We start from the raw sequence: 72,089 nt of genomic DNA, 5'->3' as shown, positions 1-72,089 counted from the left end.
ATGTGGGTGCAGGGCCCAAGCACTTGGGCCATCTTCCACTGCCCTCCCAGTCCACAGCAGCAAGCTGGATCGGAAGTGGAGCAGCCGGGACACGAACCGCTGCCTCTATGGGTTGTCGGCACTGCAGGCGGCGGCTTTACCTGCTATGCCAAAGTGCCAGCCCCATAATATTGTTTTTAATATATGAAAGACACAGGGAGAGTAAACAATCAATGAATAGGGAAAGTGAGGCAACAATATAAGAAGAGAGATATCATCAACGGAATTGACAATTTTACAAATTACATCATTTGACTTTCCACTGTATTTCTCCCCTTTCACTGCATTCTTCCTATAACTCTAACTCATGAACACTGCATGCCTATGGAAATCAAAGTGCATCACATGATGGCTGTTGGTCTGCCCTAACCACATCCCTCTGTTTATAAAGCGCTTTGATATATGTTATTTCATCTCATCCTCACAGTACTTCATTGAGGCAGTTAATATTCTAGTGAAATAATACTGTAATTTAGCCTCTTGGAGTGTTACTGCATAATTATGTTTTGTACTATTGTGCATCATTATTAGACGTTTACTATGTGAATCTGAGATTGGCAGATCCAAATCCCATGCTCTTTTCTCTCCTATAAAATTCTATTTAGTTATATTTATTTATTTTAAAATAAGAGAGAAACATATCCTCCATCCAGTGGTTCATTCCCTAAATATCTGCAACAATCAAGTTTGGACCAGGCCAAAGCCAGGAGTCAGGAACTCCATCCAGGTCTAGCACCTAAGTGGCATTTGAACCATCTCCAGGAGTGCACATTAGCAAGAAGCTGAAATGGGAAGCAGAGCTAATACTCAAACCCAAGCGCTACAACATGAGTGTCCCAGGTAACATCCTAATAACTGTGCCCAATGCACAGAAAATGAGTGTTTGTAATTTCAAAGTAGAAGCCGATGCTATGGCATAGCAAGTAGCTGCCACCAGCTGTGCCGTATATGGGATATATGGGAGCCAGCTTGAGTCCCAGCTGCTCCACTTTTGATGCAGCTCTCTGCTATGGTCTAGGAAAGCAGTAGAGGATGGCCCAAGTCCTTGGGCCCCTGCACCCATGTGGAAGAATCTCCTGGCTCCTGGCTTCAGATCTGGCCATTGCAGTCATCTGGGGAGTGAGCCAGTGGATGGAAGACTCCCCCCCCCCATTCTCTCTCTCTCTGCCTCTGCTTCTCTGTAACTCTGCCTTTCAAATAAATAAATGAATCTTTATATATATATATATATAATTTAAAAGTAGAAATTTTCAGTAACTTTAGTCTGGAAGTTAAAGTGGTACAGACATTGATATAGAGAGCAATATTTTAGGTTAAATATATGTATGGGCTGAATATTTGTTTTAGGTTCTCAAGTTGTCAGGTGATCTCTTTACATCTCATGACTTAAAATACCATCAACAAGCTGATCACACACAAATTTGTATCTCCTGTCTGGACATGATCTATAAAATCAGTACTCATTTTTAAATTACTTGCACATCTCCACTTGTGTACCTAACAGTCATCTCAAAGTTAATGGTCAAATAAGATCAACAGAATCCCCTGCCCCCTCCACCAAATACTGGCTCAGTAAGAAGTTCTTGAGTTTCCTAATTCTGCCTTTCCAGGTAAGTCAGCATTCAACTCTAAGTACTTTGAAGTGTGTAAAAAGGGATGTCAATAATAGTTCTGGGCCAACTTATGTGAACCAGGAAGGTCCTCCATTATCAGTAAATGGCAACTCATTCTATCTATTTGCAAACCCAAAATCTTGAGACTTTTTTTGGAATTTTTAACCTCATACTTTATATTAGATTTGTCAGCAAATACTTTAATTTCTGTTTCAGAAATTAAACAGAAATTTCTGTTCAGAAAATAAACCTCCATATTTGTGGGTTCCAAATCCATGAACTCAACCAACCATGGATCAAAAATACTTGAAAAAAATTGCATCAGTACTGAATGTATGCAATTAACTGTGTACCACTTACTAGGTATAGGTAAGAGATAATAGATATGGAGTTAGACTTTAATATACATTTATTTTATTTTAGTAAGTTATTATCACTTATAATAGGACCTACACTATGTCATGTGACTTCATTTCTCCTCTGCCTGTTAAAATGAAAATCTACCCATTTTCAATAATAAAAATATTCATACCCATGCACACATACATGCATAGCTTGAAACTATTACGCACCACAAGTAAGTTCTGTGTAAATAATACAAAATGGTAATACATATCTAATTACTATATTTGACCATTTCTTCCCACATTAAAAACAAAAAAGAAAAAGGAAAAAACCTATTAAGATGAAGCAAGTGCTAATCATAGTGGTTAAGAAACCCATATGCCTTTTCAGAGTGTTTGGGTTCAGTTCCAAACTCTGGCTTCCTTATTCCAACTTTCTGCTAATGTAGGCCCTAGGAAACAGCAATGATAGATCAATTGGTATACTACCACTGTCTTAGAAGATCTGGATTGAATGTCTGCCTCCTAACTTCATCTCGGCCCAGCCTTGGCTGTTTCAGTCATTTGGAGAGTGGACCAGCAGAAGGGAGCTAACTTCATTTATCTGCATCTCTCTCTGTGCTTCTCAAATAATAAATAAAACATTTAAAAGCTATATATTATGTATGTGTGGCTTCTTATTAAGCATCATTTATTTTAAATTAGTAGGTCAAGAACATTACTAGTCATTGAAAGTTATAATTACTTAAGTTTAAGTGCAAGTTAAGGTAGAAACTTAGCATTGCAGTGGTAAGGAATTGCTAAGAATTTTGTGACAAATTCATACGTTCTGGTGTCATCTAAAGTGGCCTGAACATATGAAATTCTTAGATTATACTGAACAAAAAAATCTCAGATAATTTTCATGTAGAATAATATTTTTTTCTGATTTACTAATTTTTAGTAAAAATGGGCATTGAAGAAAGACAGTCATTGTAAAGATTATTTTAAAACTGCTAATATTGTAATTCTGCCACTTAACTGTATCATTTATTCCTTAAAACATTAACAGACACTAAAGAATTCTCACTTCAGAAACTGCGAAGTTAACAAGTGGAAGGAAGCACTGTGACAGTCTTAGCATAGGGGATTAGAAACTTTGGCCCCCTTGGGGCCAGCATTGTGGTGCAATGGGTTAAGCCGCTTTCTGTGACACCTGCATTCAGTTTGAGCGCCAGTTCAAGTACTGTCTGCTCTGGTTCTGATCCAGCTCCCTGATAAGGCGCCTGGGAAAGCATCAGAAGGCCCAAGTGGTTAGCCCCTTGCTACCCACGTAGGAGCCCCAGATGAAGTTCCTGGCTCCTGGCTTTGACCTGGCCCACCCCGGGCCTTTGCAGTCATTTAGAGAGTGAACCAGTGGATGGAAGTTCTCTTTCTCTCTCTCATCATCATCATCATCATCATCATCTCCCTCTGTCACTCTGCCTTTCAAATAAATAAAATAAATCTTTAGAAAAAGAAACACTGGCCCCAAGTCACAGTTTCTACTAATGGATAGTGTGATAGGTATTTTTAAGAGATAATAATGTTACCATATTTTAAAAATTATATTGATAATAAAAATCATCTGTGGATGTTATTATTTCAGTAAAACACTTTAATAGTGCAGTAAAAGAAAATGTAGAAAAATTCTCTATTCCTAACTAAACACAAGTTACAAAATAACATGGAGCAACGAAAAACAAGACTGAAGAAAGAAAACGCAAGCAATCTTACATTACTTATGGCTTTCTCCAAATATTGTACTAATGCAAACACCTATGATATTGAAAGTGAACATCGTACAACATATGTTACTTTAAGTAAAGTTAATATTTTTCTTGCTTTGAATTTGATAAAGTCTTATCTAATGTGTAATTTTCATTGATTTTACAAAAAATCAGAGATACACACTCAGATTATTCTTGGAGAGAAAGATCTCTTAGTTCATTTAGTTTCTATTGGGAAAGGTTTCAAGAACTCATTTATCTTGGCAGAGTCTTATCTCTCCAGGATTGGCTTAGGTGTGGTCTAAATGTGTAGTTCAGTTGACCTTTCAAGGTCACTTCCAGATTTATGAGCTTGTGAAATTCCTTAAAGCCATTTCTTTTCCAGGCTCTCAAACACTGATTCCTCTTTCCTTTACTGAGATGAAAAAAGCTTTTGTTCATGCTCTAAGGAAAGCAGATCACTGAATACTGCTTTTTTTTCAGTGAAGTTGAGCAATTCATAACTCTTTTGATTAATGCAGAAGTGCTAAGAGCAGTCTTCCCCAATGTGTTCCTGTGATATTCAAACCAGGCCACACGCTGTTGAAAGGTTCCTGTCAAAATGCTATAGGATGGGTTGAAACATACTCACCCCAGGCAATTCTTTCCAGAACAATTAGAACCTACTGTGATTCCAAAAAACACAGCTTTGCTTCTTTCTTCCTCTGAGCTGCATTGGTCCAAAGAGCGGGCTTCTGTAATTTTAATCTATGAGATGTGCTTTCTTCTGCAAATATTTGGAGAGTGAGAGCTGGGTTTTAAGTGAATACATGAATATTCTAATCAGAAAATCACAATCCCAGCTCCTCCTATACCCAGAACTATTAGCATTATCACAACTTTCTCCTAAAAATTTCTAATAGACTGAAATAGAAACATCCTGGCATTCTGCTTGATAAAGGTATCAATTGTGGCTCACGGATACAATCTACATAGCTATATTCAGAAGTGGTTTGAAATTTCATTTGAAAAAAATCATTTACATATGTAATAGGTAAGCAGCACTCAACCATCTCTATAGCATATATTTAATTTTATGGGAACAAGTAGTATTACTCATACATTATTGCAATGACAGCTATGCAATTTCTGTGAAAAAGCTCAGCAGTTTCATCACATAGGTTAAAAATCACTCCATCAAAATATAAAACACTATCTCTTAAAAAATCCCAAAGGAATTCACAAGAATTATATAATTCCAAAAATCTTGGCAACCTACCTAAAGTTTATGGTTTTAACCTGTATATTCTTGGTTTGCAAAACTCCATCATGGCATGAATGTTGAAGACATTTATGTTTATTCATCCAAATAATATAAACTCAGACCAGAGGAGCATATAGTCTTAAGTGCAGCAGAACAAAGATGCTTTACATAATTAGTTCATCACTGTTAAAGTTTCATAACTTACTTTCTTTAAAAGATTTATTTATTTATTTGAAAGTCAGAGTTACACAGAGAGAGGAGAGGCGGGTGGGGAGGGGGTGTCTTCCATCCACTGGTTCACTTCCCAATTGGCTACAATGGTCAGAGTTGGGCCAGTCTGAAGCCTGGAGCCAGGAGCTTCTTCTGGGTCTCCCACATGGGTGCAGGGGCCCAAGGACCTGGGCCATCCTCCACTGCCTTCTCAGACCATAGCAGAGAGCTGGATTGGAAGTAGAGCAGCCGGGTCTGAAACCGGCGCTCATATGGGATGCTGGTGCTTCAGGCCAGGGCGTTAACTCCCTGTGCCACAGAGCTGGCCCCCATAACTTACTTTTGTAACTTACTTGATACAAATTATTTACAAATATATGAATCAAAAATAACATATGTACATTTTCTCTGAACTGTATTGTGCTAACAACTAATCTTATATTTTTAGGTTTTCAAATATCTTTGGTATACATTTTATAGTATAATATATAATGTATTGTAATGTTGAGCATCCCTAATCTGTAAATCTGAAACCCAGAATGCTCCAAAATCTAAAAGTTTTAAAAAGTAACATACGTATAAAATTGCGCATATTTATGGGATACTGCATGATGCATCATTTTATGTATATATTGAATAATATTCAATCTGGTTGAATATATCCTTTCAAGCATTTAACATTTATTTATGATAAAAACATCCAAGACCCTGTCCTCTAGGTTTTTAAATAAATATGCAGTACATTAACATTATCTGTAGTTATCCTACTGTACCACCCCAGAAAGTTTTACTCTTCCCTACCTATAAGCGAGTACCCTCTAATCAGCATTTCCTCATCCCTTGCTTCCCACTTCCTTCTCCAACCTCTGTGCTAAACATCATTATATTTTTAAACCTCTGTGAGGTCACCTATTTTGAGGACTCCACATATGACTGAGACCATGTGATATTTGTCTTCCCATGCTTAGCTTATTTTCACTTAACATCTTGAGCTCCAATTCTATCCATGTTGCTGCGGACAACAAGATTTCATCTTTATATATGGCTTAGTTCTATTCCATAGTGTATATGTACCACTTCAGTTGTTTTCATTTCTTGTCTAGTGTGAGTAATGATGCGAAAAACATGGCAGTGCATACTTGTCTTTGAAAGATTCCATTTCCCTTGGAAATATACTCAGTAATGCAATTGGTAAATTGTATGCTAGATCAATTTTTAGGTGTTTGAGGAAACTTCCTGTTGTTTCCCACAACAATTATACTCACTTATAATTAAAAGTGTTGTCATTTCTCCACATCCACAATGACACTTATTTTCCTTTGTCATTTTTTAATAACCAATCTTACTGAAGTGAGGTGAAACTACGTTTTGATTTGCATTTCCCTGATGTTTATTGATTTTTTGCTCCTACCTATTTTTCATTTGTATGTCTTCCTTTGAGCAATGTCTGTTTATATCCACAGCCCATTTTAAATTGGATTATTTGGGTTTTTGTTTGCTTAGTTGGTAGGTTTTTAATTTTCTTAGATATATAGCTTGAAAATACTTTCTCTCACTCTGTAAGTTATCTCTTCTCTCTGATGATTTTTTTCGTTGCTGCAAAAAAAGCTCCTTAGTTTGATGAAATTCCATTTGTCTATTTTTGTTTGACTTCTTGTGCTTTTCACAATCAGATCTAAAGAGTCGTCCCTGGCCATTCTATTGTCCTGAAGTGTTTTCCCAGTGTTTTCTTCGAATAGTTTCAAATTTTAGGTCTCATGTTTAGATATTTTTTGTTGTTTATTTTTATTTGAAAGGGAGAGAGAGAAAGATTGATTCCATCTGCTGGTTCATTCCCCAAATGGCCACAACAGCTGGGTCCAGGCCAAGACAAAGCCAGGAGCCATGAATTCCGTCCAGGTCTTACATGTGGGTGGCATGGGCCCAAGTGCTTGTGCAATCATCTTTTGCCATCCCAGGTGCATTAGCAGGAAGCTGGATTGGAAATAGAGCAGTCAGGTCTGAAATAGCCACTCTAATATGGGATGCTCATGTTACAAGCTGAAGCTTAACCCACTGTGCCATAATGCCAATTCCTCACATTTAGGTCCTTAATCCTTTCGAGTTGATGTTTTACATGGCAAAAGACAGAGTTTTAGTTTCATTTTGTATGTGGATATTCAATTTTCCCAGCACTATTCATTTAAAAGATTATATTTTTTCCTAAGTATGTTCTTAGCATCTTTGTCAAAGATTGATTGGCTGTAGATGTGTGAGTTTATTTCTAAGGTGTCTGTTTTTTGCATTGGACTATGGATTTGGTTTATGACAATCCCATCCTGTTTTAATTTCTGTAGCTTTGTAATATATTTTAAAGTCAGATAATGTAATGCCTCCTGCTCCGTAATGTTTGCTCAAGATACATTGCTCTATTCAGGGGGCATTTTATGATTCCATACAAATTTTAGTAGTGTTTTCTTCCTCATTCTGTGAAAAATGTCATTGGGATTTTGATTAGTATAGCAGTGACTGTAAATTATTTTGAGTAGTAAGCACATTTTAACAGCATGGCTTTTTCCAATCCATGAACACAGGATGTGTTTCCATTTCTTTGTATCCTCTTTAATTTCTTTCAACAATTCCTAGCTTCAGTGTAGAGATTTTTCATTTATAGTTTTCATTATAGAAAAAGTTTTCCTTTTTGTTAAATTTATTTCCATGCATCTTATTTTTATAGCTATTGGAAATGGAATTGCTTCCTAGGTGTCTTTATCAGATGCTTCAAGATTGATGCATAACAACGTTGGATATTGATTTTTGTACATTCACTTTGTATCTTGCATTTTGCTAAATTTGATTATTAGTTTACTTACCTAATTGCTCTCAATAGAACTTCTAGTACTATCTGAATCAAAGTGGTGGTGAAAGTGGGTATCCTTGTGTTTTTCCAGATCTTGGAAATACTTCACCTTTTCCCTATTCAGTATTATGTTAGCTATTGGCCTTTTAAATATGGCATTTATTGTGTTGAGCTAGGTTCCTTCTGTACCTAATTTGGTCAGAGCTTTTATCATGAAGCAATGCTGAATTTTGTCACTTGTCTTTTCTGCATCTATTGAGATGGCCATATGGTTTTCATCCTTCATTCTATTGATATGATATACTACATTTTTCAATTTTCCTGTGTTGTACCATCCTTCCATTGTTGGGATGAATTCCAATTCATCATGGTGATTTTCCAAATGTTCTGTTGGATTCAATTTGCTAGCATTTTGTTGAGGACTTTTGCATGCATATTAATCAAGGATATTGTGCTGTAACTTTCTTTTTTTAAAAAAAGTCTATACTTGTTTTTAATTATTTACTTGAAAGGCAGAGCAACAGAGAGATGTAGCCAGAGAGACAGAAATACTTTCCATTCAATAGCTCACTTCTCAAATGCCTGCAATATCCAGGGATAGGCCAGACTGAAACCAATAGTCTCTCAACTCCATCCAGCTCTCCCACGTTTGTCATCAGGGCCCAAACACTTGAGCCATCTTCTGCTGAATCCCAGTATACGTTAGCAAGAATCTGGATTGGAAGCAGAGTAGCTGGGACTTGAACTCCTAAATTACTAAGTTCTCTGATATTGGCATGTGGGTTTCCCAAATCAAGGCTTAACCCTCTCGGCCTCAAGGACCCCAACCACCACTAGCACCACCACTGTCTCTTTTGTTGTGTCCTTTTCCAGTTTTGGTAACAAGGTAATGGTGTACAATGTTGCCTACCAAGTGAAGGATTAGGTATAGTGACCTGGCTTCATTTGTGATTGACAAAGTAACTAAAAATATACTCTGGAGAAGGGGTCCTCACCTTGATAAATGGTGATGGGAAAACTGGATATAATATATAAAAGTTTGAAACAAGGTCATCTCTCACCTCTCAATTTGATACAAAAATTAACTCAAAGTGGATCAGATGTTCTGAGGTAAGATATAAAGGACAGGAGAAGATGGAGGATAGAGGTTGGACAATGAATACTAAAATATAATACAGTGAATATAACATGCTCTCATGTTTGCAGTGCAGTGGGGTGACTATGTATGGTGCACAATGATGAATAAAGTTTTGTATAAAGAACTAGAACAGAGAAGCTGATACATTCTAATCACAAAGAAAAAATAATAACATAGAAAGACTACTTGCCTGGTATACTTGGTTTAAGCTTTGTACATGTGTTGAAATGTTGTATTGTATCCCTTGATATTTGCCAGTATAACATGTTAGTTCAAAATTTAAAAGCAAATAAGAAGAGAATTAACTGAGAAGACAAAGAATATAAAGGGAAATGGAAAAACATTGACTTATATGGGCATTTTAAGCTATGGGTATGTGTTGAAATGTTGGGTTGTACTCCTTAAAATGTACCAAGTGTTGTGTGTTTTATACTAATTTTTATTTATTTTGATAAATTTTGTTTTATTTAATTCATTTAGTAATTCTATTTATTTATTGAGAGAGAGAGAGAGAGAGAGAGAGAGAGAGAAACAGACAGCTCTTCCATCTACTGGTTTACTCCCCAAATGCCTGCAATTGCCAGAGTTAAGCCAGGCCAATGCCAGGAGCCCGGAACTCAATTCCAGTATCCCATCTGGGTGGCAGGGACCCAAGTTCTTGCATAGTTATCTGCTGCTTCTTAGGGTACACTTTAGCAGGAAGCTGGAAGCTGAGCCAGAACTCAACTCCAGGCATTTTAATATGAGATGCAGTTATCCCAGGCAGGTAACTTACCTGCTGCACCAAGCATCTACCCTCAAGCATGTTATGTTAATTCACTTGGTAATATTGCAGAAGTCATCCATCTAATTTATTTTGCAGTCTCTCTGAAAAACAATTAACATTACCAAAAAAACTTCCACTCCCTCTGCTTTGCATCTTAAATTCATTTGTTCAATCAGGTATTCATGATTTGTTTTTACTTTAAATTGAAAAATTCTATATCAATATCTCTCCTCTAATATCCTCTTATTTCTCTAAACACTAATATGCACAACAAATTTCGCAAATGTTTGTACTCTTAATTTTAACTCACTTTCTAATTCTGTTAGTACAGTGACAGATGAGAACTAGTGTCCATCTTCAAACACTCTTTTAGTGGTTTGCTCTATTCCTCTTGAAATATTAAAGAAAATTAAAAATAGATATGAACTGACTTTAGTGCTCCATTAAATCACTTATAAGCAAAGGAAAAATGTGTTCTATCATGGCAATTTTTAAAAAGATTTCTTTATTTATTTGAAAGAGTTGCAGAGAGAGAGAGAGGGAGAGAGAGAGAGGTCTTCCATCCACTGGTTCACTCTCCAATTGGCCACAATGGCTGGAGCTGTGCTGATCCAAAGCCAGGAGCCAGGAGCTTCTTCTGGGTCTCCCACATGGGTACAGGGGCCCAAGGACTTGGGCCATCTTCTACTGCTTTCCCAGGCCATAGTAGAGAGCTGGATTGGAAGCAGAACATCTGGGACTCAAACCGGTGCGCATATGGGATGCCAGCTTTACCTGCTACATCATGGCACCAGCCCCCATAGCCATTCTTAATCTTAATAATTTAATAGCTGAATTGAATAATTCAAGGCAGAATGACTCTAACATTTCTAATAAGCCAAAACAGTGGACTCCCCAGAATTCTGGAGACTGGTACAGGAAATCTATGAAGGTTCCAACAGTCATTTCCAACAGTTACATGCTTTTGAGGAACTAACTCAGCTACTGGCAAAACTGTTGGAGGAGTAAAGAGAGGGAGGAGATGTGCAGTTTGGCACATGCTCAATCGGACTTACCCCTTAATGGTAGAGCTAGAAACATGCCAGGGGATTCCATCAATCCCATCAAGGTGGCATGTACCAATGCCATCTTACTCGTCAAACTGATCAGTTTCAGTTCATAATTTATCATAATGATAGGATTAAGTGTCAAAGGGCTCACATAAACAAGACTAGTGTCTGCTAATAATAACTGATAGAATTAAAAAGGAGAGAACGATCCAATATAAGAAGCTGGATACACAGCAGACTCACAGAATGGCAGATGGCCTAAACAGCACTCTGGCCTCAAAGTCAGCCCTTAAGGCATTCAGATCCAGATAAAAAGCCCATGAGAGTGTCTCAGGCATGGAAAGCCAAGGCACTGTGGCAAAAAATAAAAATGACCTAAATAGAAGATCTCTGCGAGTGAGATCCCAGTGGAAAGAACGGGCCGTCAAAGAAGGAGGTACCTTTCTCTGAGGGGAGGAGAGAACTTCCACTTTGATTATGGCCTTGTCTCAATAAGGTTGGAGTTTGTGAACTCAAGAGGCTTCCATAGCCTTGTCAGCTCATGACAAGAGCCTCAGGTGATTACTGACGTCATAAATAAGAGTGTCAATTGTTAAATCAACAACAGGAGTCACCATACACTTGCTCTTCATGTAGGATCTCCTTCATGTAGTGTACTATGTGAATTATCGGTAAAACTACTACTCAAACAGTACTTTATACTTTGTATATCTATGTGGGAGCAAACTGTTGAAATCTTTATTTAGTATATACCAAGTTGATCTTCTGTGTATAAGGATAATTGAAAATGAATCTTGATGAAGAATGGGATGGGAAGAGGGAGTGGGAGATGGGAGATGGGATGGTTGTGGGTGGGAGGGAGATTATGGGGGGAAAAGTCACTATAATCCAAAAGTTGTACTTTCGAAATTTATATTTATTAAATAAAAGGTTTTTTTAAGAACATTTAAATAGTTGGCCCAAATCATCAACTATTGAGTTTTGTGTGTCACTAATTATTCAGAGGCCACTTTTGAGCCACACAGATTACATAAATTGGTGTTCAAGCCTTCTGAAGTAAACAGCACTGATCTGCATGCAAGAGATTTAGCTTAAAAATTTGCACATTCCAACTGGATAATTAACAATAATAGCATAATTAACAAGTTGTGTGGAGCTATTTTTGATTCCTAAGTTAGTCTGACTTTAGCTTTTCCAAGACATCCAATACATACATTTTTTAAATATTTATTTATTTATTTGAAAATCAGAGTTACACAGAGAGAGAAGGAGAGGCAGAAATAGAGAGACAAAAATCTTCTCTCTGCTGGTACACTCCCCAGTTGGGGATCCGAAGCCAGGAGCCAGGAGCTTCTTCCACGTCTTCCAACAAGGGAGCAGGGACCCAAGGACCTGGGCCATCTTCTACTACTTTCCCAGGCAGTATCAGAGAGTTTGGATCAGAAGTGGAGCAGCTGGGACTCGAACCAGGCACATATGGGATGCCGGCACTGCAGGCGGTGGCTTTACCTGTTACCACCCGCCACACACACACACACACACAATGCCGGCCCCAACATCAATTATATTTGATAAAGTAAATGCTGAATCAGATATAAGTTAAGTATTTTTAAAGATTACTGTGATAGACATTGAATGAATGATGAAAAATATAATACCAGGAAAATTGTCTCAAGATTATAAAAGATAGGTGAGGAAATAAGTATAATTGTTAAAAATAGTATGTGCTCAGATGTGAGGTCCATAACTCAAATAATAATAAAATTGGAAACAGAAAGAGTTAAGAAAGACTCTATAGAGAAGTTGAGACTTGGGTTTTGTTTGGAAAATAATAGGGAATGTGTATCTGAAAACAGATAAGGCTTGGAGTTAATAATCATTATGTATCATCTGATCAGAGCAAAGAGTTTTTACTGATCATTATGCAAGACAGGTGAATGGGTTACTGCATCAAGGGTGCTGAGTACTAGACTAAGGAATATGCCATTAAGCAAATGAGCATATGAGAACAACAGAGATGGTCTGATCTCGTAAGGAAAAGGGTGTTTTGTACTTCGAGGAATGCTTAATATGAAAATTGTACTGCCTCTTCCAAGCTGGTTCATAAGCATTTAAAATCTCCCTGCAGTCTGATTAGTGCTGTTTCTCTTCCTACATGGTTTTTAAATAGTGTGAAGTACAAAGTAATGCTGTTTCTCATTAGGGAAGAGGGTCTGTCTGTACTGAGTGATGGGATGCTCTATCCAGGACACTCCAACAGGAGGGCGAAGGTCAAGCCCTTGTTCCTTAAGACATCCAAAGTGAGTAAAGTAATTTTCACAAAACTATAAGTTTCACAGAACGATTTGGGGTCACAACATAATGTGTGCTTGAATGGACTTTCTAATTTGCTAAAGCCATTTCTTTGCTTTAGGTTTCGAAGCCCTTGTGGTTAGTTGCTCTCACTTAGTGTGAGGTAGCCTGTTACCTGCAAGCCCATCTAAATCCCATTTTGTAGCAAGTAATTCATATTGGTTCCCATGCTTGTCTATGTCACCTGGAAAATTTAGTAGATTCAAGACCTATAAATTCAATCATCTTGGCCGATTTAAAGCTCCATCTGGTATCTATACAACTTCACTATCCTTGCCCAGGTTATTCCAGCTGACATCACTTTATTGTAGCCATAAAATTAAATTATAATAGAGTATATTAGTATAATAGCTGTCTTTCACCACCTTTCAGGCACTACAAATATAGACCTGAAGTTCTCCAGCTTCTGAAGGAAGTTTTCTTGCATGTTGGGAAGATGCCCACAAGGAAATCTCATCTGGTAATTGTTTTCCTTCTAAAATAACTGCCTTACACATATAAGGCATATAAATAAAACATGATGACTAAAAGCTGCATAAGTAGCACTCTTATTCGAGTATTTCAAGTATTTTTCAGAAAGTACAATGAAATTGCACTAAAACAGCTCTTTCTGTCTCTCCACACACACACACACACACACACACACACACAGACATACAGACACACACAAATACGTGGGTAAGTTTATATTTTGCTACATTTCAGAAGTCTAGTTGATAACCTACAGCTACATATTTAGTTATTAGGGAAACTTTCATTTTCTGTCTTGGAATAGACATTTCCTATCATAGTCATCGTCTTCTTTTTTTTTAAACCTTGATATTAGGTATGACTTCAATATAAAATAAAATTGATATAATTATTTGGACTAAGCCTCTAGTTTTAATTTTGATGTGACAAAATCTACCAACTGTGAGATCATTCTCACAAAAGTATCTTTTACTTTCAGATTTCATTTTAATATAGGTACAAAATATTGGCAGAACATATTTCCTTGAATATATATCTATTAAGTTAAAATTGATTTCAACTTTATCCATACTTGGGTACTATGGCTTAATGAGGGCATTACAGAAATAATTTTTTTGTCAGAGTACACTTATGAGACAGAAAGTGTGGAAACCTACAAGAGACTATGTTAAAATTGTACCAATGTCTACAGATAAATTTTATGACATTGATCACCTGGTAACAAATTGTTATTTACAATTCACACATTGTACTTATTTTTTCTTTTCATTTTGTTAAAAGGTTTAATTTTTACTTGAAAGGTGGAAAGAGAGAGAGGGATAGGGATGGAAGAAGAGATGGGGGTGGAGAGAAAGAAAGAAAGTGAGAGAGAGAGAGAGAAAGAGATATTTTCCATCCACTCGTTCATTCCCTAAATGGCTGCATCAGCTGAGGATGGGTCAGGACAAAGCCAGGAGCCAGGAACTCTATCCAGGTCTCCCACCTGGGTGGCAAGGGCCCAAGTACTTGGGCCATGATCTACTGCCTTCTCTAGCACATTAACAGGGAGCTGGATTGGAAGTGGAGCAGCTAGGACTCAAATTTCACACTCTGATATGGGATACCAGTGCTTCAGATGGCTTAATTGCACCAGATAGCTGGTCTTGGTTGTTATTTTTTTAAAATAGTTACTCTTTTTCATTTTTCTTTTATATAAATATCTTATGAATTATATTTGCCTCACTATAGAACTTCGATCTTATCCTTAAACATATGACAAGAAAACTTTGTTGGTTTATTTTTAATATAGGGAGGATGATAGATTATTGTAAAAAAAAAGATAAAGCTTAAGTGTTATTTTTTCCAACCATCAAATGCATCTTGTAATCAAAGCATCTTCTTACGTGGCTATCTTTGAGAAAGATAAGTAGTGCCAAAAATTAAAAATTATCAGAACATATGATGAAATGTGATAAGAACGACATTTCTTTTAGTTTTAATTTTTTATTTCTAGAAAGAAAAAAAATTTCATATATTTCATATATATAATTTAAAGGGCATAATGATACTTCCTACCCTATCCTCCCTCCCTCTTCTCTCCTTTTCTTATATTTCTTTTAATTTTTAAAATGATATACTTTTGATTTATTTTATAACCACAAGATTAACCCTGAACTAAATAAAGAAATCTACAAGTAGTAAGTAGAAAATCACAGTTCCTCAGGAATATAAACAAGGGCTATAAACAATCATCAAGTCTCAAAATGTCAATTTCACTCATATACATTACATTTTTGTACTCTGTATATTTTTAAAGTTATTTGTTGGGACCAGTGTTGTGGCATAGCTCAGGATGCCAGCATCCCATGTGGGCTCTGGTTTGTGTCTCTACTGCTCAACTTCTGAGTCAGCTTCCTGCTAATGTGCCTGGGAAATGCAGTGAAAGATTAACCAGGTGCTTGGACCCCTGCACCCACATGGGAAGCCCAGAAGAAGCTCCTGGCTCCAGCCTTCAGTCTGGCCCAGCCCCAGCCTTTGGGGTCATTTGGGGAGTGAATCAATGGATGGACAATTTCTATCTATATATCTTTCCCCCTCACTCCGTAACTCTGCTTTCCAAATAAATAAAATAAATCTTTAAAAAAATTGTATTTTTTTATTTTTTTTGAAGAGAGAGAGAGAGAGAGATTCCATCCTTCCAGCCCCTGGTTTACTTCTCAAAAGGGCACAGAAGATATTGATGGCCTAGGCTGAAGCTGGGAACCAAGAATTCAATCCATTTCTCCCACATGGGTAACAGGGACTCAAGTACTTGAGCCTTCACCTGCTGCCTGCCAGGTGTTCATTAGCAGAAATTGGAATGGGAAGTGGAGTAGGAATTGGAACCCAAGCACTCTGATGTGGAATGTGAACATCCCCAAAGACCTCCTAACTGCTGCACTGAAGCCACCACCAGAATTCCTTTCCAGTTCTCGCTAATCCCCTGAGGCGTTCTAGCTATCTTGACAGGTTAACTGTATAACCTTTGTAAAACACTAAAAAAACACTGTCATAACTGAAGTTACCTACCCAGTGGTCCTGAGTTTTCACACATGACCAATTGCTCTTACTCCAGACATTTAGTGATTCAGGTTAGGAAGCCATCATCATTTGTCATATGTACTCAGTAGCCAGACACCTTCAACTCTTCAAAGAGTTGGAATAAGATAGAAGAGAGATAAAAAAGAGTGGAAATGCAGGCTGCTGAAGAAACTAAGCTGTGTAGGAAGAAAGAGTACATAGGTAGAAGGGTGTTTGAATAGTGGAAAATAAGAGAAGAAATAAAAAAGGATGATAAAGGGGTAAAAGAATGCTATCTCATTTCATAATTTTATGCAGGAATAGTTCCTGTTTACATAACAGGCCCCAAAACTATATTACTTCTCTGAATTTACATCTCTCAAAGTTCCTATGCCCAACTAATAAAACTTTATACTACATGAGATGTGATAATCATGTCATGGCTTTGTTCAGTTTCTTTCTGGTGGAGAAAGAACTACATTCAGATTATTTTTGTTTGACAGTGCTTTAAAAAAACCTGTAGAACTTGCATATATTTATATGGTGCATGTGCGGTTAGGTTCCTCACCACTTGCTAGCCCTTTATAATCTGTCTGCTTCACTCACTTTCCTGTCTGAAGCCTGAAAGCCTTTGTATTTCTTACGATTTGTGTTATTGTTCCAGTCCCAGAATGTAGTACTTTGGAACACAGACAGAAATGTAGGAAATCTTCTGTGAGCATGTTTCCTTCCAAAAGCCTTCCCCAGCAATGACATTTGGAATTCTGTAGTGTGATGGAGCACAATCTGAAAACGTGTTTATATTTCTTCTGCAACTATCTCTTGGATGTCTCTGTTGATCCAATTTTCATATTTTAATTAAGCATCTGGAATCACCAGGAATTGCATTGTGGGAAAGGCTACTCTGAGGCTACCACAGAGTATTGAGCCAACACCCCCGCTTCTCAAAGTGACAAAATAGTGACTAATTCCAAATGCTTCAGTGTAAGATGACCTTTCTAATGATTTTCTGATTATTGTCTAGAAATCTGTCACTCAAATGGCCTCTGGGAATGCTAAACTGTTGCAATAATTTAAATTAAAGTATTCCCCATGTTTATACTGTCATATTTTTGATAAACAATATTATTTGCAAAAAAATGTAAATACATAAATGTTGTTTTCCAAATGCATAATTCAAATATTTTAGGACATTGTAGGGGCAGCAAAATTCCACCTCTGTCTTCTTAGGGTCCCAAATGAGCCTGATAATTGAATTTATATAAAATAAATTAAAAGGATAAAAACAAATGTCTTTATATGGCATGAGAGTCCTCATAAAGTAATGAAAACTCAAAGCAGTTAGAGTCAAACACATAATGATTTGAAAAAAGAACAGAAGGTTGTGCGCTGTGAGAAGACAAAGGGGTGTGGGCTAGGATAGTTCATTGAGTAGAAAGGTTACTAGAAGGATATGGGTTTAAAAGTTTTGTAAGTATGAAATTCTCTCAAACTCACCTTCTCATCCTTGAAGATAACAATGTGATTCCTTCTGATAAAGGGAGGGCATCTTTCACATGGGAATTTTACCTCTTGCTCTTAGAAACAGAAGGAAGGTAGTTGATCCTGTACTTTTTTTTTTAATATTTAATGTATCAGTGCAACACATACTGGGGTGACATGTTCTTAACTCTTGTAGCTTACTTTAAAATTTGTTTTTATTTATTTTTTCTGAAAGGTAAGGAGATGGAGACAGAGACAGAGGCAGAACACACACAGACACAGAGACACACACAGAAAGAAGGACATAGTGAGAGAGAGAAAAAGAGAGAGTGATCCCTTCCATCCACTGGTTCACTTCTCAAATGCTCACAACAGCTGGGCCTGGGCCAGGAGAAAACTGGGAGTCAGAAACTCCAGGACCAGGACCTAGCCAACTGAGCCATCAACCTGATGCATCCCAGAGTGTGCATCAGCAGGAAGCTGGGAATGGTGGGATTCAAACCCAGGGACTTCCACGTGGGATGTGGACCTCACAATCCATATCACATCTGGGGTATCAACCACTGTGCCAAACAAGCACCTACTCCCACAGATCTTTATAAGTAACAAAATTATAACAATGGAGCCAAGTGCCAGATGATGGTGTCTTTGTGGATTGGTGACTGTAAAAATGGGGGGGCTTTTGGCATAACCTAAGTCGTAGATTTCTGCTAATTCTGATTTTTACGTGTCCAAACTTCCACAGTTTCTGTTGTGGTTTGCATTTCAGTAAGCGTATATCCATATATATATATATATATGTATATATCCATATATATATAGCATATTACTGAAGGAATATTCATTCTTTGTTTAAAAACTGTATTAATATTTCACAAGTTTTAGCCTATGCATATAAATTTCATTTATACAGAGTAACTGAAACATATGCTGTGGAGAATATTTTTTTTATTTTTAACTGATACATAAAAATCATACATATTCATGGGGTATAATGTGATTTTCCAATTAGTATATGAATTGTGCAACGTCTAATCAAAGTAAACCTATCTGTATCCTCAAACATTTAGTGCTTCTTTATGTTTGAATATTCAAAATTCTGTCTTCCAAGGGGTTTTGAGAGAAATATAGAATACGTTGTCATTATCAATAGTCGCCATATGGCTAAACAGAACACTACAACTTCTTACCTTTATATCACTACAACTTAGTACCTCTTAATTAGTCTTTCCATATTTTTTTTTTTGACAGGCAGAGTGGACAGTGAGAGAGAGAGACAGAGAGAAAGGTCTTCTTTTTTCCATTCGTTCACCCCTCAATGGCCACTGCAGCCGACGCTCTGTGGCCGGTACACCGCGCTGATCTGAAGCCAAGAGCCAGGTGCTTCTCCTGGTCTCCCATGCAGGTGCAGGGCACAAGCACTTGGGCCATCCTCCACTGCACTCCTGGGCCACAGCAGAGAGCTGGACTGGAAGAGGAGCAACCAGGACAGAATCCGGCGCCCTGACCGGGACTAGAACCCTGTGTGCTGGTGCCGCAAGGCGGAGGATTAGCCCATTGAGCCGCAGCGCCGGCCTTTCCATATTCTTCTGGTACTCTTCCCTTAGTCCAAGGAAAGATGGGAAATGTTACAAATTCTGTAGTCTTGAGCATTTTTCAGTGCAGACACATTTTATTAGCAGAATTCAGCAACTTATTAGACTGTAAGTTTAATTTTCAATAACACAAAATTTACATTTTTAACGACATATTGCTCAATATTGTTCTTTCCTACTTAAACATAGGACAATTACACTTTGCTTTATTTTTTTCCCAAAGAAACCTTTTATTTAAGCAGTACAAATTTCATAGGTACAACTTTAGGAATATGGTGATGCTTCCCACCATACCTGCCCTCACACCTCCACGCCCACCTCACTTCATCCTCCCTCTCCCATTTGCAGTCCCATTCTCCATTAAGATTCATTTTCAATTAACTATACACAGAAGACCAACTTTATATTAAGTAAAGATGTCAACAAGTCACACACACACAAAAAAAAACAGTTTGATAAATAGTTTTACAGTCAGTTTTCATATTACAACTCATTGAGGAGAGCAGTCCTGCATGGGAAGTAAGTGTACAATAACTTCTGCTGTTAATTTAACAATTAACACTCTTATGTATAAGGTCAGTGATCACCCGAGGCTCTTGACATGAGCTGCCAAGGCTATGAAAGCCTTTTGAATCCACAAACTTCATTAGTATTTAGACATAAGCAAAGTGGAAGTTCTCTCCTCCATTCAGTGAAAAGTACATCCTTCTTTTATGGCCACTTCTTTCTGCTGGGGTCTCACTCCAAGAGATTCTTCATGTAGGAATTTTTTGCCACAGTGTCTTGGCTTTTCATGCCTGAAATGCTTTCATGGGCTTTTCAGCCAAACCAGGATGCCTTAAGGGCTGATTCTGAGGTCAAAGTGCTGTTTAGGGCATTTGTCATTATATGAGTTTGCTGTGTGGACTGCTTCCCATGTTGAAACATTCTTTCCTTTTAAATTCTATCTACTGTTATTACCAGAGACTTGCTCTTATATATATGATCCCTCTAGCACTTAAATCTGTCTATATGATCAATTAAACCATAACATGATCACTTTAACACCTAAGATGGCATAATTACCACCCAGCATAATGGGATTTGGAGTCCCATGGCAAGTTTTTAGCTTTATCTTGGACGTAAGTCCGTAGGATGTATGCAGAACTCAGCTCCTCCCTCTCTTATTCCAACTCCTGATTTTTACAGGGATCTATTTTCAATTGATTTTATACACTTATGATTAATTCTACGGTAAGTAAAGAGTTTAACCAATGGTATTAAGAAGGAAAAAAATGTTCTTCAAAAGTCAAGACAAGGGCTGTTCAAGTGATTGCTTCTTCTTGTGTCAATTTCACTTCTACAGGTTTCCTTTTAGGAGCTCTGTTAGTTACCAGAGATCAGGGTAGTTACCAAAGATCAGGGAAAACCGATGGTATCTGTGCCTTTGGACTGGCTTATTTTACTAAGTATGATTTTCATCCATTATTTTTGCAAATGATCAGATTATTTTTACTGCAGTGTAGTATTCCGTAGTGTACATATCCTATCTTTTTTTTTTTATCCTATCATTTCTTTATCCAGTCTTCAGTTGATGGGCATTTAGGTTTATTCCATGTCTTAGCTATTGTGAATTGAGCTGCAATAAACATGGGTGTGCAGATAACTCTTTTATTTTTTTTATTTTTTTTAAAAAATTATTTGAGAGGTAGAGTTACAGACAGTGAGAGGGAGAGACAAAGAGAAAGGTCTTCCTTCCATTGATTCACTCCCCTAATAGCCACAATGGCTGGAGCTGCACCGATCCGAAGCCAGGAGCCAGGGGCTTCCTCCTGGTCTCCCGTGTGGGAGTCCTTGGGCCATCCTCCACTGCTTTCCCAGGCCATAGCAGAGAGCCGGACTGGAAGAGGAGCAGCTGGGACTAGAACCGGCGCCCACATGGGATGCCGGTGCGGTAGACAGAGGACTAACCTACTGCACCACGGCGCCAGCCCTGATAACTCTTTTATTTACTGCTTTCCTATCCCTTGGTACATTCCCAGGAGTAGGGTGGCTAGGTCATATTGTATGTCTATATTCAGATTATTGAGATATCTCCATCATGGCTTTACTAGCTTACATTCCCACAAACAGTGGATTAGGGTACCGTTTTCCATATATCCTTCCCAGCATTTGTTGTTGTTTATTTCTGTATGAAAGCCATTCTAACTGGAGTGAGTTGAAACCTCACTGTGGTTTTGATTTGCATTTCACTGATAGCTAGTGATCCTGAACATTTTTTTGTGGAGTTTCTTGATCTCTTTGTATATTCTATTTATAAATCCTTTATCAGTTGAACTGCTTGTCGGTTGCCTCTTCATTTTCCTAACTGTTTGTTTTGAAGTACAGAGACTTCTCAGTTTAATACAATCCAATTTTTTTAACTTTTATTTAATAAACATAAATTTCCAAAGTACAGCTTATGCATTACAATGGATCCCCCCCATAACTTCCCTCCCACCTGCAACCCTCCCCTCTCCCGCTCCCTCTCCCATTCCATTCACATCAAGATCCATTTTCAATTATCTTCATATACAGAAGATCAATTTAGCATATATTAATTAAAGATATAATCCCATTTGTTAATTTTGGTTTTGACTGCCTGTGCCTCTGGCATTTTTTCCAAGAATTCTTTGCCTGTGCCTATATCTTGCAGGGTTTCTCCAATGTTCTCTAATAATCTGATGGTATCAAGTAATAGATTTAAATCTTTAATGAATTTTGAGTGGATTGTTGTGTAAGGTGTAAGGCAGGGGTCCTGCTTCATCCTTCTGCATGTGGAAATCCAGTTTTCACAGCACCATTTGTTGAAGAGACTATCTTTGCTCCAGAGATTGGTTTTAGCTCCTTGTTCAAATATAAGTTGGTTGTAGATGTTTGGATTTATTTCTAGCATTTCTATTATGTTCCATTGGTCTATCCATCTGTTTTTGTAACAGTACCAGGCTGTTCTGATTATAAGTGCCTTGAGTATGTCTTGAAATCTGGTATTATGATGCCTCTGGCTTTGTTTTTGTTGTATAAGATTGCCTTAGCAAATTGAGGTCTCCTGTGTTTCCATATGAATTTCAACATCATTTTTGTTTTATATGAGAAGAACGTCTTTGGTATTTTGAATGGTATCATATTGAATCTGTAAATAGCTTTTTAAAGAATGGACATTTTGATAACATTAATTCTTCTAATCCATGAACATAGAAGATTTTTCCATTTTCTTGCGTCTTCTTCAATTTCTTTGTTTAATGTTTTGTAATTCTCATCTTAGAGTTCTTTGACATCCTTGGTTAAATTTATTCCACATTTTTGAATATTTTTGTAGCTATTGTGAATGGGATTGATCTTAGCAGTTCTTTCTCAGCTGTGGCATTGTCTGTGTATAAAAAGGCTGTTGATATTTGTATATTGATTTTATATCCTGCTACTTTACCAAACTCCTCTATGAGTTCCAACAGTCTCTTGGTGGATTCTTTTGGATTCCATGTATATAGAATCATGTTATCTGCAATAGGGGTACTTTGACTTCCTCTTTCCCAATTTGTATCCTTTTGAATTCTTTTTCTTGCCTAATACCTCTGGCTAAAATTTCCAGGACTATATTGAATAGTAATGGTGAGCGTGAGCATCTTATGTGGATTCAGATCTCAATGGGAATGATTCCAAATTTCCCCATTTAATAGGATGCAGGCCATGGGTTTGTCATAAATGCCTTGATTGTGTTGAGGAATGTTCCTTTTATCCTCAATTTTCTCAGAGTTTTCATCATGAAAATCATGGGTGTTGTATTTTATCAAATTCTATCTCTGCATCCATTGAGATAATCATATGACTTTTGTTCTTCAGTTTGTTAATATGATGTATCACTTTGATTTGTGAATGTTGAAACATCCCTGCATACCATGGATAAATCCCACTTTGTCCGGGTGAATGATCTTTCTGAGGTGTTGTTGGATTCAACTGGCTATGATTTTGCTAAGGAATTTTGCAATTGTATTCATCAGGGAAATTGGTCTGTAGTTCTCTCTCTGTTGTGTCTTTTTTGGGTTTAGGAATTTTGGTGATGCTGGCCTCATAGAATTTGGGAGTATTCCCTCACATTCAATTGTTTTGAATAGCTTGAGAAGAATTGGAGCTAGTTCTTTAAATGTCTGGAAGGATTCAGCAGTGAAGCCATCCAGTCCTGGGCTTTTCTTTGTTGGGATAATCTTTATTACTGATTTAATGGGTATGTTTAGGTTTTATGTGTCTTTTATGGGAGAAATTTTCTTTCATGTCATATAGGAATTTCATTACCTCGTGCATTTGCTTCTGATTACTTCTAAGTGATCCTATGACCAATTTTTTGAATTCCATTTCTGGCATTTCTTCAATTTCATCATCTTCACAATCAAGTATTGAAACATTGTGTTCTTCCAGGGCAACATATTGTCTTCCTTATTCTTGTTTCTTGAATCAATGCATTTTCCATTTGGCATTTGTGGAGATACTCCTTGGTTTATTCTTTGTTTTCTTTTCTCTGTGGTGGCTTTTATCTTTATACTATGCTTGTGCAGATTAGAGGATTGTCTGCTTCCAATGAATACCTAGAGATGTGTGGTGCATGTGGCCAAGGACCTCCGTTCAGTTCCCCAACGTGGAGCATGTGAAGTGATACCTCCAGGTTTGGAGGGTAAATCTCCTCTTTTGTTTTTAATTAGAGGGGAGGATTGGTCTTATCTGTTGACATAGACTCAGCTGAGCTCCTCTCCTCAAAGGAGACCAGTGCCTGTGTGCTATCCTCAGTGGGTATATTATTCATCCACTCTGCCACAAGGACCACACAAAGGATCTGTGCAGTCTTCAGTGAAAGCTCAGACTCCCCAGCAATGTCCCTCATCAGGTCACCAGGGAGCCCTGAGTGCATGGAGCCTCCCCCAGTGACTGACCAATGTCCACACCCTGAGTCCTCTCAGACATCCTCAGTGTTTGTTTTCACAGTCCCAGTACACAAACCTCCCACAGTTTGGAGAACCCAGCCCTCATCCTCTCCACTATACTCAGGAGTCTCCACTTGCCTGGGTGCTGGGTGAGGACACGAGCTGGTGCACCTGTTAAATATGTCCAAAATGCTGCCTGTTATCTGTCAGCTTGTTACAGGATGACATTGCAGGATGATCAGGGAGAGAGAAAATGTGCCCCCCTCTTTGATTTTTTTTCTCCTTTCGTTTCACATGGGCTCCAAGCCGGATTCCCTCTAGGCTCTTCCTGCAACATTTTTGCCAGTGGTTTTGGCTGCTGCACTCTGGTCTCACCTCACTCTCCAACACTGGTGCGGAGGCTCTTGGCTGCTGGGGTCCTGAGTTGTGCACATCCATGCCCTCAACATCGGTCCACTGTGTCCCTCTAATTTGTGTAGAGTTTCTTCTGCGGTTTTTTCCCTAACCCTTTCCTGAGACTGTACTCTTTCCACTTTTTTTAAAACTATCTTCTCCTAGACTAGAGCTCCCTGCTCTGCCATCTTAATCCAATCCCAACATTTATACTTTGAATCATGTAATTGTTATAATGGCAAAGGATTTTATAGTCTAGTGCAACTCCTTATTTTACAAATAAGGAAACTGATACCCACAACAACTCATTTGTTAATTACTTGGTTTGTTTAATCTTAGTGATAATCAGTATGCTAAGCATTTTACAAACATGTCAAAAGGCTGTTCCAAGGATTTCATGTGATAATATTAGTGTTATTTTTATTATTTTATCCATTTTTACAAGAGAAAGCCAAAGCTTAAAGAAGCTGAGTTCTCTGTTCAAAGCTACAAGGCTGTTACACAACAAAGGCGAATTTAAACCAATGCTGTCTACCTTAATGGCATTCTTTCTTCTTGTTTTAAGTAAATATGTATAGAGATATAATTTACATACCACATTTTTCAACCAAACCCTGCAATTCAATGAGTGTTAGTTTATTCAACATGTGATCCACTATGTCCCTCAATTTATTAAGGGAAGAGATGTATAATTTGGGACATGCTCAGGCTGACTTGCCCCAAGTGGTGGAGTTGGAAGCATACCAGGGGATTCCAATTCAATCCCATCGAGGTGGCATGTACCAATGCCATCTCACTGTTCCAGGTGATCAATTTCAGTTCACAGTTGGTCATGGTGGAGGGACTGGGAGTCAAAGGGAGCACATAGACAAGTCTAGTACCTGCTAACGCTAACCGATGGAGTAAATAAAGGAGAGAGTGATCCAACATGGGAAGTGAGATACTCAGCAGACTCATAGAATGGCAGATATCCTAAATAGCACTCTGGCCTCAGAATCAGCCCTAAAGGCATTTGGATCTGGCTGAAAAGCCCATGAGAGTATTTCAGGCATGGAAAGCCAAGACACTCTGGCAAAAGATCTCTGTGAGTGAGATCCCAGTGGAAAGAACAGGTCATCAAAGAAGGAGGTACCTTTCTCTGAAGGGAGGAGAGAACCTCCACTTTGACTATGACCTTGTCTAAACAAGATAAGAGTCGGAGAACTCAGAGGGCTTCCATAGCCTTGGAAACTCATGACTGGAGCATAGGGAGATTACTGATGCCATAGACAGGAGTGTCAATTGGTAAAGTCAACAACAGGAGTCACTGTGCACTTACTCCTCATGTAGGATCTCTGTCCTTAATGTGCTGTGCATTGAGATTTAATGCTATAACGAATACTCAAACAATATATTTCACTTTGTGTTTCTATGGGGGTGCAAACTGTTGAAATCCTTACTTAATGCATACTAAACTGATCCTCTGTAAAAAAAAAAAAAAAAAGAAATTATCAATTCCCAACTTGACTCTCACTGGGATTAAACATGACAATAGGTCTGATCTGATTTCATCATCATTTAAAAAAAAATCATCTATTATTTTTCACTTTATGTTTCTGCGTGGGAGCAAACTGTTGAAATCCATACTTAATGTATACTAAGCTGATCTTCTGTATATTAAGATAATCAAAAATGAATCTTGATGTGAATGGAAGGGGAGAGGGAGTGGGAAAGGGGAGGGTTGTGGGTGGGAGGGACGGTATGGGGGGGAAGCCATTGTAATCCATATGTCGTACTTTGGAAATTTATATTCATTAAATAAAAGTTAAAAAAAAAAGAAAATATACCATGATAAATTTGCCTTAAAAAGAAAAAAAAAAACCCTGTATTTATGTGTTTACTCATTTGAAAGGCAGAGAGAGGGGCCAGCACTGTGGCATAGCAGGTTAAGCAGCTGCCTGCAACCCTGGCATCCCCTATGGGCAGCAATTCAAGTCTTGGCTGCTCCATTTTTGATCCAGCTCTCTGCTAAGGTGCCTGGGAAAGGAGCAGAGGATTGCCCAAGTGCTTGGGCCCCTACATCCATGTGGGAGGCCTAGAGGAAACTCCTGGCTCCTGGCGTAGGCCTCACCCAGCCCAGCTACTGTGGCCATTTGTGGAGTGAGCCAGTGAATGGAGGCCCTCTGTCTCTGTCTCTTCCTCTCTCTCTCATCTTCTATAACTCTGTCTTTCAAATAAATAAAATAATTTTTAAAAAATTAAAAAATAATAGAAAAGAAAGAGAGAGAGATTTACAGAAATGAACAGAAATAGATCTTCTACTCATTGATTCATTCTCTAAATTTCTTGCAACAGTACTGGCTAAGGCGGTCCTAACCTGGGGCCTCTCACTTGGGTGGCAGGGACCCAACTTCTTGAGCTATCACCTGCTGTCTTCTAAGGTGTGTATTATTAGCAGGAACCTGGAATCAGAAACAAAGCCAGGAATAAATCCCAGGGTCTCTGATATAGGTTTCAGAGGCACCAAGCAGTAGCTTACTCTGTCAAACACTTGCCCCTCACTATCAAACTTACCAAATTTCACACACATCATCAGTTACTTACAAATACCACCCGTCAATCCCAGCCCCAGGTAACTACTGATCTATCTTGTTTCTAAATATTTGCTATTCTAATCATTTCATTTCAATGGAATAAGTAGTGTTTTATGACTGTCTTAGCATAATGATTTCAAGGTCCATCTTGGTTGTAATGCATAAGTATTTCATTTCTTTTTAATATCAACAACTATTCCATGATATGGATATACCACATTGGATTACCACACAAAAACTGATAGACATTTGTATTTCTTCCACCTTTTGGCCACTGGGACTAATGCTGCTAAAAAGATTCATGTACATGTGTTTTCATGTGGACATGAAAGTTTTCCATTTTTCTAAATATGGAATTTTTAGGAATTATGATAGCTGCCATGGGTAAAAATTAGAGGAACTGCTAGACTGCTTTCCAGAGTGGCTGTCAAATTTTTCATTCCCACCAGCAAGATACAATGGTTCTGACTACTTCAAACCATCCACATTTTCCCCACCAATATTTGTCTTCTAACTTTTTCACTGTAACCATTCTGGAGTGTTTGAAGTAGTGTCTCATTGTGGTTTAGACTGGAAATTTCTTGATGGTAAATGGAGTTGAGCATGTATTCGTATGCTTAATATCCATTTTGGGATATTCTTTGCAGTAATGTATATCAAGTCTTTTTAAAAATTTTTAATATTAGGTTGTCATTTTGTTAGTTTAAAGAGTTTTTATATATCTTAAATATTATTATGTTATCTGATATAAGATTTTCAATTTTTTATCATTCTATGGTTTGCCTTCTCTATGGTTCATTGAAACACATATTTTTAAAATTTTGATTATTCATACTATATGTATTTTTCTTGTGTCACTTGTGTTTTTGGTGTCATATATAAGAAAAATATGCAAGGTTATTCATAATGCAAACTCATGATGGTTCACAGTCATATTTTCCTCTAAGCTTTTTGAAGTCGTGGTCATTACAATTATGTACTTTGACTAATTTGAGGTAATTGTTGTATGCAGTGTGAGGGAGGGAGTCAACTTCAACCTTCTTCATGTATTTTCCTGTATCCACTTGGCTCATATCCATTTGTTTGAAAAGATTATTCTGTCCCATTTGATTACATTGGCACCATGGTGTATATTCTTCAACTCTACACTACCAACTACAAACAAGACGGTTAATTAAATAACAGCCTTGAGACTAGAAGCTGATTGCTTTTTTGCAAAGAAATGGAACAAACCTGTAGTAATGATTAGTTTTAATAATCTTTGCTTTCTACACAACACACTTAAAATCTTATCTCACTTGATTCTCATAGCAGTCTAATGAGTTTTATGAATGTCTTGAGTTTTAGAAGGAAGGAAAATGAAGCTTAGAAGACAACTGACTTGCCCAAGGACAGTTAATGTTACCACAACTGATCGCTTTTCCTCTAGAGCAAATATAGAAATATACTATGTTACAACATAGTAGGAAGAACCAGAGCCACGCTTGCATAAATACACAGTGATAAGAAAGAAAATCTCACTAAAATTACAATGGTTAGCTTTCTCATTTCATCTTTGGCCAGGTAGTTTATACCTTGTATAGGGATTAAATACCTCTTACCTGAAATGCTTGGGACAAGAGGGGTTTTGGATTTTTGATTCCTTCAGATTGCTGGATATTTTCATATACATAAGAGATATGTCAGGGATGGGACACAAGTCTAAATATAAAATTCATTTGTTTCATATGTACCATACGCACATAGCCTTTAAGTGATTTAATATGGTATTTTCAAAAATTCTGTACATGAAGGAAAGCTTCATAGTATGGGATATTTCCCTTTTAGCATTGCTCAGCAATTTTGGAGACTTTTAGATTTGAGCTAAAAAATTTTCATTCTATTCAAAAGACACACATCAGAGAGAGAGAGAGAGACAGAGAGACAGAGACAGAGAGACAGAGACATAGAGAAAAGTCTTCCTTCCGTTGGTTCACCCCCAAAATGGCCATCACGGCTGGCACGCTGCACCCATCCAAAGCCAGGAGCCAGGTGCCTCCTCCTGGTCTCCCATGTGGGTACAGGGGCCCAAGCACCTGAGCCATCCTCCACTGCCTTCCTGGGCCACAGCTGAGAGCTGGACTGGAAGAGGAGCAACCAGGACTAGAACCCAGCACCCATGTGGGATGCCAGCGCCGCAGGCGCAAGATTAACCAAGTGAGCCATGGTGCCGGCCCCAGAATTTTCTATTGCTTAGTGTACTCACCAAATGCCCACAACAGCTAAGCTGAAGCCAGGAGCAAGGAAGTTCATGCAGTCTCCCATATGGGTGGCAGGGGCACGCGTATTTGAATCTTAACCTGCTTCCTCCCAGGATGCATTAGTGTGAAGCTGGTTCAGAAGTCAGGGAGCTGGGACTTGAACCAGGAAGTCCAGTATGGTATGCAGGCATTTCAATCAGTGTCTTTACTGCTGCACTGCACTCCTCTAGATTTCAGATTTTGCATTGCAGATGTTTAACTTTTATAACAATTTTAAAGTCATGGGGAAATATTTCTTATCAATGTATCTATTGTAATCATTTAAAGGTGTTACCATGTTAAATTTATTTATAACACCAGTTAGGAGATGGTTTAATCAAGAAAAAAAAATTTACATCAACCTGAATGAAGAAGGAATAATAATTAATACTGAATGTGTTCTTATTCTGTACCTGGCATTGATCTTTGTTCTTTCCATGGAATAATTTAATATGCATAAGAAATCTTTGAGATTCTGTCTATATTTAGACTTTATAGAAGAGAACCTATGTAATTTACCAGCTTTTATTAAAGTAAATACATTACTATAAGACATGATTAAAAAGATAATAAAAAGGAATTATTTAAATGAATTTTTCTTGATAGAAACAGAATATGTGAATATTAAGAATTTTGAAATACTTTACATATCATCTCAAAAATTAAAAAGTTATGGGTAGGTATTGGCACAGTGGTTCAGATGCCGTGTGAGATACCTGTATCCCACATCAGAGTGCCTGGGTTCAAGTCATGGCTCCACTCCAAATTCCAGCCTCCTGCTAAAGTGCACCTTGGGAGGCAGTAAATGAAGTTTCAAGTATTTGAGTCTTTGACACTCATGTCGAAAACCCAGATTGAGTTTTTGGGAATTTGGGCAGTGAGCCAGGGGACGGGGGCTCTCTCTCTCTCACTCTCCCCATTTCTCAAATAAACTGTTTTAAAATTAAAAAGTTAGATACACTTACATTATTATTTAAATACAATGCCAGGACCCTTTACAACAATGGCATATATTACTGAAATCTTTGTGAGGAAGAAATATTTATCCGTACAGATGAACAGATTGAAGTTAGTAATTTGAGTGATTTGAACTAGGTCAAAGAACTTCATTCCGAAGTTTTAACTTCCACTTGAAAAATATTCTCGCATTCCATTTTATTAGTCTACTACTTCTCTTGTATTTTAGTTCTATACTCTGCCATTCAGAGTCATCAGTCACGTTTTCCCATTTGTTTACAGCTTTCACCTCTGTGATGAATTTGTACACTTATGAGTCAAAGTTCAATGGATTCTACCAATTGTAGCCCTTTTCTTAGTATTGTTTCTAATCACACACGGAATTTGGAAGATATATTGCAAAATATTCTGTGTCCCATAAACTAAGTAATATATATATCAGAATCCACAAATTAGGTTTGCTGCTGTAACTTCTATCTATTTTTCAATTGGGAGAAAAACAATTAAATTTTCTATACAATTGATTAATGTTCAAGTTCATCCTGAAGTAAAAAGTAAAAGCACTAAATTCATCCTAAAAAGTAACAGCACTAATATTAAATTCATGAGAACTGTGAGAAATCAGCATATTTATATATGCTTATTTATATACCCTTATATATAGAGCTTTTGAAGTGTGAAACAAAGGAGCATGCTGAAAGTGGGGGGAGGAGGAACGAGGTGTATCCTATATGCAGTTGCAATAATGATAGAGACTTCGTCTCAAGCATTAGAATATGAAGGCTTGCTTTCTGTTTTATAGGTATTTTAGCAGCTGATGTAATTGTCCCCGAGAGACAAACTGATGCTCTAAATACATCAGAATTTTTTAGCTTAATACTTACTCTGCCACTTAATTGTTGATCTTAATTTGCTAAACCAATTGATTAAATTTAAAGAGATTTAATTAAAAGGGGTGTGGTAAAATTTGTGCTGGTGAAGACTTGCTGACTTACTGGTCCAGCATGCTGAAGTGCTGACACTCATACACTTAAGCTTGAATATTGGCCAAATGAAATTTTATGAACTTTCAAAAATAATAGCCACTAACTCTATGGGTATTGTACTTACTAATGGGTAGTCTTTAGACCAATGGTACTCTTGTGTCCAGTAAATGGGCCTGACTGTTTAAATATTGGCTCATAACCTATATCATGTGTCGCTAGATCATGAAACCAATTTCCTCAGTGAAAACTTCTCAAAATAGATTTAACTAATTTCCCACTAGGTTTAATGTCTACAATGATTAAAAAAAATTCCTGGAACGTATATAGTACTATTCTGATGAAAAACTTTAAATACTTCTTAAGTATCATTTCATTTACTTTCACAGTTTCCCAGGGAACAATGTGATTTTCGTTGAATTAGAGGTGGGGGTTGTAACATTTAGTGATTCTATCTCCCACTGCCTTACATCTATGCTTATTATTAGAGCAAGGTCATAAGGAAACTGTGGAGGAAGATTTTTTCATTAATTTATGCTTATATTGCACAAATTTGTACTGGATAGAAATATATGCAAGAGAGATTGCTTTGTATGGTCATAGTTATTGAACAGAATTAGATACAAATTGGAATATAAAATGCTGATATGTTAGAGAAAATGCTAAGACAAAATTTAGAGATGAACTCAGAGGTAAGGAGACAGCAGGGTACAACAGAAGACATGGGTTGGAATCTGGAAACTGCCACTTAATGACTGAACTTGAGTGCTCCTTTAAACTTTCGCATCTCTGGATCTTACTTTCAAATGTGTATAATAGAGATAGCAAAGACTCCCTAAATGCTTTGTGTGGCAAGTATGTAGAACTAGCTAACACAATGCTGGCACACAGAAGAATATTAATAAATGTAGATAAAAATTGGGGAGACATTGCATCCAGCAGTTCAAATTCACACTCAGATTGTTATCTCTTAAGGATGGATAATATTTTACCAGGAGGATCTGAGAGAATATCATTTTAGGTAGAACAAGTGGAATGATAGGACATTGTTTAGCTTGAGTATAGGCTGTGAATAAGAGGCTATAGGGAGATAATTTGGATAATTAGGTTAAGGTTAGATCATACAGTTTGTATCTTCTTTGTTAGTTACTGGGGGAGATACTGCATTTTTTAAACATGGAAGAATAATGATGGTAACTGGATTGATAGAGGAAGATGTTGAACAAAACAGAATTATTGGGGTAAAATAACACTTCAGGTATGAAGGATTTATGCCTGAAAGAGGAAGCTTTGAAATATGAGAATAAAAGTGATCAAAACTAAAGGTAAAATTAGTGTATCATCTGCACATAGACTCAGGACACATCTCCTTATCATAGAAAAAAAGTGCAATAAGAACAGGTTCTCTTTAGCAGCCTAAACATGCTATGCTTATCCATATGTTGCTCTCTGATTCGGAAATTGTGTTCATCTCCTTATGCAACTAATAATTTTATTCATTCTTTAAATTTCAGTGAGAAAACTAAAGAGAGAGAGAGAGAGAAAGGAAGGGAGGGGAGGAGGGAGGGAGGGAGGAAGGAAGGAAGGGAGGAAGGAAGGAAGGAAGGAAGAGAATATCATTATATTCCTAGAATTCTATCTATGAGCTATATTGATCTCTTAAAAATGAATTAAAATTTTTAAAAGTTAAAAAAATTTCAGTGACAATGTTGGATTCACTGAAAGTCTTTTCCATCCTTCTGAATAGACTTTATCTTTGCTCTGTGTTACTCCTGTTCAATCTATATCATCTTTTTTTTTCTTTTTTTCTTTTTTTAAAATGCAGTTTGCTTTTTATTTTTAAACATCACTTATATTTAAACAAATACAGATATTTAGAAGTATATGAACACAGAACACAAAATAGTTTTTACTTAAGCAGTTACATGAATGAGGCTGTTTTAAAGTTTCTTCACTGAAAACCCCAGTTTAACCATTGAACAAACTGTACTTAAATTAACAGTAGTAAAAATGTAAAAATTCAAATTTAAACATGAAAATATGGAACAACAACAAAAGAATAGGAAGTATCTTCATTACCAAACAGATTAACAAATTTGCAGACCCTCAGATACATTCTGAGGCAGATCAAAATACCTACATCAAAGGTTGCATTCATTTGAGAGGTATCAATACATATTCAGTGCTGAGACTATTTGTAGCATTTATAATATATACAAAGTGGCATTAAATTACTAATGTTCACATTTGAAAAACAGATTTAAGTTTTATGCCACAACTTGCCAATTTAACATAGTTAACACAGTGACAATTTCTCATTTAATATTTTTTTCTTCTGAAACTCAGTAAGCAAGTTATCATTTAATATATCATCTTTTAATAGATATGATGTTCTCTTTAACACACTTGGTGTAATACTGCCCTCACCACATTTTTTTTGCTTCTTTTTCTCCAGTACTTAATATGGTAGCTATAACATAGAAGAATGTAATGCTTCTAGAAGCTATAGTACTGTATAATTATGGTAGCTAATAAATTTGCAATATCCCAACACATTGTTTTAAACACTTCCTATGTATTAGTTCACATAATCTTAATCATAAATAACTGAAGTAGTAATAATTGCCATATTATTAAACTCCAGCAGAGAGAGAACAAATAACTTGCTGAACATCTCACATATAGAAAACACTGGGGGCTGATGCTGTGGCATGGCAGGTAAAGCCGGCAATGCTGGCATCTGATATGGAGGCCAGTTTGAGTCCCGGCTTCTCCACTTCTCATCCAGCTCTCTGCTATGGCCTGGGAAAGCAGTAGAGAATGCCTCAAGTCGTCCTTTGGCCCCTGCACCCATGTGGGAGATCTGGAAGAAGCTCCTGGCTCCTGGCTTTGGATCGGCACAGCTCCAGCCATTGTGGCCTTCTGGGCAGTGAACCATCTGGATGGAAGACCTCTCTCTCTTTTTTTCTCTCTCTCCCTCTCTCTTTCTCCCCCACCTTGTGTCTCTGTCTCCTCTCTCTGCTTCTGCCTCCCTGTAACTCTGTCTTTCAAATAAATAATTAAATAAATATTTAAAAAGGAAAACAATGGAGTATTCAAGCTCAAGTACTCTGGATTTAGAACCTCTTCATTTAAGCACTATAAATAACTCTCCTGGAAACAATTAGAAAACATAGAGTATACAATGAAAAGGAAAGATAATAAGATGTTACAACACAAAACAAAATTGCAGTAAATTTAAGAAGATTGAAATAGTATAAAATATCTGTTCCAACTTCAATGATATAAAACTAGGAATCCAATAGGAGGAGTTTCAAATATTCACATAGGTGGAAATTAATCATCATGCTTCTTTTTTTTTGACAGGTAGAGTTATAGACAGTGAGAGAGAGAGAGACAGAGAGAAAGGTCTTCCTTCTGTTGGTGCACTCCCCAAATGAATCAGCATGCTTCTAAACAACAAATGAATCAAAAAAAGATTAAAAGGAAAACTTGAAAATACCTTAAGATAAATGAAAATAGAATTACAACATGCCATAAATTATGAGATGCAGTGGAATTTCAATAGGAAAATTATTAAATCATTAAAATTTACATCAAAAAGCAAGAACATTGAAATAATTTAACATTGCATCTCAAAAAACTGTGAAAAAAAAGATAAAACTAAGACCAAAGTTAGTAGAAAGATAAAACGAAGACCAAAGTTAGTAGAAAGAAGGAAATAATTAAGATAAAAGCAGAAATGAATGAAATAGAGACAAGAAAGAATAGGAATGATAAACAAAACTGAATTCATCTTTTGAAAAGATACATAAAATAAACAAACCTTTCCTAGAAAAACTAAGAGGAAAAATAGAAGACTCAAATAAATGAAATTACAAATCAAAATGGAAATATTACAACTGACACTACTGAATACAAACGATCAACCAACAAACTGGATAATGTAGGAGAAACAGATTCCAAGATACATACAACCTATTAGTGCTGAAGGATAAAATAGCAAATCTGAACTTACCAATAATGAGTAAGTTGTTTATATCAGTAATAAAAATTCTCCCATCAAGGAAAAGACTATAACATGTGGTTTCCTGCTAAATTATACCAAATTTATTTTTAAAGGAGAATTAAGATCAATCTTTCTGAAATTCTTCCAGAAAGGTGAATATTTAAAAATACATTTTCTGTGGCCAGTGTTATCATGTACCCAAAGGCAGATGAGGACACTAAAAAAACATTACAAGTCAATATCCCTGATGACCATAATGCAAAAATCAGCAATACAATATTAGAAAATCAAATCAATAACAAATGGAAAGAATCACGCACTATGATCAAGTGGAGTTTATCCCTAGGATTACAAGAATGTTTAACATATACAAATCAATTTGATACACTATTAATGATAAAAATCATGATCACTTCAACAGATGCAAAAACAGTATATAATATAATTCACCATTTCTTTTTTACAGCTATAAGCAATTTATGGATAAAAGGGTCTTACTGCAACAGAATAAACATTTGTTATAAAATATCCACAGCTAACATCATACTCAATGGTAGAAAACTGAAAACTTTGCCTGTAACATCATGAACAAAACAGAAATACTCACTCTGGTAACTTCATTTAACATACATAGTACAAGAAATACTAACCAGAGTAATTGTCAAAAGAAAGAATACACACACACACACACATACACACAAACGCTAATGTGCCTGGGAAAGCAGTGGAGAATGGTCCAAGTGCTTGGGCCCCTACACCCACATGGGAGTCCTGGAAGAAGCTCCTGACTCCTGGTTTTGGCCTAACCCAGCACCGGCCCCTGTGGCCATTTAAAGGAGTGAACCAGAGGATGGAAGATCTCTCTCTCTCTCTTTCTTTCTCTCTCTCTCTCTCTGCAACTCTGAATTTCAAATCAATAAATAAATCTTTTAAAAAGTAAGATAAATAAAAATAAAAAATAATCAGTAGCTTCTCTATGAATTAATAACAAACTATCCCCAAAATAATTTAAAACAGTAATTTTTTTCACAATAGTTACAAGGACAGAATAATGTATTTAGGATTAATTTCAAATAAGAAGATGAAAGCAATTTACACTGATATTTATAAAATATATCTTCCTATGGAAGAAAGCTAACAAAAGGAAATCAGAAATTTATGGATGAAATAACATCAGAAATGTTGGTAAATGTGATACTTTATTTTATACCATTTAAAATAAGTATGATGATTTAATTAAGAATGATAGCATTTTGGCCGGCGCCATGGCTCACTAGGCTAATCCTCCGCCTTGCGGTGCCGGCACACCGGGTTCTAGTCCGGGTGGGGGCGCCGGATTCTGTCCCAGTTGTCCCTCTTCCAGGCCAGCTCTCTGCTGTGGCCAGGGAGTGCAGTGGAGGATGGCCCAGGTGCTTGGGCCCTGCACCCCATGGAAGACCAGGAGAAGAACCTGGCTCCTGCCATCGGATCAGCGCGGTGGAAGACCTTTCTCTCTGTCTCTCTCTCTCACTGTCCACTCTGCCTGTCAAAAAATAAAAAAATAAATAAATAAAAAAAGAATGATAGCATTTTATGTTGAAATTATCAGCATATGTACTTTGAATATATAGCATAAATGATGGAAAAGGATCTCTAAGTTAGTAAGCTTTCCATAGTTTATTAATGTAGTAAAATATTGACTCTTAATGTATTATAAAATTTTAAAATACAAAATTTACATATATGTTCATATGTACATGTATGCATATATGATTCCTGGAACAATTTCTAAACAAAATATGTGAAGATCCGTGATCAATAAACCAATAGATAAAATAATACAATAGATGGAAGAAGGGAGAAGAATAGATGAATACAAAACAAAGAGTACAAAAATAGAACAATAATGAAACCATAGGCCAAAATATAACCATATAAATAACTTCATTAAATGTAAATAATCCAAGTACAACATTTAAAAGACAAAGAATGTGAGATTTAGAAAAAAAGAAGCAAGCCTCTACCATGCACAGCCTGACAGAAATCCAGCTAAAATATAATGAATAAGATAGAGTATAATTAGTAGGATGAAAAATAATGCATTATACAAAAACTAATTAAAAACAATCACCTGGGGCAGCTATATTAATATCCAACAAGGTAGTCTTCAGCACAAGGAATAATACCAGGAATAAAGAGGGCTATTATATAATAATAAAAGCATTAACTCTCCAAGAAGATGCATCAAATCTAAATGTGTTTGTACTTAACAATAGCCTCAAAATCCATAAAGTAAAATCTGATAGAATGAAAACACAAATAGATAAAACCACAATAATACATGGAGAGTTTAATAATCACTTCTTATTATCAGTAGTGCTGTAGAGGAAATACAGCCGCAACCAGAGCCAAAGAAAGAAAAGCAGACCCTCACCCCCAACACAAGCCTTGAAAAGTGGCTGCTGGCGATTAACTAGTGAAGCAGCTGCCCACTGTTGTCTTGTTTAGGGAGGGAAGATATCCTAAGCTCTGCTTCTGTAAACTCCAGTCATAAATCTGTCCTAATACATCTGCCCCTGGTATCTCTTCTACAAGCATACCAGGCCCACCAACCATTGGAAGTGTGGTCCTAAGTCACGTAGGCCGCAATTAAACTCATCAATGCTGTAACAGCTAAGGTTTGACGCTGATGAACCTATACATATTGTAAGAAACTTGGAATTGTTGCTCAGTTCTCAGGAAATGATTCCAGCTGAGCCCGCTGATGTTAATAAACTGCTTTAACCTCCATTATCTCTTGTGCCTGTTTGAACGAAGGGAGTTTTCCTACCCCATATTTCTGTAACAGTGCCAATAGGTAGAAAATCATTAAGGATATAGGATACCTGAACAACACTATCAGTCAACATAACCTAACTGATATTTTTAGAACTTTATATTCAATAAGAATAGAATGATAATGATGTACTATATTGTGAATTACACAACTAATCTTATATTTTAAATAATTAAAATCATACTTAACGTTTTTGCTGCACACAATGAAATCATGTCAGAAATTAGTAAAAGCAAATATTTGGAAAATAACTGTAATTATAAGGTAAGCAAAAACACTTCCAAATAATCAATTTGTTGTACAAAAAAAGATGTTTTTTACTGAGTACATGATTTTATTTGGAATGATGAAAACTTTTTGGAACTAGACAAAGGCAGTATTTGCTTAATATTAAAATATCAAAAGCACTGATTTGTTCACTTTAAAGTCGTTAAATTTATGCTATTTTCACCTCAACTCTTAGTCTATTAATAAGAGGAAGCTAAAATATTAGAAGATATTTTGCAATGAATTTAAAATAAAATCAGCATTAACTGCTAATATTAGACCATAATAGAAATCTCAAATTAGCAGTTTATATATTCCAGTTTAACAGATTTTAAAAAGGAGAGTAAATTGGATCCAAATAAAGAAGAAAGTAGGGAATAATAAAGATGAGAGTGGAAATTAGTGGTATTGATTTTTTAAATGGATCCATAACATTCAAATCCTCAATCAAAATTGACCAAATAAAAAAGAAAAATAGCGTAAATAAAAACTAGGAATGAAAGGGAATATCATAAGAGACCCTACATATATTGAAATGGTGAGAAATGTTTTGACTAATTCTATGGACACAAATTCTGAAATTTATAAAAAAAATTCTTAAAACTACAAAAATTTATGCAAGGAAAAATAGATAAACTTTATCTAGTGATCTAGCAAACAGATTAAATTCATACTTAGAAACCTTATGGAACAATCAGCTTCAGGCCCAGCTGGTTTCACTGGCAAATTCTACCAACTATTTAAAAAAGAAATAACATGTATTCTATGTAATTTCTTCCAAAAAATAAGACAGTGAACTGTTTCCAATTCACTTTAGAAGACAAGATTTACCCTTACTGTATGTGCTGATAAAGATAATACACAAAAGAAAATACGGATCAATAAACCTTATGAAAATAGGTGGAAAATCTTTAAAAGTAGGGTACCAAATCCTGTGATATGCCAAGAAAGAAAGTGGTATTTATCTCGGGAATATAAACCTAGCTCTACACTTAACAATGAGTAAAATGCACAATGTCAATAGGCTAAAGTAAAAAAAAAAAAATCACACAATCGCATTAATTAGTAAAGAAAATAAACTTAACAAAATTCAACAACTGTTCTTAATAAGAACTCAACAAACCAGGAATAAGGATCAGCTTAAGGTGAGAAATGATTAATGCTTTGTCATTTAGATTTAGAACAAGGTAAAGATGTCCACTCTTGTAACTATTATTCAACACAGCTTTGTAATCCCTAACCCGTGTAATAAGACAACAAAGGAAAACAAGAAGTAAGAAGTACAAGTGTTCCTATTCAGCACCCAGAACTAGTAAGTGCATTTAGGAAGATCACAGAACACAGTCAGTGTACAAAAATCAATCCTATAGGGTAACAACAAAAGTTAGATACCAAATTCAAAAAGTGATATCATCTATAGTCATACCACAAAAACAAATACTTTAATGAAATTATAACAAAATTGCAGAATCTGCATGCATAAAATAAAGAAACCCAGATAAAATAAATCAAAGAACACATACATAAATAAATTTATATATAGAATCATTATAGTTAAGGTGTCAATTCTTCCCTAATTGACTTATAAGTTTATTAAAATTTCACTAAAATTTTTTGCAGTACTTTTTTCTATATATATAGAAGATGCTTCTAAAATTCATATGGAAAGGTAAAGGAACTAGAATAGAACTGGAAATAGACTTAAACTGGAAGAAGAAATCAAAAGCTAAAAGACTCACAGTATCATATTTAAGATACGCTATCAAGGCTGGCCCCGTGGCTCACTAGGCTAATTCTCCGCCTGTGGCGCCAACACAGCAGGTTCTAGTCCTGGTCGGGACACAGGATTCTGTCCCGGTTGCTCCTGTTCCAGTCCAGCTTTCTGCTGTGGCCCGGGAGGGCAGTGGAGGATGGCCCAAGTGCTTGGGCCCTGCACCTGCATGGGAGACCAGGAGAAGCACCTGGCTCCTGACTTCGGAGCAGCGCAGCACGTAGATCAGCGCAGCCACTGGGGGGTGAACCAACGGAAGGAAGACCTTTCTCTCTGACTCTCTCTCTCAATGCCTAACTCTGCCTGTCCAAAAAAAAAAAAAAAAAAAAAAGATATGCTATCAAACAACAGTAATCAAGACAGTGTTTGTTAAAAAGATAACAAGTGACATCATTGAGACAGAATGAGAGTCAAGAAACAGACTCATAAATATGATCAATTTAATTTAACAAAAGTGCAAAGACAGTTTAATAAAACAAGGACATTCTTTCCCCCAAAATGGTTCTGGAGCTATTGGACATTTTATGAAGAAAAATGTACTGAAATACATAGCTTACAGCTCAAAAAATCTTCTAAAAGTATACTGTAGTATACCATAAAAGTAAGTAAAAACATAAAACATGGGGCTGGAGATGTGGTGCAGTGGGTAAAGCCACTGCTGAGACACCAGCATCCCTTTCGGGTGCTGGTTCTCATCCCAGGTGCTCCACTTCCCATCCAGCTCCCTGCTAATGGTACGAGAAAAGCATTGGAAGATGATCCAAGTGTTTGTACCCCTGCCACCCATGTTGGAGACCCAAATGAAGCTCCTGGCTTCAGTCTGGCTCATTCCTGGACATTGTGGACAATTGGGGAGTGAACCAGCCGATAGAAGGTCTCTCTCTCTCTCTCTCTCTCTCTCTCTCTCTCCTTTCTCTCTTTAACATTGACTTTCAAATAAACAAATAACTGTAAAAACCACAAAATGATAAAAACCATATTTTGAGGCAAGGGAGACAGGGGAGGTGGGGTAATAGGTACTTAAGCAAATGTACTAGGTTTTTTTTTGCAGCACAAGGTATGACTATGACTCATGATGATAAATAGTATTCTGCATAAATGAAAAACTAACAGAGGAGTCAACAGGCTCTAAACATAAAGAAAAGATAAGGAAATGGAAGACTAGTTGCATGGATTGGTTGCGTAAGTTATGCTTATGCATTGAAATGTTACATTGTACCGCTTAAAATATGAAACTCTCACATATTAATTCAAAAATACATTTTAAAAATGCCATAGAAGAAAATAAAGTCTACTTAACTGATTTTTGAATGTGACATCTAAAAATGCAATCTATAAGAAGGAAAAAAAGTGATAATTTGGTTCTCATCAAAATTTAAAATTTTGCTGTATAAAAGACACTGAAAATAGAATGAAAAGACAACAGAAAGAAACTACTTGCAAATCACTGCTGGGCCTGGGCCAGGCTGAATCCAGGACCCAGGGTTTTCAATATAGTCATTGTCTATATTCCCTCTATACCTAGAGTCCCCCGACATGGGTGGCAGCATCCCGAGCACTTGAGCCATTTTCCACTGCTTTCTAGGATGTGTTAGAGGGGAGCTGTGTCAGAAATGCAGCAGCTGGGACTCAAACCAGCACTCATATATGATGCAGGCATTGTAGGCAGCAGCTCCTGTCTTCAAACTAAATTTGTCTTTTAATTCCATTTTCCAGGGACTTTTTGAAGTCCATTAGTACAGTTATACTGAACAGATCAGTGCTTTTCAGACAAAAAAGTTGGGAAAGGTCTCAGTATACAGCAACATAAGAGGCAGAGTTTTTAGGCTTGATGAAATTGTTCTGTATTGTTTTTGTAATTTGCAATTACACATATACTTCGTTGTAAGTAAATGTTTTAAAAATTTGAAAAATCTGAATTAAGAAATCTAGGAAAGTGAAACATATTTTAGAGTCTGTTTTTTTTTTTTCCTTGAAGAGAAGCTGTGGATTCCTATGAAGCTGTTAAGTAGCTGAAAATGTCACCAACATTTATAAGAACTTCACAGAGATTTGGATGGGGACCAGAAGAACTAAATTAAAGGAATTAAAGGAGGAAACTGAACTAATCTAATTTGATTAGATATTAATATGACTAAGCTTTATCTGGGTGTCTTTTTTATCTGCATGGTTATATCAGTAGTATCCTATATTTCCAATGTCTTTAGCTTCTTGTAATCAATTGTTTTCAGTCATGTGAGAAGAGAGGACAACCTGACCAAAAAATAAATTAAAGAACAATAGAAATAGTCACACATGGAATTCATGTAATCGAGTTATCAGGCAGGGACTTTAAGATGATTACACTCAAAAACCATGAGACAATTAAAAATCAATTCTATATTTTGGCAAATTATTGGAAATTGTAAAAATGGAAAATTTAAAACCAAAGCTATTTTTAAAATTTATTTGACAGGTAAAGTTATAGACAGTGAGAGAGAGAGAGAGAGACAGAGAGAAAGGTCTTCCTTCCGTTGGTTCACTCCCAAATGGCTGCTACAGCTGGCGTGCTGCACTTATCTGAAGCCAGGAGCCAGGTGCTTCCTCCTGGTCTCCCATGCAGGTGCAGGGCCCAAGCACTTGGGCCATCCTCCACTGCCCTTCCGGGCCACAGCAGAGAGCTGGACTGGAAGAAGAGCAACCGGGACTAGAACCTGGCGCCCATGTGGGATACCGGCGTTGCAGGTGGAGGATTAGCCAAGTGAGCCACGGCGCCGGTCCCAACCAAAGCTAATTTTTAAAAGCAAAATTAAAAGCTCAGTTGGTTTGCTTAAGTTGATTGGACTGACCTTAAACTCATGAACTATATTCTCCAAGAATATTCCACAAAAATAAAGTGTAATAAAGAATTATATAAATTAAAACTGAGGGACTCTTTTTCTAAGATATTCATGTATATCAATCAGAAGAAACATATAAGATGGGTGCTCAAAAATTAAATGAGAATAGAACCTAAAATGATAATGCTTTTTCTTTTAATTTTATTTTTTTTTGCCAGGCAGAGTGGACAGTGAGAGAGAGAGACAGGTAATGCTTTTTAAAACTCATATAAGTTCTGAAAGAGTGGTAGTTACCTGACACTGGGGAGACAGTGTGTATAGTGGAAGAATGGGGATGGGGAAAGGTTGATTAATGGATATTCAATCATAGTGAGGAGAAAGCACTTCCACTGTTCTATTGCACAGTAGGTTGTTGATGATATACTGTATACTTTTATTTTAAAAAATCTAGAAGGATTTTGAATGTTTACATCATAGAGAAATGATAAATGCTTAAGTAATGCTATGCATTTACTCCTGTTTGAATATTATACAATGTATACATGTATTAAAACATCATATGATATCTCATAAATATGTGCAATTTTTAGGTATCAGTTAAAAATTCAAAAAGAAAATATAGAATACAATAAAAATTAAATCTAATGCATCAATGGTAGAAAAGCCCCACAATGTCAAATATATATATATATATATATCATTTAAAATGAATACAACTTTAAAAGTAACATATAAAGCAAGAGGGACATAAGTAAGAAAGATTCCAAAGTTCTCATATTGCTCAGAATAAGAGAAATGATCATTTAGCACTAAACATTAGTAAGTCAACATTGCATGTCTGCCTTTGTAGGGTAAGTTTTAACATTGTGGATAAAGTGTTAAACTACCAAAATTACCAAGTACATAGGAAAAAAAAAAACAATGCGATAACAACAACAATAAAATCAGTCTAAAAGAGGTCAAGAAATAAGAGACAAGGTAATATAGATCATGCAGAGCAAGTTGAAAGCAGAAGAGGATAATGTATTTAATTGTTGATATGTCATGAAGTGCATTAAAACAAAATAGACTTCCAATACTTGATGGAATTACTGCTCAGCCATAAAAAAAGAGTGAAATTATATCTTTTGTAACAAAACAGATGCAGCTGGAGACAACTATGCTTAGTGAAATAAACCACATCCACAAAGACAAACAGCACATTTTCTCTGATTTGTGGCAGCTAATATATAGAGTACAAAAATTTAATATATATGAGCAAAATTGACATCTTGAGATTTGATTACTCTTTATAGCCTTTGTCTGCATTCTTGTTGAACAGTCGTCTTTCTACTGTTTACTTGTAGAGCTCTTTATTTTTTTTTAAAGTTTCATTTAAGTTATACAAGTTTCATGTATTTCATATATACAGATTTAGGAACATAGTGACATAGTGAGATATTAATCATATAGCAAAATGTTAGAAAGATTGAAATCATATCACATATGCTCTCTGCTCACAAAATAGAATCAGCAACAAAATGAAATGGAAAAAAAAAATCTCTATTTCTTTTTATTGTAAAAGGTCTGCTAGACCCTGGGAGGTAATGGTTCAAATGATTGGGTTCATGCCACCCACGTGGGAGATCTGGATAGCATTCCTAGGAGCAATTCAACATGGCCCAGCCTTGGCCATTGCAAGCATCTGAGGGGTGAGCCAGTAGATTGGAGCTCTCTGGGTCTCTCTTGAGGTTCCCCTGTCAAAGAATAATTTTTTCTTCTCTTTTTAATTTTTAAAGGAATTTATTAATACATTAGATTCTCAGGGTCACAGTAAATATGTGATAATTAGTATAACACAATTCTCATCAATTCTCATGTTAATTTGATACTAATACAGAGAACAGATTGAACGTAGTTCATAGATAAAATTCTTTTTTTTTATTCCTTGGTTACATTTATTTATTTTTTTAAACTTTTTTTTCAACTTTTATTTAGCAAATATACATTTCCAAAGTACAGCTTATGGATTACAATGGCTTTTTCCCCCCCATAACTTCCCTCCTGCCCGCAACCCTCCCAACTCCTACTCCCTCTCCCATTCCATTCACATCAAGATTCATTTTCAATTATCTTTATATACAGAAGATCAATTTAGTATATATTAAGTAAAGATTTCATCAGTTTGCACCACACAGAACATAAAGTGTAAAATACTGTTTGAGTACTAGTTATAGCATTAATTCACATTGAACAACACATTAAGGACAGAGATCCCACATGAGAAGTAAGTAGATAAAATTCTAATAATGTGATGCTTGCCTTCCTTCTTTCTTTCTCTTTTGCCTCCCCTTTCTTTTTTAATTTTTGAGATAGCATATTTCTAATTTATTCTATAGTCAAAGACTTAATACTGCACTTAATAAAGAGTTCAACAAGTGAAAAGCCAAAAGATAGTTCAATGGGAATATACGCAGGGCTATAAACAGTGATCAAATAAAAAGATGTCCATTTCATTCATATACAGCAAATTTTAAAATAACTGCAGATGGTTAGAACTATAGTTGTGGATCATTCCTAACTATTGGTTTATCAGTGATATAAAACAAAGTTTGCAAAACTGTATTTGCAGCAATATTGATACACACAGGTACTCCTTTTCTTTGCCTTTTGATTTTCTTTTTTAATTTTAGCTCCCACATAAAAGGGAGAACATGAGATGTTTGTCTTTCTCTGTCTGGCTTATTTCACTCAACATGATGTCCTCCATTTGTAACCATTTTGATGCAAATGTTAGAATTTCATTACTTTTATAGCTGAATATTATTCCTTTGTGTATCTGTGTAAAAATAAAAAATAAACACTTAAGTAACTCATTTGTCAAACAGAAATCACAATAAATTTTAAATTATTTCAAATGGATTTTACCCAAAATATAACACATTAAAGTTGTAAAATGAAGCTAAGCTAAGTTCTTATGTTTAGGATAATTTGTGGCATTAATATATATTATGATAAAAGGCTACAAATGAATGAGATGAGAATCCATTTTAAGAAGTAAATAAAATATATTAAATCAAACCTAAGAAAATGGAAAGAAGGAATTATAAAGGTAAGAGCAGAAATTCCAAACAAGTTTTGGCTCTTTGAATTGACAATTATAGTTGATAAATGTCCTAACATTACAATAAAGGCAGGAAAATTTTATGAACAAGAGCATTAAGAAATTAAACAGGTACATCATTAGAAACATATGTTTAAATAAATCATAAGAAGATATTGTGAGACACTATGTCAATAATTTTGAACATTTATAAAAAATATGAAATTCATAGAGAAATGCACCTAACGAAAACTGACCATAAAAGAAACAGAAGAAATCTGGAGTTGGTGTTTTTGCACAACCAAAAAAACCATGGCTTGCAATATTAGCATCCCATAAACATAATTTCAACTCCTACCTTCTCAGCCTCTGATCCTGCTTCCTGTTTATGCACCTGGGAAAACAATGGATGATGCCCAAGTATGTGGGGACTTTCCACCCACTTGGGCGTTCCAGGTGGAGTTCCAGGTTCCTGGTTTTGGCCTGGCCATGCCCTGGCCATTACAGCCATTTGGAAAGTGAACTGGTGGATTAAAGATCTCTGTGCATGTCAGACAAAACTGTCTCTTAAACATAAATGAAGAGGTCTTAAGCAAATTGTTTAGATATGGATCAATCAATACACCTAAATTCAATACCATGTCAGTCATAATCTAGGAATTCATGGATTGTCTAATAATTGAAATGTAATGAACACATATCTCAAGAGATGTAGAGAAAATATTTGATAACATTAAATATCTATTTATATGGGACACAGGGAAAGATTGTGTGTTGAATATTATAAACATTTCATTGAAATAATAAATATTATATTAGGTGCATTTGTATTTAGTGTATTGCATTTAACATATACATTTGTCAAGATTAATTGTGTACTTAAATCCATGCATATTGTTGTATGAAAATTATACTTTAATAAAATACTTGTAGTATTATCAGAAAATAATGACTTGAGCACTCTGCTGGTCTAGATATGTCATTTTTATACAAAATACTAATAATGATGAAAAATTTCTTAATGCATTTATTTATTTATTTATTTATTTTGACAGGCAGAATGGACAGTGAGAGAGAGAGACAGAGAGAAAGGTCTTCCTTTGCCATTGGTTCACCCTCCAATGGCTGCCGCGGCCAGCGCGCTGCGGCCGGCCCACCGCGCTGATCCGAAGGCAGGAGCCAGGTGCTTATCCTGGTCTCCCATGGGGTGCAGGGCCCAAGCACTTGGGCCATCCTCCACTGCACTCCCTGGCCACAGCAGAGAGCTGGCCTGGAAGAGGGGCAACCGGGACAGAATCTGGCGCCCCGACCGGGACTAGAACCTGGTGTGCCAGTGCTGCAAGGCGGAGGATTAGCCTAGTGAGCCGCAGCGCCGGCCTCTTAATGCATTTATTAACAATCATGTATCAGATGCAGTTTCAGGAACTTTAATCTATGAAATATATACTTTCTTCATATTTCATTTATGAAATAAATACTAATTCCATTTTACATATTAGAAAACTAAGGCTCAAGTTTATGTAATTTGTTCAAAGTCATATAGTAGGCTAAAATCTAAATGCAAGTAGCCTAGCTCCCAATTTTCCTAAATTATCTTCTGTTACATTTAAAAGCAGAACATTCACACATCATATGTGAAACTTCAAACCTTCCTATTTGTGTAATTATATTTCAAAAGCAATCAAACCATTTGTACTAGCTTTATACAACATTAACCTTTCCATTTTTTACAACTATTTCCAAAGAATTTTGCCATCAATACTATAAAGACCCAAATCCACCCTCATTTAGAGGTACATTCAAACTATTGCTTTAAGCAGAATAATTTCTTTTTAACATTTTAAATGAAAAAAAATCTACTGAAAACAGAAGCAAAGATATAACCCTATGTATCAGGATAAGGGCAAAGTTCACTAGTGAAACTACAAATCTTCCAGTGAAGGAGCAAGTAGTTCAAGTGGTCATTAGATGAACTCCTTATGCTTATGTTAATTTAAAAAGCTACACAGTGTTATCAAATAAAAATATAAATTTGTTCCTTACTTCATTTTATTTTGTGAATAGTTTTATTGAATCTAAAATTAGATAACAAATATCAACACTCCAAAATGTTCAGTTTAAATGTTGTCCACAGACCCTATTGTTTTATTTGATTGTCAAATAAATTTTTCCAATGGCCTGGGAAAACAGTAGAAGATGGCCCAAGTGCTTGGGCCCCTGCCACCCAGGTGGGAGACACAGATGAAGCTCCTGGCTCCTGAACCCTGGGTTCAGTCTGGTAAAACTCTGGCTACTGTGGCTATGGGGGGAGTGAATCATCTAATGGAGATTTCTCTCTCTCTCTCTCTCTCTCTCTCTCTCTCTCTCTCCCTCTGTAACTCTGACTTTCAAATTAAAAAACCCGAAAAGTAAAAAAGGAAATGAAGAGTGGTTTTCAAAGAGTTCACTGACAATGTATACTATGAAAAAAAGTTATACACGGATTTCAAAATTTTTCACACTAAAATAAACTCATTCTAACTTGTAATAACATGTCTTAATGGGATCTAGTTTCAGTCACTAAGAATGATAAGGTATCAGTTTGAAAAGAGTCCATACAAAGCAATGTGAATTCTGCTAAAATTGAAGCAAAACCAATTATCAAGTTTACAGTGAAGCCTGGACAGAAGAATGGCGAAATCACATATTATTTATGAAGAAATTTATGCTCCAGAGAAATCAGTGATTTACAAGTGGGTCACTCATTTTAAGATGGGATGAGATCATGTTGAAGATAAAGCCCATATCACAGACCATTCACATTCATTTGCTAGGAAACCATTATTTTTGTACTTCCCCTAATTGAATAGGACCAACGATTGACAGCAGAAACAATAAACACCATAGACAACTGGTTCAGCTTACATATTTTTCTAACTGAAAAAATTAAAGTGTAGTAAACTTTGTTCTCAATGGTTGTCAAAATGCTTGCTCACGTATCAGATGCAGAAAGAGATGAACTTCAGTGGCAATTTTAGACAGGTAAGGGCAAGATCCTGAAGCATTTCTTCAAAAGAGAGTCATAGGAAATGATACATGATTTTATCAGCATGATCCTGAAGACAATCAACAAAGAAATGACTAGCAAGAGGTGGAAGTGGTATAGTCAATGCAAAAAAGAAGAGTTGTCAATAGCAAAGTTCATGACACCATTTTCGGGGGATATTCAAGGCATTTTGCATGTTGACTTTGTAGATAGCCAAAGAAAAATAATACATTCTTATTAAGAAAGAGTTTGAGAAAACTGAAGAGTTAGCAGAAAAACACCCAAGAAAGCTTTACCAGAGTCCTCACTCACCAAGAAAAGTCTCCTGCTAATTCATCTCATCGAAAATGGCAATTTTCAAAGGGAAATAGTGGTGCATCTATGTCATAGTACTGATTTGGCTCCTTCTGATTCTTTTTGTTTTCTAAACTTAAAATATCTTTGAGGGGCATCCATTTTTCTTCACTTGATATTATATTTAAAAAAGGACAGCATTGACATGGTTAAATTCCCAGGACTCTAAGATCTTTAGGGATGGACTAAATTGCTGGCATCAAAAGTTTCTTGAAATTGATGGAGCTTATGTTAAGAGACAAAGTTGAGATTTTAATTATCTTTTAATACCATTTCCACAGACTTTTTAAAAACTGTCTAATTAAAACTAAAAAAAAATTATAAAACTTTAAAAACTAATCTGTGCCCATCCAGAGAAACAAAAGTATCATATTAAGTGACCCTCAGTTTGGGAGGAAACAAGGAGTGGCAAAAGCCACAAGATCATTGGAATTCTGACTCTCCGGGCTCAAGATACATTACTATTATTATTAGTTTTCACAGCTGTATATTTCTGTAATATGTTTTATAAGTGGTTATGAAAATCATTTTCTCCATAGGTAACCAATAAACATCCAATCTGCAAACTCATTCAAATTTGGCAACGGTCAGAAAATTAGTTTCAGCTTCCTCTGAAGCAATTTTATAGAAAGACATGCCTTACAGTTATTGTTTCATTGAAGCCCAAGGGCTGTACCTAAAAATCTTGTACACAGATGCTTCTTAATAGATTAAAAACAACTTTTTCCTATTCAATACAACTAGCTGCCTGTAGATACTACCAGTTCTACCTGTCATTGTTTTTAATTTTCTGCCATTACTCTGAGATTATAACATTATCCAAGAGCCCAACATAAGACACTTCTGCTTACAAACCAACCAGACAGATTCTTGGCATCTGTTCTGATTTTAAAGACAAAAAATAAGATTATTTGACAGATGTCCTTGGACAACTTCCCTTTACAGATACATGTTTCATTACTCTTTATACCAGAAGTCCAAATAGAGTTTTTGTAACTTACAAGTTTCTCAACAAAGATTTCCACTATCATATCCACAATATACTTGTTATTTTATAATTTTCATACAGATTAAGTCCAGGAATTGTATACAACATGCAGCATATCAATTATATTACTTGTAAAGCTAGATGAAGCAGTGAACTTTGGGCTGTCAAGATTTTTCTGTATAACCTGTGAATAAAGGATGTTATGGCACACTCACTCTCCCACTATAATGGTAATACATTTCATCTACTGTATAATTGATGAATACTTTCAAATGTTTTAGTCTATTTCATAACTGACAGAGACCCTTGACATTTTAGCTCAAAGCCACGATAAATCTAAAGGAAATGATCATTAATGAACCAGGCCTTTCTAACCATTCTAAGGACAAATGCAGAGCTTTCATCAGTTAATGGGGTATCCTAAATTGAAGAATGCATCTAGCAGGAGGGTTCTGGCCCCTGATCACTCGGAAAATTCAATGGAGTGTTTCTGTTTTGTCAAGTAAATCTAAATACTAAAACAAGTATTTGGAGCTAATCCAATTCCGGTACATTTTTCCATGATCAGAGTAGATGCCCTGCATAGTTTTAATCCTAAACAATTTCTTAAAGGTCCTTTCGTCTCTTGACCACAGCTTCCAGAGCTTATATTCAGCTTTGGTTTGAACTGATGAAAGTTCAGCATGAAATCAAAATAACTGATAATGACTCTAAAATCTATCTTAATATTTTACTTTTAGGACATCTTATTAATCTCATCAGCAACCTAAGTTCTGAAAAAAAAATTTTCAATGGAACACCAACCAAAAGCTTTGAGAAGAGTTATCAAATAACCCTTAGCATTTTATCCAGTATTTGATAATCAGATTTACTAAAGTATTGAATTATTTTTTTAAAAAATTGCCAGTTAAATCAATATACAGTCCTACATGAAAGTAAACTATGCATCTAGAAATACAAGCTCCAGTATACTTTCACTAGAATTCAGTAAAACTCTGGTAAATCAATCCTTCTCATTTTTAAACTTTAGTAAATGAATGCTTTTTATCTCTGAATTAAAATAAAGTTCAACCGAAGTTTCTATTGAAATCTAACATTGAATAAAAGGAACACCAAAACCAATGTCTTCTATTTCCAAATTATAGCTAAATATTCATAAAATTATTTTGCATATAACTTTGTTACCTGACCAAGCAACAATAAAAGGTTACTTTTGAAAAGTTACTAGATAAAATGCAAACTTTCTTTATTAAAATTAAGAATTATAGGAGCTGGCATTTTGGCACAGTGGTTAAGCCCCCACTGGGGACACCTGCATCTATGTGAGTGCATGGTTCAAGTTCTGCTTCTGCTTCCAATCCAGCTTCCTTTTTAATGTGCACCGTGGGCGGAAGCATGTGATGGCTCATGTACTACCATCCTCTTGGGAGACCTGGATGGAGTTACAGGCTCATGACTTCAACCTGTTTCAGTCCCAGCTGTTGTGGACATTTGGAGAGTGAACCAGCATATGGAAGATTCTCTCTCTCTCTCTCTCTCTCTCTCTCCCCCCCCCTTTCAAATAAAACAAACAAATGCATAATTTAAAAGTATAAATAGGCATTATATAAGTCAGTGACCATTCTTCTCAGACAGGAAGAATTTCAATGAGTTTCAAAAATATTCTGAAGTGATTACACACCATCAATTACATTTTCATACAGGCAGGAAATATACTAGCCAAGAAATTATCCCCTCGATTGTTTTTCTTTTTTGACAGCAGGTACCTTCTCCTGAGGAGGGGGAGAAAGCAAAAGAGGCAGTTGGCAGGAGCTGCGTGTGGCAGCTGAGGGGGAGGTGTCATTTGGGATGCACAGTAGGTGGCTTAGACTAAGGAGAAGGAGGTGACAGTTGGAAACAGCAGCAGGTGTTTGCTACAAGGGAAAAGGACCTCTCACCAGAGTTGTCAATGATTTCTTTCGTGTATTTTCACTGCAATAATCTGGTATTTGGCATTTTAACTGACAGCACAAGATAGGCCTAAAAATAATGATGAAGGCTAAATTTCTGTAGCCTGGATAAATGGTAATGGCATAATTTTTGCTAATGATTGAGTCCAAATGGCAACTATTGACCAAATATGAAAGATGACATTATATTTTCTCAATTGAAATTTTTCTTAAATATCAAGTTTCTGATTATTTTAAGTAGAATACCATTTTCAAACATGAAAATTATAATCATAAATGTAAATCAATCATTAAAAGTAATAAAAAAGTTAAATATACAAATTAGTTTCTAAATGAAAATATTCTAATCCCTTATGACCACTTTAATTGTTCATAAATTACCAATGCCAAATTTTATCTATTCAATAGGTAAAGCTAGAATTTATGAAAAGGTGGCCTTATCATTGTTAACCTGCAAAAAACACTGAATTATCTTAAGTTTGTGTAAGAGAATTATAAGATCATTCAAGTAGCTTCTATAAGCTTCTGGCTCCTGGCTTCAGATCTGCTCAGCTCTGGCTGTTGCTGCCATTGGGGAGTGAACCAAAGGATGGAAGACCTTTCTCTCTGTCTCTGCCTCTCTCTCTCAGATAAATAAACAAATCTTTTTATAAAAGTCAGAGTTACACACAGAGAAAAGGAGAGGCAAAGAGAGAGAGAGACAGAGAGAGAGAGAGAGAGAGAGAGAGAGAGAAAGGTCTTCTAGCCACTGGTTCACTTCCCAGTTGGCTGCAATGGCTGGAGCTACACCAATCCGAAGCCAGGAGCCAGGAGTTTCCTTCGGGTCTTCCTGTGAGGGTGCAGGGGCCCAAGGACTTGGGCCATCTTCTACTGCTTTCCCAGGCCATAGCAGAGAGCTGGATGGGAAGTGGAGAGGCCAGGACTTGAATTGGCACCCATATGGGATGCCGGCACTGCAGGCCAGGGCTTTACCTGCTACACCACAGCACCAGCCCCAATGAAATCTTTTTAAAAATGAATATTTTAGAATGGTCTCGCAACACTCAAAAGTCTCTAAAATATGTTGGCTATGCCCCATAAAGTTGTGGATAGATTTATGAGCAACTGTTTCTTCTAATAAGATTGCATTTTTGTAACTCTTTTTTGCATACATGTTTGACAAATGGCAATGGTATCAAATTAGTGCAATAATAAGCAAGAAAAGCTCACCAATTGCTCACTTTAGCATTCTCCATATAGGTAAAGACTCTGTTCCGAAATTGCAGCATGTATAGTCAGAGTTTAGGCTGTGATGTGTATAAATATTTATTGATAATCTCTAAATAAAAGGGGCAGTGCTTTGAAATTTTTGTTTTTGTAACCAGTAGCACTTACTGGTAATTGTTTGCACCCAGATGTGCAGCTATTCATCTATTCATTTAAAATAAATCAAGAAATTGGGCAAATCAGATATATGACAAAGGAAACAGAATGTACAGAAAGGAAAAAGATGGTTAAAAAAAAAAAAAAACCTTTTGAGACTTTCAGTACTCCTTCCATCCCAATAAGTTGTGTTTAAACAAGTGATTCAATTATACACGTCGAGATTAAACAGTCTAAAATATAAAATATGCTTTAAATAAAATGTGTAACAAAGATGACATGTGTTTATGTCTGTGATGTGGATGTACACACCATGTGTGTTTTGTTTATGATTAAAACAGGAAAAGAGGCAAGTATCATGTGTGATGAGTCTAAAACCCTACTTTTTTTAAAAAGTCTTATTATGTTTTTTTTCCTCAGAAGGTAGATCCATACAATGAAAAATGTAGACATTTCAACAGTCTTTCTTCGAAAATTAAAGGTGACTTGCAAAGAAATGAAGTATATTTCTGTGCATTACATCTGCTGGGAGATTGCTTAAAGCAATAGGAAGAAATAATGTTCCTGAGGTTCTGCTCTTGGAAGATGAAGAGCTTTAAGTGACCTTTTCATTTGGTTTACTCCGAGGGCTTCTCCTCCTCAGTGTGATTAATGCTTTCCACACTTGAGTAGAAATTTTCTTGGAAGGAACCTTTGATAACTATGGTTTGTAAACTTGTCGTGCACAAAATGGAATATGTGTTATCTAACTTGAATTGAGCATACTTGTAAGCATACCAATTGCTTCCCCTTCACCAGCACAAAATGATATCCACACCAGCATATCAAACTATATTCCAAAGAAACAGGTGCATCTATGCTATAGAAAGCACTGGGGTCAATACATAACACCCTAAAAAGTAACTGAGGGTTCTAAATACAGAAGCAACACTTTGCAAAGCCCATGTTTTCAAGTACAAAGCTTTTATAATTAAAAGCAAATGAGAGAGCCGGCGCTGTGGTACAGCGGGCTAAAGCCCTGGCCTGAATCTCCAGCATCCTATATGGTCACCAGTTCTAGTCCCGGTTGCTCCTCTTCTGATCCAGCTCTCTGCTGTGGCCTGGGAAAGAAGTAGAAGATGGCCCAAGTCATTGGGCCCCTGCAGTAGAAGATGGCCCAAGTCCCTTGGGAGACCCTGAGAAAACTCCTAGCTCCTGGCTTCGGATTGGCACAGCTCAGGCCATTGTGGCCATCTGGGGAAGGAGCCAGCAGGCAGAAGACCTCTCTCTCTGTCTCTACTTCTCTCTGTAACTCTATCTCTTAAATAAATCAAATAAATGAAATATTTTTTTTTTAAAAAAGCAAATGAGTGAGTCATAGTGAAATCAACTCAATTATTTCAGGTAAGCTATGGTTTACAAAAAATTAGCAATTATCAATAAGAGAAATAGGTATTGCAGATCAATTCCTTGGAGACAGTAGGATTGGGAAAGAGTCAGGGAAAAATGTTTTGTTTATAGAAGAAACAATAGAACAAAGCAATGATTTCAAACTTTAAATACTGTGAGTTGGCCATTATTATTAAATATTTAGGTTTTGTAAAGCTCAAAGAAGGAAAAAGATCGAGGAAGAATGGGAGAAAAAGGATGTAAGTCGTGAAAAAAAATTCAACTCATTATCACAAAAACACATGGCTCAGTTTAAATATGTATCTTTTAAAGATTTATTTATTTTATTTGAAAGAAAGAGTTACAGAGAGAGAGAGAGAGAGAGAGAGAGAGAGATTTTTCCATCCCCAAATGGATGAGACAGCCAGGGTTGGGCCAGTCTGGAGCCAGGAGCCAGGAGCTTAATCTGGATCTCCCACAAGGGTACAGGGACCCAAGTACTTGGGTCATTCTCCCTTGCTTTCCTAAGCACATTATCAGGGAACTGGATCAGAAGTGGAGCAGCAGGGACGTGAACCAGTGCCCATATGGGCTAACAACACTGAAGGCAGTGGCTTAACTTTCTGTGCTACAGTGCCAGACGATAAATATTATTTTAAGTTCCCAAAACGCTGATTTACATATATGCTAGTAAGATAATCTTGGTTAATTGACTTCTTTGCATTTTAGTTTACTTAGCTGTGAAATAGGAATAATGATGTCTATATCGTAAAGTTACTGTGAGGGTTAAATGAGGTAATACAAAATGGTTAGTGACTGTAACAAGATAAGTATTCGATGCACATTATCTATTATTTTGTACAAGATAAAGTTATTGTTAGAGTCTATTTGAAAAGAAAATAGCATGCTTAAAAGTAAAATCATATTAAGTAATAGAACATTTCATTTTATGCATGATGAGTTGACAGGATAATATACAAAAAGACTTGCCATAGTTTGGTTTCTATACAAGCTCAAAGTTGTTCAAAAATTATATAATGTTTGTTTTTATTTAATCCTTTAAAAAGTAATTTAAAGGAAAAATACCTGCCTTTCATTAGGTTAAATAAAATGAAATTGATCTCATATTAGTTTTTCAGTTAGGAGCACTTTAGATATGCAGTCAGCTAATTTATGTTTATGTATTTTAACCATTTTTTTTTGTTTTGGGAATCAAATATTTTTTCACTTTACATAAGAGCTTGCCTACTCTGCACCTCATGATTTAATGAAGAATGCCACAAATAGTCTGGGTTTCAGGGTGATTTTCCCATTTCCAGTCTATATGATTAAGTGTTGGTGTTGTCACTTTGTCTCATTGAACCAAGTCAAAAGGCAAATTGGAGTCATTTCATGAAGATTTTTACTCTTTTTAAAATTACGTCTAAGACAGGCCGGTGCCGCGGCTCACTAGGCTAATCCTCCACCTTGCGTCGCCGGCACACTGGGTTCTAGTCCCGGTCGGGGCGCCGGATTCTGTCCCGGCTGCCCCTCTTCCAAGCCAGCTCTCTGCTGTGGCCAGGGAGTGCATTGGAGGATGGCCCAAGTGCTTGGGCCCCTGCACCCCATGGGAGACCAGGAGAAGAACCTGGCTCCTGCCATCGGATCAGCGCGGTGCGCAGGCCGCAGCGCGCTGGCTGCGGCGGCCATTGGAGGGTGAACCAACGGCAAAAGGAAGACCTTTCTCTCTGTCTCTCTCTCTCGCTGTCCATTCTGCCTGTCAAAAAATAAATAAATAATAATAAAAAAAATTACGTCTAAGACTTTGACAAGATTTCTTTTTTCTTTTGATAATTGTGTCTACATTTGAATACACAGATGAAATGGAGGTGTTTTGAGGGTAGAATCAGTATTTCTGAAGTGAAGCTATTGGTTCACTGTTACACAAAACCACATTTGTTGCTTACAAACTGAATGATACCTATAATAGGCTCACTAATGCGGTCATGGCCAGAAGACGTAGATCCCCTAGAATATCATAAATTGAGAAAGAGCCAGCCTCCCTGGGTTCTGGGTCAGCTTTGACCTAACTGCACTACTTCTAAATTCTCCCACTCTAGGGAAGAATGTAAAGGCAAGATACCCACTCCCACATAAACACACATTTTGGGGTAGTATTTTGAATGGCCAGGTTCGGAATTCTTTACACATTTGCCTGAAGACTTGAACTGCTCATATCTCTGATTAATGAGATTTTCCTTCTGTCTCCTAATTTCCCAAATGGGTAGCTCAAAAAAATTCATTCCTCTTTTTGATTCAGGATTCAATTATTACTGAAAAAATACATAGATGAAGAGACTATGATTCATGAGATAAAATATTTATATCCATTCATTTATCATGAACTTAACTAGCATGTATGTCAAATAAGAAACTAAAAATACATGATAAGGAAAATTGAATCTCTCTGTAGGCTACCCTGGTATTCTTCTTACACTATGTACTCAATTCCATTTTTGGGAATAGAGGGAGCAGGGAGTCACTTTGAAAAGTAGAGTTACAGAGAGGCAGAGAGACAGAGAGAGAGAGAGAGAGGAAGAGAGAGAGAGAGAGAAAGGTCTCTCATCCACTGCTTTACTCCCCAAGTGGCTGCAACAGCTGGAGTTGTGCCTATCCGAAGCCAGGAGCCAGAAGCTTCTTCCAGTTCTCCCACACAGTTGCAGGGGCCCAAGCATTTGGGCCATCCTCTACTGCTTTCCCAGGCCATTGCAGAGAGCTGGATCGGAAACGGAGCACCCGGGACTCAAAGCGGTGCCCACATTTGATGCTGACACTGCAGACAGTGGCTTTACCCACTAGGCCACAGTGCTAGCCCTGACAATTAGTTTTAAGGCTCAGTGTATTTGATATCCCCCAAATCATTCAAAAATTACAACCTAATATTACTGACAAATCATCTATGCTAGAGAGAAGAAAAAAATGTACAATCAAAGGGCAGTAAGCCGTAACACACAGAATAGAAATTTTGATAATTTATATATTTGAAATATATCCAATATTTGTTCCTGGGTATTGTATGAAAGAAAGTTTATCTATGCATAGGTGAAATAAGCAGCTCTCATTTTATGTAATTAAGTGAAATGTAAGTTCTTCCTTCCAAATATAGCCAGGATTCTAGTGTGTCTACAATATTTACTTTTCTATTAAAGTCACACTGCAAGGTTACAGGGTATTATTTCCAAAATGCACTTTACTTGTTAAAATCCAGATAGTAATCAGGGAACAATATAACAGCATTGGTTTATCTGTTACATGATAAGCTGGCTCATGAAGAGTATTGCTACGTGACAAATATTGGTCTACACATTTTAATTGACATAGAGGGTAAAGAGAGAAAGCTATTTGGATCCTGGATATCTACTGGGGGTAGGAAAGACTTAGACTTTTTTAATGGAAGACTCTGAATAATAAGTAGGAATAACATTCACTTCATACATTTATTGGAGTTTTAATGTATATATATTTAAATATTTATAAACAACAAAGTATAGGTCTGGCAACTACTTCACCACATCAACCATTATTTCTATGTGCATGAAAGGAGGAGCTTTAGTCATGATGTTTACTCCAATTCTATTTGGAAAGGTTTCCTCAGACTTTCAAGGAAAAAGCTGCATATATTATCTTTCCTTTGTACAAACACACAAAAACACTGCAATCTCAGGATCCCCTATTTTTGTCAACACTCAAAATTAACCTAAGTTAAATCCATAGAATCATATTTTACTGTTTCTTCTCCTTTTATCCCCTATATCCAATCAATTACAAAATCCTAATAATTTATTCTTTGTAACTTATCTTAAAAATGACACTTTGTTGGTTGAATACTGTAATCAATACACAGTTATTCTTAAGTATTGAAACTTAACTGAAAAGTGATCGCTGTTAAATATAAGAGTGGGAATAAGAGAGGGAAGAGATGTGCAATTCGGGACATGCTCAAGCTGACTTGCCCCAAATGGTAGAGTTAGAAACATACCGGGGATTCCAATTCAATCCAATCAAGGTGGCATGTACCAATGCCATCTCACTAGCCCAAGTGATCAACTTCTGTTCACAATATATTGTAACGATAGGACTAAGAGCCAAAGGGATCACATAAACAAGACTAGTGTCTGCAAATGCTAACTGATAGAATCAAAAAGGGAGAGAACAATCCAACATGGGAAGCGAGATACACAGCAGACTCATAGAATGGCAGATGTCCTAAACAGCACTCTGGCCTCAGAATCAGCCCTTAAGGCATGTGGATCCGGCTGAAAAGCCCGTGAGAGTATTTCAGGCATGGAAAGCCAAGACACTCTGGCAAAACAAAAATGACCTAAATGAAAGATCTCCATGAGTGAGATCCCAGTGAAGAGAACAGGTCATCAAAGAAGGAGGTACCTTTCTCTGAAAGGAGGAGAGAACTTCCACTCTGACTATGACCTTGTCTAAATATGATCAGAGTCGGTGAACTCAGGGGGCTTCCATAGCCTTGGCAGCTCATGACAAGAGCCTAGGGTGATTACTGATGCCATAAACAAGAGTGTCAGTTTGTTAAGTCAACAACAGGAGTCACTGTGCACTTACTCCTCATGTGGGATCTCTGTCCTTAATGTGCTGTACATTGTGATTTAATGCTATAACTAATACTAAAACAGTATTTTTCACTTTGTGTTTCTATGTGGGTGCAAACTGTTGAAATCTTTACTTAATATATGCTAAACTGATCTTCTGTATATAAAGAGAATTGAAATTGAATCTTGATGTGAATGGAAGGGTGGAAGGAGAGAGGAAGCGGGAAAGGGGAGGGTTGCGGGTGGGAGGGAAGTTATGGGGCCGGGGAAGCCCTGTAATCCTTAAGCTGTACTTTGGGAATTTATATTCATTAAATAAAAGTTAAAAAAAAGAAATACAAAGGACCAGAAAAAAATGACACTTTGTCTCCATTTTCATTTTTATTGTTATTATCAAGGTTCTTAATGACTATTCCTAAGCCATCAACTATCTGGCTCTGCCATCTTTCTAAAATTACACCACTAAAGGCTAGCCTTTATTAGGCACTAACTATATACACAGGACACTATGCTAAAACTTACAAAGATTATTATATTTAATCTTCACAATGACCTCTGAGGAACCATTACCAAAATTATAGTGAAAAACTAAGTGTTACAACATGAGAATCACATAACTATAAATAGTGGAGCCAAGATTTGAGCTTGGAATGTTTGATTCCAGAACAATGCCATTATCAACTATGTTATGTTGTTTCATTCAATAATAATTTCAAAATGCTAGCTCATGCTCTGGCAATTGTATAAGACATCCTATTATATATAACTAATAAAGTGTTAGCATTCATTTAATGGTAACCCAGTGTTAAGTGATTTATATGACTTTTTATTTAAAGTTAGCAATGCTCATATAAGTTACAATTATCTTCATTTTTACAGATCAGTAAACTAAGGTACAGATGCTTGATGAATGCTCTACGTCTAGTAAGCAATGAACCCGAGATTCGATCCTGTCAATTAATGACCTGCCATTCAGTACTCTCTATAGTATAGTTAACGGATGCTCAGCATTTTCTCTTATGTCTCAAAGCAAACCATTTGAAGAGGAAAACATCCTCCAATATAAATAGAATGTCATCATATGTATTTTATTTATTTATTTATTTGAGAGAGAGAGAGTGAGAATGTGAGTTCCCAATCCATTGTTCATTCTTCACATGCCTGTAACAGCCTGAGCTGGGACATGGCCAAACCAGTAGCTGGGAACACAATTCAGGTCTCCCACATGGGTGGCAAGAACCCAACTTGAGGCAACACTACTTCCTCCCAGTGTCTGAATTAGCAGGAAGACGAAGTCAGGGGCTGGAGCCAGGTATTGAATATAATTATTCCAGGATAGAACATAAGCATCTTAACCAGCATTTTAACTACTAGGCTAAAAGCCCACCTCATGTCATATATTTTAAAAATTAAAATCTCAACTATCAAAAATATTTAAAAAAAATTTTATTTGATGCTCAGAATCACTTGCTATCAGGGAAATGCAAATCAAACCCACAATGAGGTTTCACCTTACTCCAGTTAGAATTGCTTTCATGCAGAAATCAACAAACAACAAATGCTGGTGAGGATGTGGGGGAAAAGGTACCCTAATTCCCTGTTGGTAGGAATATGAACTGGTACAACCACTGTGGAAGACAATATGGACATACCTCAAAAATCTAAATATAGACTTACCATGTGACCCACCCATCTCAATCCTGGGAATTTACCTAAACCAAAAGAAATCAGCATATGAAAGAGTTATCTGTACCCTCATGTTCATTACAGCACAATTCACAATAGCTAAGATGGAATCAATGCAGATGTCCATCAACTGTTGACTGGATAAAGAAATTATGGTATATATACACTATGGAGTACTACTCAGCTGTAAAAAAATGAAGTTCTGTCTTTTGCAATAAGATAGAAGCAACTGGAAACCATTATACTTACTGAAATAAGCCAGTCCCCAAAAGACAGATAGCATATGTTTTCCCTGATCTGAGGCAACTAATAGAGTACCTAAAATGTAATGTATTGGATTGAAATGGACATTTTGAGATTCGATGACTGTTTACAGTGATTGTTTCCTCGTTGAACTATTTTACTTAGTGTAAGTTTAGCTTTACAAGTATTAAGTAAACTGAAAATAGATCTTTGTAAAAATTAAGGGTGGGAATGGGAGAGGGAAGAGGAGGACATGTTGGAGCATGGGCAGGAGGGAGGGTAGAATGGGACGTATCACTATGTTCCTAAATCTGTATACATGAAAGACATCAAACTTGTATGACTGAAATAAAATTTTACAAAGATTAAAATTTTTTTATTTGAAAGGGAGAGAGAGAGAGAGAAAGAGAGAGAGAGAGAGAGAGAGAATATTTGCCATCTCTTGCTTCACTCCCCTAATGCCCGCAAGAGTTAGGGCTGGGTTAGGTGAAAAACAGTGGCCAGGAACTCAAATCAGGTCTCCCAAGTGGCTGGTAGGGACCCAACTATTGAGTCATCACTTGATGCCTTCCAGTGTTCACATATCAGGAAGCTGGAATCAGGATTGGAGCCCAGGCTCAAACCCAGGCACTTCAATATGGAATGCCGGAGTCCCAGGTAGCGGCTTGACGGCTGCACCAAACACCCACCTCCTGAGATGTCTGTAATGTTTGCTTTCCCAGACAAATACGGTGAGCCCTTCGTGAATCCTAAATAGTTAGCCAGACAAATTCTGTAACTTATTTTTAAAAATGCTATCATCAGCCTTTGGAAATAAGCTTGTGTAGTTAACTTCTCAGTAAAGTGTACCCTTTCCTCCCATTGAATATTACAAGGTCTCCCCTCTTCTTTTTGAGTGCCAGAAGGCCTGTCCTCCTTCCCTGTTGAAGTTCATGCTGTGCGTGAGTATAACAAAGAATCTATAATTTTGATGAGTTTATAAATTAGAGTATGGTAGATTTCATTTTTTGGTGCATGATCACTGCTTTCCTCCCCTTTTTTCCTTTATACAAGTTTATCTTTATTTGTAAAAATTAATATACAGCTAAAGCTAATTTGATTTTTAAGTCAAAGTCCATTTAGTGATAATGTACATTTTATAATAAAATTGTAGTAAAATACTGACATTTTATAGTTTAAACAAAATATCGTTCATGTAAAAATCATATTATAGCATGTAAAATTTAATTAGAAAATTCATAGTTCACATATATTTTGTTGACTATTTGAGAATATTATCATGAATTTACTTAAGATACAGAACAGAATTCACAGTCAGGCTTGACATTTAGAACTATAAATTATATGCTGGATCCACTGACATTTTTGTTAATAAGGTGCATTTGAAATAATTGATTCAGACTACTAGTACATTGTTGTTTTACAATATAACCAAGGTCTACTGGTTTTACAATGTCTAATAGTCAATTATTTCACCAACAGTTAAAATGACAATGATCTAGCTGAAAACAGCAGACAAATACCTTTGACAGGATAATTAAAATAAAAAGCACATGCAGCTTTGATTTCCATTCTCATGAGTACATACAAGATAAATCTGTACTTTACAGTTAAAATTTGTACAAAATTCAAGCCCTGAAGTAATTTTCCCCAAGAGAAAGGCTCTGATGTTAAAACTTTAAGATAGAAAGAGGTAGTGTGTAAAACGATTCTTACTTAAAATGTTGAACCCCTGCACCACTTATATTATAATACCATAAATGAAATTTAACTTCCTACATCAAACATTATTTCGCCATTTGAGAGTCAAATTTATAACTCATACAATGTTAAAGACGGAACGCCATTAAACGACAGTAGTTTATAAATGAAAGGACTTCAATGAATTCGGCAGGAAGTACTTTGTAGTATACAACCTTGTGCAGTCAGTTAGGAGTTTACTGAGAATATGCTTAGTAGTACCATGAATAAAATCCGTTATGTATTTAAATGATCTTCATTTCATCAAGACTTTACTTCTTCATATCTTTCCCCATAGAAAACATCCTTCAAAGCAGAGTCATTTGAATCTGCATTTTAATAGCACACCACTGTTATAAAGGAATTCATACTATCCCTGTCATCAAATTAATAAATAACTCTGCATAAGCCATCAGGCACTTATGTACTTCCTCATGCTCTGCGCTTCTGTGTACCGACATACTGTAGTGCTGTGCATGGCGTGCAGTGAAGCAGGCAAGGAATGAACATTAGCAGCCCTACTCCCAGCTCGTTCTACATGGATGCACTGGCAAGTAATAATGCTTTGTATGATGCTCTTCTAGTGATCAGCCACATGCTACTCTTAAATCCTGAATCTGGGGTCTTTTTTAATAACAAGTTTCAGCCATATTGCTCTAATTATAGTTCCTCACCTTAAATGTGAGCTGCAAATTTCTACTTAATTATTTTTATTGTTTTTTTTTTAAGATATTTTTATTTATTTGAAAGACACAGTTACAGAGAGAGGTAGAGACAAAGAGAGAGAGGTCTTCCATGCACTGGTTCACTCCCCAGATGGCCGCAATGGAAGCCAGGAGCCAGGAGTTTCTTCCAGGTCTCCCAAGTGGGTGCAGGGGCCCAAGGACTTGGGCCATCTTCTACTGCTTTTCCAGGCCATAAGTAAAAACTCTGAGACTTCAAGTCTTTCATGCCTTCCACTGAAGTCAATAATACACATGTAACGTGGACAGTGCATTTGGCATGTCTCATGCAATTCAGGTTCCTATAAAGATGTCAATATTTGCTGATAACATTTAATTTTTATTTTGCAATATGTATCTTCCTTTAAGGTCTCTTCTCTCTAGCTAAATATTAAATACTCTGAATTTAAGAACTTTATGTCTGATATTTTAGTAGTGTTCAGTAACAATTAGTGAAATGTTTTCCTCCACTACAGTGATGTATTAATCAACTTGTAGATTAACAACCAGTTACTTGTGGAGTATTTTGAAATATGTCACAAAACCTTGTTTGCAAAACATTAATATAAAAGTGGCCAGCGTTGTGGTTCAGTGGTTAAAGCGACCGCCTGTGTCACCAGCATCCCATATCGGTGCCGGTTCATGTCCCCGCTGCTCCACTTCCGATCACGCTCTCTGCTAATGATCAGGGATAAGTAGTGGAAGATGACCCAAGTGCTTGGGCCACTCCTCCCAAATGGAAGACCCAGATGAAGTTCTTGGCTTCAGCCTGCCCCAGCCCTGGCAGTTGCCTCCATCCACGGAGTGAGCCAACCGACGAAAGATATCTCCTCTGTCTCTTTCTCTTTCTATGTAACTCTGGCTATCAAATAAGTAAATAAATTTTAAAAACAAAAGTAGCACCTGAAAAAAAGATTCCTACATTGCAGTGGCTCTCACACCGCAGCCTGTAAAACTAATCACAAGGGTATTTATTAAAAAATAGATACTTGGCTCTATATGGAGGGATTGTAATTGAATAAATCTAGACTCTAAAATACACTTCATTAAGAGGAACTTCAGTTAATTTTTATGACAATGTCAATTTCATAATTTATCTTTAGAGGAATGCTACATTTTATAATGTAGAATACATTTAGAAGACAAATACTTGAAATGTGAATCATTTGATAAATTAACAAGTGCAGTGCCTATTATTTCAGATAAGATCTAAAGAGCTCATCTTAACAAAGAAATACATAAATTTCTCAACATTATCAGATACATTTTAAGCTATAGATTCTATCAAGCTTCTCTTATTGCTTCCCTACATGAGCTGTTTCTGTTTGGCTGTGGACATGATTACACCAATGAATAGATATTGTTATATTGTTTGCATATAGAATATAATCATGAAGTTTAGAATTATTTTCACATCAAAGTAAAAAAATCTTTTACTTGAAAGTCAAAAATAAAACTACCCAAGATTATTCTTATCAGAAAAGCACAGTGATCTGTTTCAGCAGTAGTCATACAGTTTATAAGCACCATTTATTGAATGCCATGGATAGGACAAAGAGGACTACAGGAAAAAAATTGATGCTGTCTTTGTCCTTGACACTTAATATCTAAATAAGTCAGATAAATTAGGACATAAACAATAGCTGCACAATCCAAAGTGAGAAAAAGTGTTTGTTCTCCCCCTGGAATATTTTTATCTTTTTCTTGTAAGCTCTTTTTTTTTTTTTTTTTCTCGCATCAATTCCTGTCCCCAACCCCCATGTATTTGAATTAGATGTTAGGAGCCTTCATCATTGATTATATATCTAATTTAAATGCCAATGTAGAAGACAAGCTATGAATTTTGGAGAAGTATGAAATTGGCAAGGGTTGGCCGGCACCACAGCTCAATAGGCTGATCACCGCCTGCGGCGCCGGCACACTGGGTTCTAGTCCCGGTTGGGGAGCCGGATTCTGTCCCGGTTGCTCCTCTTCCAGTCCAGCTCTCTGCTGTGGCCTGGGAGTGCAGTGGAGGATGGCCCAAGTGCTTGGGCCCTGCACCCCATGGGAGACCAGGAGAAGCACCTGGCTCCTGCCATCGGATCAGCGTGGTGCACCTGCCACAGCGGCCATTGGAGGGTGAACCAATGGCAAAGGAAGACCTTTCTCTCTGTCTCTCTCTCTGTCCACTCTGCCTGTCAAAAAAAAAAAAAAAAGAAAAAGAAATTGGCAAGGTTTACAATAAATATAAAAAGTAAAGTAATATGGGATATGATAGTCTTTCTGGATCAGAAAATAACATGAAAAAAAGGGGGAGGAATGCAGAAAACTAGTTATGGGATTGAAGATAGATGATAGAGAGATAGATGATGATCATGATATCTACTTAGCTAGCTTGCTAGATATACATAGATGAGAGGTCTTCCAAAGTTCACAGAACATATGTATTATGAAAAAACTATGCATGCATTTCAAAACTTTTTTGTTCCATTTTTAATTATCTTTGAAGTACCTCCACGTGTATATGTATGTAGTATATATAATATATTTAATGAATATTTATTATGTATGTAATATATATTTTATATCATATGCAATATATAATACATAATATATTTTAATAAATATTACATTTCCAAATCTACTACAGCATTGTAGATTCAGAAGTGTAACACATACTTTAACATATTTAACAACAACATTGGATGTCCACCTGACTACCCAAAAGCGTTATACAGAAAAAAAGTTTGTGAAAAAATGGAATTAAAAGGTAAGTTGATTTTCGTGCAAAATGTCTTTAAGTCCATGCATAGGCTTTAAATAATTCACAATTCCCATTAACTGTGAAGACCCCTCATACACTAGTGTAATAATTTATTGAGGAAAGTATTTTTAACCCTAGTCTGAATTATTTCCTTTTCCTGTTCAATATGAACATCCTAGACATTCCATGATATTTTAACCAAATTGAAATTAAAATGTCAATTTCAAAATATGTTTAAAATTCACCTCTTCCCCTACCATCTTGCCACCAAAAGCTTGAACTGTCATTCACCCTGAGGCACCATTTCCCTTCCTATGCCCAAGTCTTTCCAGTGTGTGGAAGTATGACGGAGGGACAGGACAGTCCAGGTGTCTCATTTATTAGTTGATATCACTGTATGCATTTCTCTGTGATTGTCACTGCTGGTATGTCTAACTGCAGTCATCACTGTACTGTTTGGTAGGCTCTGTTGTGTGACTTCTTCAGAAGAGAACTATTTCTCAAAACCACCTGACATTTCTCAAAGGCTATTGATACTAGCAGTTATCTTTTTCCTTCGTTTTTGTCACACAAATTGGGAAGACAGGATTTGGACTCTGAGGCTAGTGATAGTAGAGCAAGCTCTGTCTCCTTTTAAGTCTAAAGAAGGTGTTTAGCTCCAAATAGCAGATCTGTTTACAGCAGTGGCTCCCGAAGTGTGGTTCCTGAATCACCATTTTTTTTCAGGGTACCCTGGGAACTTGAGAGAAGCGTCAATTTTCAGGCCCCACTTAGACATATTGAATTAGAACTTCCAACTGGCTTCCAGAACCTGTATTTTAGGAAGACTTGAGGTCATTTTGACGCACAATAAAGTTTTGAAAACCACTGCTTTAGAAAGCAAGAGATTTAGCACCCCTATTTATTTCTGTTCTAGACCTTAGATAATAATTTCTTGGTAGGACATGTGCATTCAACATCCTGTTGTGTGAACATAGATATATGCGAATATACCACAGAGAAAGAGAGACAGAAACGAGCTATAAGCATAAAATTAATGCAATATTAACATTTTTGTCCTTTTGATGTCATCTATTTTACAAAGTAAGAAAATCTGTGGGACTAGAAGCACTGAACATATGACTTCCTGAATGCTATCCTTTGTCTTACTGCACTATAAAAATAGAAAAAAAATTATTTACATCTTAATTACATTGTTTCATTATCACCATAAAAGAATGATACCTGGCTTAGCTATTTTAGTACAAATATCCTTTTCAGTTCTCGAAAATTTGTCACTGAATTTAAATAAGAAAACAAGATAATATTCCATTAGATTACTGTAGAATTGCTTTTACAGAATTATACTTTGACATTTTATATCAATTAACACTGAGTCTTGTAGGAAAAATTCCTATGAAACTAATGATGTTTAAAATATGATAAGATCTTTTAAAATGTGTGTACAGATTTCAATTGTAATTATTAGTATACCCATTTAAGAAACACTCTTAAAAGCAACATTTTCTTAGAACCTGAAACAAAATTCTTAATTAATTCTTAATTAATTCTTAATTGCCTATGGCTATATTTACTCAAGTAATATAAAGTCTATATATAAGTGCTTTTTTTGAAATGATTGATACAAGTACTAAGTCCTGTTTCTGACCCATGGCTCCTTTCCTGTTATATGACAGGAAAACTTTCTTCATGGGTAGGTCTTCATGCATACTATCAGGCCTCTTTAAGGCTCCGTCCATGCTCCCCATTTTAATATTTTGTCATAGAAGAGAGAGATACTACCCTGGCTGAATTGTTCCTGACCTCTTGGCTAGATTTTATACATGTCAGATAATTCAGGGGAGTTGTCTATTGTTATTTCTACTTTGATCCAAAGATTATTACAAAATGTATTTTTAAACAGCCAAACATCTGGGAGTTTTTACTTGTCCATTACTGATTTCTAGAAAAATTCTCATATATTCAGAAAACGTATTTGATATTATTCTCATCCTATAAAATTGTGTTAGAAATCACAGATTGTATTTACTTTTGTTCTTTATGCCATCTTTTTGTCTTTCTGCATTGCGTTCAGAGTAATTTCCTCTGATATACGATACAGTTCCTCTATTCTCCAACTATTTCCAGTATTCTGGTAAAGTTTCTCCACAGTTCGTAATAAATTTTGGCTCATATATTTTTAGTACCAGAAATTTATTTGATTCTATTTATCCACATTGTGTCACTTTTTACATTTCAACTTTACTGTTAAAACCGTCCAGCTTTTTTGGTGTGGGCATTTGGTACAGTGATGAACTTGCCACTAGGGATGCTTCACGCCATGTCTGAGGGCCTGGGCTTGAATCCCAGCTGCACCCAATTCCAGTTTCTTGCTAAAACACACTTCGGAGCGAGGTGGAAGTAGGTGATGGCTCAAGTACATGAGTCCCTGCCACCCATATGGGAGACCCAGAGTGAGTTCCAGACTGTTGCTTTGGTCTAGCCGTATGAAAGATCAATTAATTTTCTCTCTCTCAATCTCTCTCTCTCTCTCTCTCCCTCCTTCCCTCCAATAAATTTTTTAAAAAATTGTCAGGCTTTAATTTTATCTATTAAGACAGTAACTTTTTGCCTTAATTTTTTTTCTAAATGAATCCTTTGTCATATGAACAGTTTGCAAATATTTTTTGCATTCTGTTGGTCACCTTCTCACTCTGTTTACTACTTCCTTTGCTAGGTAGAAGCTTCTTAATTTGACATGATTCCATTTGTAGAGTTTTGCTGCTGTCTTCTGTATTTGGGGAATTTTATTAGAAAAATGAATTGCCTATAAAGACGTCTTGAAGAGTTTCCTATATGTTTTCTTCTAGCAGTTTCATGTTTTACACGTAAGTCTTTGATCCATTTTGAAGTTGATTTTTGTATAGGGTAAAAGGTAGGAGTCAAATTCGATTTAAGACAAATTAAAGTTCTCATTCATATGTGAAAGCAAAAAAAAATATGTGGTGCTGATCTTAGAGAACTGATTGTTAGGGTCTGGGAAGGGTGGAAAGGGAGGTTAGAAGGAGCTGGATGAAGTTCACAAAATACAGATAGGGAGAGTAGTAGGTTCTTGTGTTCTACAGAGCAATGGAGTAATGATAGATCATAATAAAGTATATTACACGTTATAAAGAACTGGAGTAGAGGAACCAGTAGGAGCCAAACACAAGGCAAAAGCTGGGGAGGTGGAGATGCTGATTGTCTGGTTTGACCAATTTGAGTTATGTGCATGTGTTGACATACTGCACTGCACCCCACAAAGGTGGACACTTATTATGTTAATCAAAAATTTTAATATAAAACTATAAAAACACAGTAAGCAGAACTGTTCAATAGTATATTCCTGACATTTCTTAATCTGACATCATTATAGATCTAATTTAGGTATCTACTTTTCCTTTGAGATTTCAAACACACACACACACAAACACAAACACACACTCACACACACATTTGTTTTCCATTGTTCTTGTTCATACTGCAATTTCCTAGTATATCCAGATATCTTTTCTCATGCTGCATCTGAAAAATTATTTGAAGAGATAATTTGAAATCTCCTATGATATCTTTTTTTCCTAGAAAGAATTTTTCTTTTACTTCTTCAACATTAAGCTCAGACTCTCAGACTGTTAATCATTTTAATCTTTAAAACTGCCTAGATAGCTCAGATGATACAAAATGAACAACAATTTGTTTGAAAGCTATTTAGTTACTCTTACATTTAATGTGTATCCTTTATGATTATGGTTTACATAGGGAATGCCTTTTCATAGCCCATAACTCTGGTGGTGGATTCTAGACTTAGATATTTTCCCATTAGTTCCAGTAAATTTCCAAAAGCACATGTCTACTGTACAGTTGATTTTTCCAGATTTAATAAATGCCTTAAGTGGAAAATGGCTTTGAGAACTCAATGTGCATATCTGGATTTTCCTTCTCACAGCAGTTTTGGTTTGATAATTTTCCATTGCTCTGTTAGTTCACTGATGCTCATTTGGAAGATGTTGTTTTAAATATATATTAATCCCTTGTTTTAGTTATTATCAGTGAGATTTCTGATCCGTTACCAAATCTGTGATTACTAAAGCTTCAAGTCCTGCTATTCTGTGACATAAGTACAATTACATAACATAACACTCACATAGCTATGGATTCAGAGGTAGAACACTCCCAGACTGTGGAATTCTGCTTTTTACCCCATGTACTATCAATTGTGCTTAGTGATATTTTGGAAATGATTATGTAGTGCAATCTGTGTCTATCTTAAAATGGTGATGTGCCAAAGAGCAAGGGCAAAATTTTGAAATTTATACATCTCTGATATTACCACACTATGTAAGAATCAAAGTACTCACTACATGCATATAGGATTGCAAATAGTAATATTTAAGTAAAGGCTCTAGAATATTCATCACAATTTCATTATTACCCTGAAGTTTAGGAATCCTTTTATGTCTTCTTTTGTATGTTCATGATTTCTTTTTGGGGAATTGATTTTTCCTATCTTCTGCTTTTCTCATACTAAATTTACTGAACTTTAGATTAAAATTGCCCTATGTGAAAAATAAGTCACTATATTGCCAGTACTCCCAGATATAATATCTATTGTTTCTATTGCTGATGTTGTTAGGAATATCCAAAAGGCATTTATAATAATTCCATTAAAGAAGTTTTAAAAACAGCAGCAATTTGAAGAAACTGCTGTAGCAAAAAATCTGATTCTCATGATTCCTCCAGAGTGGAATAACTGATGTGTAATATTGCCATCTTTTAATTTCTTTCCCCTGTTTTATGAGTTTCTTTGTGTGTAATTTAAAATGCATATTCTCAATTGCAATAGTGTGAAAGTAGCATAAAGAAATACATATTTATGAATTATATGTTTGGACAACATAATATTTTTAAATTTGTGGTCTATTTTCTTGTAATACAGACAAAATTGAATGTAGTTTTAAAAGATATTTATAAAGTCAATTGTTCCATT

Source organism: Oryctolagus cuniculus, chromosome X (assembly GCF_051225735.1).
Source record: "Oryctolagus cuniculus isolate XC-2025 breed Fujian yellow rabbit chromosome X, ASM5122573v1, whole genome shotgun sequence".
In the NCBI taxonomy this organism is placed as follows: domain Eukaryota; kingdom Metazoa; phylum Chordata; class Mammalia; order Lagomorpha; family Leporidae; genus Oryctolagus; species Oryctolagus cuniculus.
Note: the sequence above shows the minus strand (reverse complement) of the source record.